The 62,270-nt window shown below is 32.5% G+C and overlaps 5 protein-coding genes and 1 pseudogene across 9 annotated transcripts; 3 read left to right on the forward strand and 3 right to left on the reverse strand.

Moving 5' to 3' along the window:
- Nucleotides 1-2,988: 2,988 nt before the first annotated feature.
- LOC112008200 (U1 small nuclear ribonucleoprotein C) lies at nucleotides 2,989-6,151 on the forward strand. 2 transcript variants are annotated; one of them, XM_065777385.1, is made up of 5 exons: nucleotides 2,989-3,098; nucleotides 4,213-4,254; nucleotides 4,347-4,614; nucleotides 5,276-5,548; nucleotides 5,854-6,151. In XM_065777385.1, exons 1-4 carry the CDS (start codon nucleotides 3,006-3,008, stop codon nucleotides 5,533-5,535), a joined length of 663 nt encoding a protein of 220 aa, XP_065633457.1. In that variant the 5' UTR covers nucleotides 2,989-3,005; the 3' UTR covers nucleotides 5,536-5,548; nucleotides 5,854-6,151. The 2 variants fall into 2 exon arrangements, with proteins under 2 accessions (XP_065633457.1, XP_065633458.1); XM_065777386.1 differs by having other exon boundaries at nucleotides 5,276-5,479.
- Nucleotides 6,152-6,266: 115 nt separating this feature from the next.
- On the forward strand, nucleotides 6,267-6,981 carry LOC136069164 (secoisolariciresinol dehydrogenase-like; annotated as a pseudogene).
- Nucleotides 6,982-8,044: 1,063 nt separating this feature from the next.
- On the reverse strand, nucleotides 8,045-10,004 carry LOC136069154 (bifunctional 3-dehydroquinate dehydratase/shikimate dehydrogenase, chloroplastic-like). The gene is made up of 5 exons (XM_065777366.1): nucleotides 9,915-10,004; nucleotides 9,350-9,458; nucleotides 8,842-8,991; nucleotides 8,337-8,476; nucleotides 8,045-8,239 (listed from the first exon to the last, which is right to left on the reverse strand). The coding sequence occupies exons 1-5, from the start codon at nucleotides 10,002-10,004 to the stop codon at nucleotides 8,045-8,047; spliced, it is 684 nt and encodes a 227-aa protein (XP_065633438.1).
- A 13,984-nt stretch (nucleotides 10,005-23,988) lies between these two features.
- Nucleotides 23,989-25,508, reverse strand: LOC112015251 (DNA damage-repair/toleration protein DRT100). Its single transcript, XM_024047636.2, has one exon. It carries the CDS (start codon nucleotides 25,369-25,371, stop codon nucleotides 24,262-24,264), a length of 1,110 nt encoding a protein of 369 aa, XP_023903404.1. The 5' UTR covers nucleotides 25,372-25,508; the 3' UTR covers nucleotides 23,989-24,261.
- A 10,507-nt stretch (nucleotides 25,509-36,015) lies between these two features.
- Nucleotides 36,016-41,081, reverse strand: LOC112015254 (uncharacterized). The gene is made up of 7 exons (XM_065777387.1): nucleotides 40,829-41,081; nucleotides 40,583-40,683; nucleotides 38,511-38,579; nucleotides 38,320-38,378; nucleotides 37,860-37,920; nucleotides 37,733-37,786; nucleotides 36,016-36,459 (listed from the first exon to the last, which is right to left on the reverse strand). The coding sequence occupies exons 1-7, from the start codon at nucleotides 40,995-40,997 to the stop codon at nucleotides 36,175-36,177; spliced, it is 798 nt and encodes a 265-aa protein (XP_065633459.1). The 5' UTR covers nucleotides 40,998-41,081; the 3' UTR covers nucleotides 36,016-36,174.
- A 2,721-nt stretch (nucleotides 41,082-43,802) lies between these two features.
- Nucleotides 43,803-51,250, forward strand: LOC112015249 (SURP and G-patch domain-containing protein 1-like protein). 4 transcript variants are annotated; one of them, XM_024047627.2, is made up of 9 exons: nucleotides 43,803-43,946; nucleotides 45,295-45,761; nucleotides 47,676-47,802; nucleotides 48,043-48,149; nucleotides 48,632-48,775; nucleotides 49,852-50,001; nucleotides 50,168-50,350; nucleotides 50,528-50,706; nucleotides 50,825-51,250. In XM_024047627.2, the coding sequence occupies exons 2-9, from the start codon at nucleotides 45,362-45,364 to the stop codon at nucleotides 50,849-50,851; spliced, it is 1,317 nt and encodes a 438-aa protein (XP_023903395.1). In that variant the 5' UTR covers nucleotides 43,803-43,946; nucleotides 45,295-45,361; the 3' UTR covers nucleotides 50,852-51,250. The 4 variants fall into 4 exon arrangements, with proteins under 4 accessions (XP_023903395.1, XP_023903396.1, XP_023903394.1 ...); XM_024047628.2 differs by having other exon boundaries at nucleotides 45,303-45,761; XM_024047626.2 differs by having other exon boundaries at nucleotides 45,319-45,761.
- Nucleotides 51,251-62,270: the final 11,020 nt, after the last annotated feature.

Genomic DNA, 62,270 nt, shown 5'->3' on the forward strand with positions numbered 1-62,270 from the left:
CCCGGGGTTGGGGGTGTGGGGGGTGAAAGGTGTGGGGGCCCCCCCCCCCCCCAAAAAAAAATCCACAATTTCGGCAATACCATTGCCGAAATTGTGGGGAAATTTTTATTTATTTATTTTATTTGTGGCAATGGTATTTCGGCAATACCATTGCCACAATTGTGGAAATATTATTTTTTTTTAATTTGTGGCAATGGTATTTTGGCAATACAATTGCCACAATTGTGGGGAAATTTTTTTTTTTTTTTTTTTTAATTTGTGGCAATGGTATTTCGGCAATACCATTGCCACAATTGTGAGGAATTTTTTTTTTTTTTTTTTTTTTTAATTTGTGGCAATGGTATTTCGGCAATACCATTGCCACAATTGTGGAGAATTTTTTTTTTTTTTTTAATTTGTGGTAATGGTATTTCGGCAATAGCAATGGTATTTCGGCAATACCATTGCCACAATTGAAAAAAAAAAATTTCCCAATTATGACAATGGAATTGTCGAAATTGTGAATTTCCCAATTGTGGCAATGATATTGCCGAAATACTATTGCCACAATTGAAAAAAAAAATTCCCGATTGTGGCAATGGTATTGCCGAAACAACATTGCCACAATTGAAAAAAAAAAAAATTTCCCACAATTTTGGCAATGGTATTGCCATAATTGAAAAAAAAAAAAATCCAATTGTGGCAACGGTATTGCCGAAATACCATTGCCACAATTGAAAAAAAAATTTCCCACAATTGTGGCAATGGTATTGCCGAAATTGTTTTTTCCCCACAATTTCGGTAATGGTATTGCACAATTGAAAAAAAAAAAAATTCTCACAATTGTGGCAATGGTATTGCCGAAATGTTTTTTCTCCACAATTTCGGTAATGGTATTGCCACAATTGAAAAAAAAAAATTCCCACAATTGTGGCAATGGTATTGCCGAAATACCATTGCCACAAATAAATAAATAAAAAAAACAAAAAAATTTCCCACAATTGTGGCAATGGTATTGCCGAAATACCATTGCCACAAATAAATTAAAAAAAAAAAAAGTTCCCCACAATTTCGGCAAACGGTATTACAATTGGGAAAATTTTTTTTTTTTCAATTGTGGCAATGACATTGCCAAAATTGTAAAATTTTTCCCCACAAAAAAACTTATTTTTTCCTATTGCCGAAATTCGGCAACACCATTGCCACAATTAGTAAAAAGAAAAAAAAAAAAATCCCAATTGTGGCATGGTATTGCTGAAATTGGGGGAAAAATATTTTGCCCAATTTCGGCTATACCATTTGCCGAAATTGTGGGGAAATTTTCCCCACAATTTCGGCAATGGCATTGCCACAATTGGGGCAAATTTTTTTTTTTTTTTTTTTTTCAAATTGTGGCGATGGAATTGCCGAAAACTGTATGAACAATTACCCACAATTTCGGCAATGCATTGCCACAATTGAAAAAAAAAATAAAAGTAAATTTTTTTTTTCAAACGATATTGCAATTGAGGGAAATTTTTTTTTTGCCATTGCCAAAATTGTAAAATTTTTTCCCATAGAATAACTTATTTTTTCCAAATGGTGCCATTGCCACAATTAGTAAAAAAAAACAAAAAAAAAAATTCCATTGTAGCAATTATTGCCGGCACGTTGTAAATAATAATAAAAAGTAAATAAAGTACATAGATTTTTAAACATGAAAGAAAAAATGATTGATATGTACGCTATAAACAAAAAGAAACTAAAGAAAGTACATAGATTTTTATATGCACGCTGTAACAAAAAAACAAAGTTTCAATCAACCAATCACCTCAACTTCTCATCTCATCTGATTCTTTATTCTCTGCATTGAATATATTTTACCTATTCATTTTTGTCATCTCATCTGATTCTTATTCTCTGCATCGAATATATTTTACCTATTCATAACTCTAAGAGAGATTCTTTTTTATCTTCTTCACTGATGTAATCTCTCTGAAAGATTTTTGTTTGAGATTCTTTGTTTTCTTCACTTTTGTCTTCTTCTTGTGTACTAAAAGCTTCAGTGAAGATAAAGGAGATAGTTTTTTGTCTTTCTTCTTGTGTACTAAAAGCTTCAGTGAAGATAAAAGACAAGTGAAGTGCAAGTCCAAGCGTCTTTTATTTCTCCTCCTTCGCCTCGCTGAAGAATTGTATCTCCTCACATAGAAGGTCTTCCAATTGTTCAGTTAGTCTTTTACTTTGCTTTAGGTGAACAACTAAGAATTGTAAGTTTTTTGTTAATGTAAGTTTTTTTGCTTTGTAAATATTAAAGCTAATACATTGTAAATATTATGTATTGTTGTAGTTGTAGTTAATATTATTTGTATGCCTATGATTATGATTATTGTTATTGGTTGTTGTTGCTGTTATTCAAATTTTAGATTAATGAATTATTTTTTATGGTTATCTGATTGTGTTTTTTTTTGGCAAGTATCACTCTATAATTCTCACTATTTCAGTTGGTATCACAGTTGTAGCAATGGTATTGCCGAAATACCATTGCCATAAATTTAAAAAAAAAAAAAAAAAAAAAATTCCCCCACATTGTGGCAATAGCGTTGCCGAATTTCGGCAATAGGAAAAAATAAGTTTTTCTTTTGGCAATGTCATTGTCCCATTTGTAAAAAAAAAAAAAAAATTTCCCTAATACTGTTTGGAAATTTTGGTGGTGTTTTAGTATTGTGCTTGGGAATTTTGAGTGCTGCTTCAATCTAAGATTAAAAAGTTTAATATTTTGGTTCTGGGTTTTACATTTTATGGATAAAAATTTAGTTGTGGTTTATTATTGTGCTTAGAAATGTTGAGTGCTGCTTCAATCTAAGACTAACAGTTTGACTCTTATTAAAATTTTGGTTTTGGGGCTGATCTGTTTCTGGGTTTTGCTTTTAATTATTTATATAATTTAAATAAATAATAATTAAATTATTTATGACGTCACTGGTTCGACCATAAAACTGGTAATTAGCTCATTTTTCAGTTCTTTCACTGTACCGGTTTTTAAAACCATGTTTGCTCTTCTCTCTCTAGGGTTTCAATTCAACACAGCCATGCCTCGCTACTACTGCGATTACTGTGACACCTACTTGACTCATGATTCTGTAAGTCTCTCTCTTAAATTATTTGGTGCATTTGGATTATATGTATGTCTGTTTAAGGATTTATGTCAATATTGAACCAAATCATGCAAATGCGATGACTCCTCATATGTTTGGTATTGTTTGTTAATAAAAGTGTGGTTTTTCTTGTACACGATTTTTTTTAGTGGGAGCTGATGGGTTCATCTTTGTGAACAAGTTGAACTGTTATTCTTATTATTATTTACGTGGGAGCTTAATTTGGTGAGTCTTGTGTTGTGGGGATATTTTGGGTTCTTATGATTTTCAAAATGCTAAAAATGCACTTTACACACTCTTTAAGTTTGTGGTAGCTTTTAAGTCAGTGTCTCAAAGCTTGCAATTTGCACCCTTGAATATTATAATGATGTCAATGTGCTCCTACTGTTATGGTCCGTCACATTTTCACCATTAACCTTCCTGAAAATGATGTCGTTTTTTGTGTGGGTTAATTGCAAGATTCTAACGGATGTTGATAGAAAGGGCACATTGACATTATTGTAGTACTCCAGAGTGTAAATTAAAAGTTTTCATAGTCAAGGGGCTGATTTAGAAACAACCTCAAACTTAAGATGTCCTAAATAGTATTTTAGGATTTTTAAATATCAAAGGATACAATATTGCTTAGAGTTTGACGCTGGACCTTGGTGTGATGGCAAGTGTCCTCCATTCAAACAATACATTGAGGGTTCAAGTCCGGGAATTAGTTTCTTAAAAGTTGTTGGTATGATTGCTTACTAACCACCTCTCTCAGTTCAAGATCCCGCAGAAAGAGGAGCTTGTGCAATGGGTACAAAGTTTTTAAAGAGTAGAAGAACACTTCAGTGTTGTTCATTGCCTTGTTTATTTTTTATTTTTATGTTTTTAGTGTTTCTCTTATGTATTCTCTGTGTCCTTGGATCTGTGTGTTTGTTTAATAAAATTTTATGTTATTCATACAAAGTGTTAACTATGAAAATCTGCATGGTTTACCGGTATTTATGTCCTTTGAAGTTTGAAATTGTTAATATGCCTTCTCCTATATATCATAGTTACAGCTCCTAGAAATTGACATAATGAATGTTTTTATATTGCTGATGATATTGTCTTTCTATCTCAGCCATCTGTGAGAAAGCAGCACAATGCAGGTTACAAACATAAGGTACTTCACATCTCTCTCTCTCTCTCTCTCTCTCTCTCTCTCTCTCTTTTCTCTTAATTATATTTATATGCTAATTATTTTAATAAATATAGGCAAATGTTAGGTCATACTATCAGCAATTTGAGGAGGCACAAACCCAAAACTTCATTGAACAAAAGATTAAGGAACTTCTTGGGCAAACTGCAGCATTCCAGCAGGTTGGTGCTGCTTACAATCAACATCTAATGGTTCAGAGACCTCGCCTTCCTGTTCTACCTACACCTATAATGCCGATGCCTGGTAGCACACAGTTACCTGGAAGTTCACCATTGGTCCCAGGGATTAGGCCTCCTGTTTTGCCAAGACCCCTTGGTGCTTCAGGTAAAATGAAACACATTTTGCATTTATCCTTATGTTAGCACATTTTGCATGTAGATTTTCATATTTTTGAATTGTTTGGCTTCATCTGTTCCTGCTATCTTTCTTTGACTTGGTGCATTGCTTTTGCCACTGCTAGTTGATATTATTGTGCACATCTGTTTTCTTTCTTTTGTTATTTGCGTGAACTAGCGAGTAAATCACCGAATTGGGATGCTATTGCTCCCTCCCATGAGCAAACCTTTTTAAACTGTTTAGGATTGGGTGCCACTATGCCAGCCCTGATCCAGCCAGGATCTGTTGGTCATGTCCCCTTCCCAACTTTTTGCTGCTGTATGCTATCCATCTTTAATTAGGTTCCCAATATTTAGGAATCAAATGGTGGATAGACAAGAACATTGGCAGATTATTATGATTTGTGTCTGCATGTTTACTACATTAAAAAATTATCACTATGTTTCATCAATCAAATGGTTCTAACCTAAACTCCTTTGTCAGACACATGGAATATAAATTTGATGCTAGTTCTCTTCCAGGTTTATATTTAATGTGTGATCTTGGTACACAATGTTTGATCCATGTGCAAGACATGCAATGCAAACTTTTCTTTGTCCATAAGCATGTAGCAATGTGTTATGTTAAATACTTCTCTTGGGTTTGGCAGGTTATATGCCTTCTCCGGCGGTGGCACCTATGATGGCTCCACCTGGTGCTCCTTCCTTACCTGCTCAATTAAATTCTATTCCAAGGCCTCCTGGTAGTGTAGCCACAACAGTTCCTGGAAGCACAGCAGCACCCACCTCTTCCAACGGTGCACCACCTATGGTCACACCACCTTTGTATCAAGCCAATCCAGTGGCATTAACAGGTTGGGGCTATGATAGTCTTAATGCCAACACTCAAGCTCCTGAGGCTAATCATTAGCCTTGATCTTCTGGTTGGTTTATTTCCATATCTAATATCTTAAGAAACTGAAATATATATTGTTTCTAACTTACAATAGGTGGGACTAAGGCAGTTTTAAATGAAATTCCCCACATTGTTATTTTCTTTTATCGACTCTTGTGACTATTGAAAATTAATATAGATTCTATTGTATATCCTTAATATAATTGAAGAAAATTACATAAATCCTCCACGTCTTAAATTTGTTTTTTTTTTTATAAGTACATCTGTTTGATGCTCCGAGTATCATACCCTGTATTTATGATGGTGACATTAGTGATAATGCTCTTGTCACAGGCAAATGAAGCAAGCCAAGAAATTCTTGTGGTTCAACTCCTATGTTGGGATTTCCATCATTAAGAGCTTGTCACCTGATGCTGAACATAAAGAATAGTTGTGCATTCTCATTTTTGTAAGAATCATGTCATAGATGCATATCTAGTTGTTGCTACTGGAAAAGAACCGTTTACAGAGAGTTATTGTCTACTTTGACATGCTCTTATGCTGTAGCAGCAATTATTGCTTGAAATATGTATTCAGAAACCAATTCGCAAGCAAGTGCTGATTGCAAGGAAAAGACATAATTTTTGGCCAATCCGTATTGTAATTTTAGCTTGGAACCAATGCTGCTTTTGTTGCCTGTGATGTCACTAAAGAGTCTGACATATCCAACGCTGTTGATTTTACCATCTCTAAGTACAACCAACTTGATATCATGTACAACAATGCAGGGGTGCCCTGCAAAACTCCCCCAGGCATTGTGGACCATGATCTGGCAGTTTTTGATAAAATCATGGACATCAACGTGCGGGGAGTCATGGCTGGGATCAAACATGCATCATGTGTGATGATCACACGTCAAACTGGATCAATTCTCTGCACAGCTAGTGTTACAGGACTAATGGGTGGGTTAGCACAGCACGCATATTGTGTGTCCAAATCTGCTGTTATAGGCATTGTTAAGTCTGGCTGCAGAGCTATGCAAGTATGGAATCTGGGTGAATTGTATATCACCATTTGCCATTCCAACTAAGTTTGTAATGGATGAAATGAGTCAGGTTTTTCCTGGTGTAGATGATCGACGGCTTGTGGAAATGGTTACTAATACTGGTGTTTTGGAGGAAACTAGTTGTGAACCCAATGATGTAGCTAATGCTGCGCTCTATCTTGTTTCTGATGATGCCAAGTATGTTAGTGGGCATAATTTGGTATTAGATGGAGGCTTTACATCTTTTTAGCATTTGGGGTTTCCTGCACCAGATGAAGTGCAGTAAAAATTTGAACAGAGAAACTAGAAACAGAAATTTGCAAGTATAAGGAGCACAAATGAATGTATTCACATCCATTCCTTTTAATTGACTCTAGTTTACATGTCCAAGCATTCTTCCTCTAGAGAGAATTCAAGCATGGATTGTTTCAAGTTGACTCTCTGCGTTAAAGCTAATCTTTCATGGTGTATGCAAAAACCAACCTCATCCCCTTAAGTAACATTGTTTAGAGTGATGCATAGAGAGAGTTGAGTTCAAGTTGGTGACCTGCTTAGTTTCAGAAAGCAATATATATGGCTCAAGCAATAAAATACATGTACTACCTATATATATTCATTCAAAACTAACTGTGCTAAACAAACAACAGGATTAGTCCTGTCTTGCACAATCATGAGAAGAAATTCATGGAACACAGCTGAACTTCCATCAAACAAATATTACTCAAAAAAAAAAAAAGTGACACAATTTGGAGCACCTGGTAATTCTAACAAACACATGGCCAAAAAATCTTTCTTTTATTATTTGGTCTCAACCGATCCTATCTATAATCTTAAGAGCCTTGTCCTTGCATGCAACTTCATCAGAGTGGGGGGCCTTTGGATTGACAAGCTGATGACGGTGTTCGAGCTCCAAGTAGGACAACCTCAAACAAACCATGTGAGCTAAGCTAGAGTGCCATCTTCACAGATTTATTACTTCAATAACGCAGAAGAAGTGACAAAGTAGTATATATATTAACAAATTTGTTATTGGCTTGATCGGTTAGAAGTATCAAAATTGTTATAGAACAAGCTTGCGCATGAAATCTTCTGGAGCTGAAAAGAAGTTCAAACAAAATAAAGATTAATGCTCCTGCTGTTAGAATTTAACCAAAAGAAATGAATCTTGCATGTGAACAAATTCAACAATAATACATTGAAGAATAAAAAGGTTAAACCTATGCAGAATGATTCTCATTTGCTTTGACATTAAGAGAGCCTATTTCATGATGAAGATTTAGTTTACATGCATCTAAGGTTTAAATGGTACCATATCATTTAAATTTTTTCATTCTACCAAATAAGAAATGATATCTTATTTTAAATGACTTGGTACCTTATTCACCTTTAGATTTGTGAAATACCATGTCTTCAACCTTAAAATGGACCGTCTCCATTTCGAAGTAAATGGATCGGTAAAAATTACTAAAAAAAATAAAGCCCCTTTGTTAAATTAATAAATCAATGGTTTGACATAAGAGGAGGACTGATACCTAAGCCACCGGTGAACAGTCTGAATTGGCCTAGGGCCTGTCTGATAAACATCTCCACTCCCCTCACTACGATGGCCCCAACCTCTGCAGCCTCTTGTAAGAGCTGTGTATTTCTAGGTGTATAAACCGCATCAAAAACCAGCTCATATGCTCTCAAGGTCTCCTAAAGAAGCATGACAAGAGGCAATACATTGTTCAATGTGTTCTTCTTAGTTATTACCTATTTGCTCAGAGAGAGTGAGAGAGAAAATCTCTGAGACAGGAGTTTGATCAGTATTTGGTTCCATTCCAACAGCAGAAGCATTTGCAAGGATCATTCCCTCCTGAGGGCAGAATCTTTTTAAGCATTCATATGGTAGAGCTTCCCCTGAAACTGCATCTGCAAGTACCTTTGCTTTCTCTTTTCAAAAGAGAAATGTCAAGATTAGAGACAAGAAAGCTGATCTTCAATTGTAATACTAAAAAGGAGAGAACAATATTGCCTTATCTATATATTACTAAAAGCTGAAGCATAGCGTTTAATGTTGCTACGCTCCAGTTAAGCCACGTCAGCACCATGTCATCATTTATTTTATTTTCTTTTATTATTTTATTTTTTGTTTTATCAATTGCCATTTATTGAGTCTCTTTTTAAATTCAGGTGTTACTTTATCTACATATTTATCGCGTGTCTCTTCTTCAATAAATTTTAGAGAATAAATTATGAATTGTATCATATTACAAAATATATATTCCCACGCATCGCGTGGGTCTGCGACTAGTTACCATAATTCCGGTTGAATATGACAACCTGAGCAACTCTACTTTTAGCACCAAAAGCAAGTGTTCTTCCTGCACCTCCTGCTCCAACCAATACAAATGTTTTCCCAGCTATAGGAGAAGTACGTAATTCTTCTCCATTGGCAACTCGTCTCTCTGTCCAGACAAAACAAACATAAGTAATTCTATCTAGACACCACTTGATATAACAGTCTATTCTTTTACCTATGCTATCATTATACATGGTCGTCCATCAAGTAATCATCCATTTCAGGTTGCTGGTAATTCTGTTTAAAAACATCAAATTATTAATGGTATTGCAAAACAAACAAGTAGAGGTCATGAAACCTGTAACAAACAAAGCAATCAAGTACTCCATTCTCCCCAAAACAATATACATTTATATTCCTGGCCAGAGTTGTACTCAACTTTAAATGATATACAAAGAATTAGAAAGATACATACAGCCATCGTCTAAATAATCAAGAAAGTAACACTTCAATTATCACAGTACCTCTTAATGCATCCTCTATTGCAGTGATAGAAGCCTCACAATCTGTGTTATAACTGATCAGCTTCCCATCAATAGGCCTCCTGACTATAGTATTTACAGCTCCTGTAGACTGATTGAGAAAGCATACCACAATTTAGAAGCTTATATAAACATGATCCTACAATTAACACAGCAATAAACAAAGTAGTGTGCCTTGAAGCTGAAACCCTGAAGTATCGTTATTAATGTCTGATATCTAGACCTCCATAGAAGATTTGTTAATGTCAACTTCTGGATTTTAATAATCCCAATTACTCAGCTGAGTTGTATATATCTAATACACCTTCATTCCAGGTCTTGTGCCATTGTCTGGTGCTCAAGACAGACTTGGATTAGTGGAATTACAGTAATGTAACAAAGGATCATAAGTGGTTTTCTTATTTGACATTAAAAATTTTCATCATATATGGCCTGATATATAGCAAATATATGTAGGGATTGTTGTTAAAGGAACAAAGTCAACAAACCTATAGCAATGTTTTTAAAGTTTTTTCAGGTAGCAGTTCAAAGAAAGTGTTTATATTACCAAGTTTACTGACCTTAGCCAATGGATGGATTTCATCACAACACCCAACTGCAGCTTCTTTGTGTGGGATTCCAACACTACAAGTTTCATCGAATAAAGGGAAAAAACCTTACATTAGAGGAAAAAGCATTGGCATTGTAAGTTGGACAAAATAAGTCATGTCATGTTGATTAAATTATGCCAATTAAATTAATTTTTTTAAAATAAAACAATTTTCTAAAATTAAAATAATAAGTAAAATGAAAATAATAATTTTTTTTTTCTTTCCACTTTCTCAGCAATCTCAATCTCCAACAAGAAATCTAGGAACCACTACAACAATCTCAATCTATAGTGATAAACCTGCTTTATGTTATATTTTTTTTTAACTCTACATTATTATTGAAAATCATACCCAACTCAAACCAAGGTTAGATATATTAACTTCTACAAGGACTTTCTCAAAAAAAAAAAAAAAAAAAAAAAAAAAAATTCTACAAGGAAACTCATGAAATTTTGGGTGGCCAATGAGTGGAATTAGTTAGGGTCTTATAAAAACTCCATTGAGATAACTATAAATAACTAAATATGGCAGACTTTTTTGGCAGTGCACTCATTGTATTTTAATTGATTGATTTGGAATAAGAAATTATTATTTTAATCTTCTTTTCTTTTTACATAATGTTTTACACATGCTTTAGAGCCCCTAGTCCTAAAGCAAACAAAACTATTTTATATTAGAAAAACACTACATTAAAAGAAAATTCATTGATTATCACTTATTTTTTGAAGGAATGAAGCAAGCAATTCAACAAATGATGTTTAACATAAACTCTAAAGAAATTAAATTTGATGGCTAAACAATAAAAGTATCAACTTCAAGTGACAAAGAATTAAATCTTTAATTTATATATATTTTTTCCCAACATTAAATATAAACACGTATTTAAACATATAATTTTTTTTAATGTTCATTCAAAATGTGCACTTTTTGTACTACACAATACACAAAAGCGAGATAAATATTGATAACTTTTATGTCATAACCAAATTTGAGTTGCAAAAATATTTTACAAGGTAAAACTTGTAAAAACAATACATTTGGCACCAAATCAACTATATAACACCATCCAAGAAAAAATTATAAATTTTTTTTTTTTTAGAATAAAAGGGAAGGGGTGGGAGGGAACTATACATGATAATGTTAAAATAAATTAAATAAACTCAATATTATAATACCTTGCATTGATATTTTGTACCTTTGAATGATCTCCCATAAACTATCCTAAGACATCTAAATTGTCTTTCAATTGGATTACGTGCAATCAACTCCCATATATTACGTGTGATCAATAAATTTTTGCTCTTAGTAGCACTGTCAATCAATATTTTATGTTAAATTAGCTGTGGTTATTCGAGCATAAATAAATATAGTCTGCCAACTTTAGTATGAGCTAATGTGAACCACATTATAACCACAAGTTTTAATGTCTAGCCCTAAATGATAACTTTATTTTTATAAGCAAATACCATAGTATTGGATTATAAAACAAACCAGTCAAAAAAAAAAAAAAAAATGGAGTGACATAACTCTCCCGAATTAATGGACATTAGAAAACATTGTTCCTCCTCCAAAATATCAAAAATAATGCAATTGGAGACTTAAGCTACATAACACAAAATTAGACAACACTATAAATATTTATTTTCAACCTTTTAGAAAATCAAATTTTCAAGTGTACATACACATACATATGTGTATAGGTACACATACACATGTGTACATATGTACATACATATGTGTGTATGTACACACATATGTATGTGTATATATGCACACACTTGGTACATGTATATTTTGTGACTTAACACATATTCATTGGATTATAAAATTGTTGTGTGAGCATGAGTTGAATTTCTCGTCAAATATGCTAAGTCAATTTAAGCTATATAAACAATTACAATAAACGTCAATTATGATTTCTCCCATGTCATGACTCAACTAAACTGGTAATGACGTGGCTCAAAGGCACTATAATGTAATAAAAGTCCAAATAACAATATATTAGTAACCATTGTTTTAACCATGAAAATCATGAACTAGGCTAGTTGAATCGGTTTTGGGTGATTTCGTTTTTGGATAAATTAAGGAATTGTTTAGTTGGAGTTTTTAAAAAGTGTGTGACTCATTAATTTTTTTCCCTTAATTAATATATATATATATATATTCTTTTTTTTTTCTTTTTTTTTTTTACAACTGACAACACCTTGTGTAAACCCACCCAAGNAAAAAAAAAAAAAAAAAAAGGAATGACATAACTCTCCCGAATTAATGGACATTAGAAAACATTGTTCCTCCTCCAAAATATAAAAAATAATGCAATTGGAGACTTAAGCTACATAACACAAAATTAGACAACACTATAAATATTTATTTTCAACCTTTTAGAAAATCAAATTTTCAAGTGTACATACACATACATATGTGTATAGGTACACATACACATGTGCACATATGTACATACATATGTGTGTATGTACACACATATGTATGTGTATATATGCACACACTTGGTACATGTATATTTTGTGACTTATTGGATTATAAAATTGCTGTGTGAGCATGGGTTGAATTTCTCGTCAAATATGCTAAGTCAATTTAAGCTATATAAACAATTACAATAAACGTCAATTATGATTTCTCCCATGTCATAACTCAACCAAACTGGTAATGACGTGGCTCAAAGGCACTATAATGTAATAAAAGTCCAAATAACGATATATTAGTAACCATTGTTTTAACCATGAAAATCATGAACTAGGCTAGTTGAATCGGTTTTGGGTGATTTCGTTTTTGGATGAATTAAGGAATTGTTTAGTTGGAGTTTTTAAAAAGTGTGTGACTCATTAATTTTTTTCCCTTAATTAATATATATATATATATATATATTTTTTTTTTTACAACTGACAACACCTTGTGTAAACCCACCCAAGTGGCTTTGAGCAAGAAAATACATGCACCTTTAGAGCCTATGGAAGTAGAGGTAAAGGCTTTTGAAGTTGACCTTCAGTTTGCAAAGGATGAAGGCGACTCTCGAGTTGTTTATAAGGCTCTAAGTGAACTATCCCCCCATCCCCCCACCTCATCTATGGCTTTTGTTATCTTTGGTATGCAAGCTCTTTGTAATGAGTTTTGTAGGGTTGAATTCTCTCTTGTATGTATGCAAGGTAATAGATCGGCCCATCTTTTAGCAAAACATGCTTTAGGCACATGTGATTTCTATGCTTGGATTGAAGAGAATCTTTATTTTCTAGAACAAGCTCTTATCCAAGACGTTGTTTTTATTTCCAATTATGAATAAAGTTTTTAGTCTTCCCATAAAATTTAAAAAATAAACAACACTCAAGTCATGAAAGTAGTGTAACTCCTTGAATTCACCAAGCTAAAGTTAGCGACCATAGCTTGATCAAGTTTGTGGCGAGACTCATGCCAATTTCACACAAATATATTGAGATCAATTTTAAAATATATTTTGATAGCAAATTTTTAAAAATTGAAACTAAAAAATTCGAATCAAACATCTTTATGAACAATTTTCTTTCCTTTTATTATTTATTTATTTTGACTTTTTTTTTAGAAGTATTTATTTTGACTATGTTAATAGAAAACAATTTTTAAATTGTGCTACCAAAAAATCCTTAGCAGCTGCACTATTGTCAAAACGATGTAGTTTGGATAAACAATGCCGTTTAAATGCATTTGGGCTTAGAGATTTGAGTCAGACTGAGAGCTCTTCTCTCTCTCTCTCTCTCTCTCTCTCTCTCTCTTCTAGGGTTTTTGCTCTTCTTCCTCTCTCTCTCTCTCTCTCTCTGAACCTTAGGGCTTCGATTCAATTCAACTTTACACACACACATCCATGCCTCGCTACTACTACGATTATTGTGACACCTACATGACCCATGACTCTGTTAGTCTCTCTCTCTCTCTCTCTCTCTCTCTCTCTCTCTTAAATTATTTGGTGCATTTGGATTATATGTATGTCTGTTTAAGTATTTATGTCAATATTGCATTAAGAAATATTTTTTTTCAATAACTTAAATTGAAGAAATCGTTGTAATAACTTGGTACCAATTATTTTACAATTTATTACAATAAAAATTTCAAAGTGTTAGCTTATTACAACAAATATATCATTGCAATAACTAAATATAAATTATTTTACAATTTATTGCAATAACAAACATAAAGTTACAACGAATATATTATTACAATAATCTAATACCAATTATTTTACAATCTATTATAATGAAAAAAATATGAAACAATATATTTTGATACCAAATTTTTAAAAATTGAAACTAAAAAATTCGAACCAAACATCTTTATGAACAATTTTCTTTCCTTTTATTATTTATTTATTTTGACTTTTTTTTTTTTTGAGAAGTATTTATTTTGACTATGTTTCTAAAAGAAAACAATTTTTAAATTGTGCTACCAAACAATCCTTAGCAGCTGCACTATTGTCAAAACAATGTAGTTTCGATAAACGGTGCTATTTAAATGCATTTGGGCTTAGAGATTTGAGTCGGACCGAGAGCTCTCTTTGATTTGACCCATTGAAGATTCTCTCTCTCTCTGAACCTTAAGGCTTCGATTCAATTCAACTTTACACACACACATCCATGCCTCGTTGCTACTGCGATTACTGTGACACCTACTTGACCCATGACTCTGTAAGCCTCTCTCTCTCTCTCTCTCTCTCTCTCTCTCTCTCTCTCTCTCTCTCTCTCTCTCTCTCTCTCTCTCTCTCTCTCTCTCTCTCTCTCTCTCTCTCTCTCTCTCTCTCTCTCAAATTATTTGGTGCATTTGGATTATATGAATGTTTTTAGGATTTATGTCAATATTGCATTAAGAAATATTTTTGCAATAACTTAAATTGAAGAAATCTTGTAATAACTTGTGTGGGGACATTTTTGCTTCAAGCCAAGGGCTAGACTATGTTGTAACTTAGGCAATTTTGTTATCCCACATGGGAAAGAACTTTTCATCTTCACACCTTATAAGGGATGAGCAAGTGGATGAAGAGTACCACTAGTTTGGTTAGTCTTCGGTTTCTCACAATATTGTTACATAGATGTTCCTCTCGTGCTATGTCTGTATCGCTTTAANTCTCTCTCTCTCTCTCTCTCTCTCTCTCTCTCTCTCTCTCTCTCAAATTATTTGGTGCATTTGGATTATATGAATGTTTGTTTAAGGATTTATGTCAATATTGCATTAAGAAATATTTTTGCAATAACTTAAATTGAAGAAATCGTTGTAATAACTTGGTATCAATTATTTTACAATTTATTACAATAAAATTTTCAAAATGTTAGCTTATTACAATAAATATATCATTGCAATAACTAAATATAAATTATTTTACAATATATTGCAATAACAAACATGAAGTTGCAACGAATATGCTATTACAATAACCTAATACCAATTATTTTACAATCTATTATAATGAAAAAATATGAAACAATATATTTTGATAGTAAATTTTTAAAAACTGAAACTAAAAAATTCAAACCAAACATCTTTATGAACAATTTTCTTTCCTTTTATTATTTATTTATTTAGACTTTTTTTTTAAGAAGATTTTATTTTGACTATTTCTAAACAAAACAATAATGTTGATTTTGTTTTGTTTTGTTTTGTTTTTTTTTTTTTTTTTAAATGACTTATATATGGTGTCATTTTTTTTTTTTTTGACATTTTAATGGCTCTAGTTGTTGAAATTTGATGATGTGGTGAAATCAAGGACCTATTTCTATGTGATATTGTGATATGATCAGTTTGCTGTGTAGTTTAGTGCAAAGCTATATGGATGCATTATGCTAAGAGCGGTGAAATATCCAAGATTTCAAGTTAGAAGTGCTAGAGTATAAGTGAAAAAAAATTACAGTAAATGAGAAGTCTTGTTTTGTGTTCAATCCAGTTTGTAACACGAATTGACTTTTTAAATGAGATTTTTTTGTGAGGCTTAGTCCATGGAACTTGGGCTGACAAGCCCAAGCTAGAGTACTCATTTTTAGTTCACTAGTTGGAGGTATTTATTTACCCTCCAAATTAGGGTTTATTGTAGTGAAAAAACCGTTCTGCTACTTTTCTTCCCGACGTAGTTTTTGTAGCTCCATATGTGTAAGCAAAGTGTCAAACCACGTAAATTGTGTTGTGTGATTGTTTTTATAAAAAAAATTTCTCTATTTCCACATCTCACATGTTCCTAACACTCTCCTTATAAGTTCTAAAGTGAGGGTGAGGTAATAGGTTCAAAACCCATTGAATGTATATAACTTACCAATAAATTTTTTATAATTAAAAAAAGAAAAACAAAACTACTATATGTTTGAGATTTTTTTAAGCATTGTTTTGTGTAAAGATTGAGGCTATAGGCTTATAGCAATAAAATATATATTTGAATTTGACTGGCTATCGCATTCTAGTTTGAGCTTTAAAGTATAAGTTTGGTTTGCCATATATTAAAGAGTTGAAACAAGTTTTGATTTTTGGATTTTTATATGACCTATTGTATTGGAATGATATTTTTGGCTAAAGGGGAAAAAATGACCATTCGTATTTTTAGTCAATTCCTTTTTGAGAGTATGTTTAAGTTATTCTCGTAGTTTCCTATAGCTTACTTACGTAGGGATTTAAAAAAGTACAGTTTTTGATAACTTTTATATTAAATGTGTAACAAAAAATTAAGTTACTTAGCAAAAGCATTATAACTCAACTGCATGACATCCAATAATCAGCTTTGTCCCTAGCAAGAATCAGTTTTATGGGATGATCCGTAACATATAAATGTTTGTGAAAGAGATGACTATTGGGAGGATCTTCACCCAATTAACTTACCAGAAGCGTTACAATGAAGGCATTTAAGCTACCATTGAAATCCTCCAACAACTAGAAAGGCAAAACCCTATACAAACCACACTAGACCTCAAGCAAAGGTACGAGAGATCATTATTCATAGCATTACGAATCAATTAGCATTCTTTCCCTAGCTTTTGACTTTATCATATATATATATATATATAGTGATGAAGGAGAAGAAAAAGAAGAAGTAGCTTACCTCCATTCGCACAACACCGACTCTTTCTGTAGTCACTCCTTTTATGTCTCTAAAAAACAATCGCTACTTTTTGAAGTTTAAACATTGAAGAGGTAGACTTATTATATATAGATATTGATTTTGGGTAGAAATACGGTCAATATGGAAATACCCCAGGCCCAGGCTAAACAAGAATTTAATGTCGCTAGAAATAAAGTGGCATAAGGGAGTGATTATTGATTGGCCCCAGAAATATGGGAATATGCAAGGAAATATGAAAGAGGATTTTAAATTTTTTTTTAAGAATAAGAAAGAGGATGTAAAGCCACGAGATTACTAGAATGGTAATATAATTTTTTTTTTGAACAATAAAAAGGTAGTCTTGCATGTGTGATCATTGACCCGATCCAATTAAACTTACAAAATTTATGGCATGAGACATTCATGGGTGTGTTAGAGCTATCTACATCGTGTTTTCACATTTTTTAAAAGTGACTTGAACCAAGCAACTCATGGACACGCGGGTGTAAACCAAGTACTATAAAAACTTTTATAGTCCCGGTATAATGTGGCATATGATGGGACTGACGAACTCATTCGCCAAGACGACCTCAACAATACAGACGAGGGTATACTTGGACGAACAAAACCAATGCCCACGTCACTGACGAGGGTAAAGCCATCCATTCAATACAGCTAATTAATACATAGGACAGTTACAAATCCAGTTGTGTGAGCCGTTGGAGCACATTGAAGCCACATTATGAGGCACGAAACGTTACTAAGAAGAGCATTAAAACCACCTTAATTGACTACTTTTTGAAGTTTAAACATTGAAGAGGTAGACTTATTATATATAGATATTGATTTTGGGTAGAAATACGGTCAATATGGAAATACCCCAGGCCCAGGCTAAACAAGAATTTAATGTCGCTAGAAATAAAGTGGCATAAGGGAGTGATTATTGATTGGCCCCAGAAATATGGGAATATGCAAGGAAATATGAAAGAGGATTTTAAATTTTTTTTTAAGAATAAGAAAGAGGATGTAAAGCCACGAGATTACTAGAATGGTAATATAATTTTTTTTTTGAACAATAAAAAGGTAGTCTTGCATGTGTGATCATTGACCCGACCCAATTAAACTTACAAAATTTATGGCATGAGACATTCATGGGTGTGTTAGAGCTATCTACATCGTGTTTTCACATTTTTTAAAAGTGACTTGAACCAAGCAACTCATGGACACGCGGGTGTAAACCAAGTACTATAAAAACTTTTATAGTCCCAGTATAATGAGGCATATGATGGGACTGACGAACTCATTCGCCAAGACGACCTCAACAATACAGACGATGGCATACTTGGACGAACAAAACCAATGCCCACGTCACTGACGAGGGTAAAGCCATCCATTCAATACAGCTAATTAATACATAGGACAGTTACAAATCCAGTTGTGTGAGCCGTTGGAGCACATTGAAGCCACATTATGAGGCACGAAACGTTACTAAGAAGAGCATTAAAACCACCTTAATTGCTGCCCCAACGGCTAGGAGCTGTAACCGCATATATAAAGCCTCCACATTGCCAAGTGCAAGGTATGCACACACATAGACATTAAGAGATCTCTTTCATTTTGTTTAATTACATTGTTTATTCTCAAGAGAGCTTCTTATACTGACTTTGGCATCGGAGGCATTGTGGCAGGCACCACACCAGTGACCACCTCTGAGAGTACGTTCATACAGGCTGAGGATTGCTTCCATCTGACCAACTTGTTCTACTGACGAACTTACGCTTCACCAGTTTGGACAAACTTACTCTACTGACGAACTTACTTGACTGACGAACTTACGCTTCATCAGCGTACATGTGACTTATTAAAAGTGAAGGCATTAGACTATTTTAGGAGATGCAAAGTTTTTATTAGTCTTGATACTGTTGGGCAATTATTTATTTATTTACTGAACTAATGTAGTTATGGAACCTTCATTTATTGGAACAAGATCGATTTCAGTACCTCGTGTCAATTTGTCAGTAAAATTAGTTTTAGAATTTTTCTAACAATCTTTTCTTGTATGTATCATCTCCGTTCTTAATTTTGAAAATCAAATAAAACCTATGTAACAATTCTTAATTTTGAAAATCAAATCAAATCTATATATCAAGAGAGATAAAGATGATTTTATTGTAAATAAATTATGAAGAAATATTATCAAAATGACATCATTGTTAACCCTGCGTCCTAGATATCATACTTGTCCCTAAGACATATTTGGCTAGTTTGAGGTTTGAGTAATGCTAGAACTAAATTTTTTATTACAATTTGTTTAAGTGGCAAGTCGTGAGTGGTTAAGTTGTGAACCGACCATTTTTGCTCCACTACTCATGACTTGCCATATGAGCAAGTTATGGCAAAAGTTGTGATTTTAGCATATTTTTGGAATTTTGGTTTTGGTTACAATAGTTCACGTTTTTAATTTTGTGCCATATTTCTTTCTAACTTTACACATGATTTAGAGGTATCTGTTGGTATAATCACGCGCTCTTTACTTAGACATTCACTAGACGCACATTAAGCATGGTTTAGAGGAGTCAATTGTCTATTTTTAAAAAAAAAAATTATGTTCAATAATTCTAGACTCTTTGGTTTTTGCACACAATTAGTTTTCTGTGTATTTCTTCTTTTGCTTTCCTTTTAGGCAATCATAGCATGTCTTATTTAGAGAATCTGAACTCTTGGTATATATGCCCTTATGGTCTAGGATTCTCCAATCTCATTATTCCACAATTCAGTTTGATTAATTTTTGATCCTTTTAATCCGTTTGCCCATTTATCAGCATTAGGTTTGAAACTGAACTTATATATTTTTAGCTTACTTCAATCACTTTGAAACTTCAAAGTAGCTGTAACTTTAGACTCTTTCATAATTCTCTTCATTTGCTATATAATTATGCAGCAGTTGACATGCATTTGATTCCAACACCTGGTACATATTGGTAATTAGAATTTGAAAATAATGACATCTTTTAGTCATCCTAAATCTTTCATTACTGTGTTCTTTGTTCATAAATGCACTGATCTAATCAATTTATTGTTTCAAATTTTCAATATATATATATATATATATGTATGTATGTATGTATGTATGGGAATTTTTGGTTAAAAACAACTTTAGCAAATTATTGGAGAAATAGAATATTGATTCAAGCAATCTACATAAAATGAAGGGATCGGTAGTAGACTAGTAGAATAATATGCAACTAGCAGTAACAATATGGCTCCCCTCCTTTGGTCACAAAGTGATACTTGTGTCATTGGTAAACTTGGGAGAAATGGATATGATGTGAAATTCTCTGTTTTTCTACTTCAAGTGAATAAAATCAAGTATACTAACAAAAAAAAAAAAAAACACCTTCATTTATTGGAACAAGATCGATTTCAGTACCTCGTGTCAATTTGTCAGTAAAATTAGTTTTAGAATTTTTCTAACAATCTTTTCTTGTATGTATCATCTCCGTTCTTAATTTTGAAAATCAAATAAAACCTATGTAACAATTCTTAATTTTGAAAATCAAATCAAATCTATATATCAAGAGAGATAAAGATGATTTTATTGTAAATAAATTATGAAGAAATATTATCAAAATGACATCATTGTTAACCCTGCGTCCTAGATATCATACTTGTCCCTAAGACATATTTGGCTAGTTTGAGATTTGAGTAATGCTAGAACTAAATTTTTTATTACAATTTGTTTAAGTGGCAAGTCGTGAGTGGTTAAGTTGTGAACCGACCATTTTTGCTCCACTACTCATGACTTGCCATATGAGTAAGTTATGGCAAAAGTTGTGATTTTAGCATATTTTTGGAATTTTGGTTTTGGTTACAATAGTTCACGTTTTTAATTTTGTGCCATATTTCTTTCTAACTTTACACATGATTTAGAGGTATCTGTTGGTATAATCACGCGCTCTTTACTTAGACATTCACTAGACGCACATTAAACATGGTTTAGAGGAGTCAATTGTCTATTTTTTAAAAAAAAATTTATGTTCAATAATTCTAGACTCTTTGGTTTTTGCACACAATTAGTTTTCTGTGTATTTCTTCTTTTGCATTCCTTTTAGGCAATCATTGCATGTCTTATTTAGAGAATCTGAACTCTTGGTATATATGCCCTTATGGTCTAGGATTCTCCAATCTCATTATTCCACAATTCAGTTTGATTAATTTCTGATCCTTTTAATCCGTTTGCGCATTTATCAGCATTAGGTTTGAAACTGAACTTATATATTTTTAGCTTACTTCAATCACTTTGAAACTTCAAAGTAGCTGTAACTTTAGACTCTTTCATAATTCTCTTCATTTGCTATATAATTATGCAGCAGTTGACATGCATTTGATTCCAACACCTGGTACATATTGGTAATTAGAATTTGAAAATAATGACATCTTTTAGTCATCCTAAATCTTTCATTACTGTGTTCTTTGTTCATAAATGCACTGATCTAATCAATTTATTGTTTCAAATTTTCAATATATATATATATATATATATATGTATGTATGTATGTATGGGAATCTTTGGTTAAAAACAACTTTAGCAAATTATTGGAGAAATAGAATATTGATTCAAGCAATCTACATAAAATGAAGGGATCGGTAGTAGACTAGTAGAATAATATGCAACTAGCAGTAACAATATGGCTCCCCTCCTTTGGTCACAAAGTGATACTTGTGTCATTGGTAAACTTGGGAGAAATGGATATGATGTGAAATTCTCTGTTTTTCTACTTCAAGTGAATAAAATCAAGTATACTAACAAAAAAAAAAAAAAACTTCCCACTACCATACCTAAAAAATGGATTCAACTTTCCTGTCCTGCTTCCCCCATAGGAAATGATAGTACCCAAATCCCAATATATATAAAATGGCAAGGGTGATATTCTTGTACACCATTTCTCTCTACCTTGTGAATTGGTAGTAGCTGGTATGATTATGTCGTAGTTTGAATGAGTAGAACCGGCACCTAGTCTGGATACACACCCACTCACATGATTGCAGAGGCCCATACAATCACAGTGTTTGTGGGTAATCTTTCACACTGACATCCTTAATAGAAATAAGCTTATATGGTGGTAAAGGATGCTTAGTGTAAGCTAACATGCTACTAGTAGTACTCTTTGATTCGGTTATTAAATTAAAAGTTACATCCTATGTCTACTATTTTTTCTTGAAGGGTAAAATTCTGAAATTCTCTATGGAGAGTTAACCTATTTATAAAATTGTATAGTTAAAAATGAGAACCTAGCTAGACGTCTATGAGAAACAAATATATATCAGGATTTTGCTAGCTTATTTGCTTGAAGTTGAGATTAAAGTCACTGCCTTACTTGAAAAACAGCTAGCTTAAAGTCTTCTTCCTTTTTTTTCTTTTTCTTTATTTTTTGTGTTTTTTTTTTTTTTTCTTTTTATCCGGCAACAAATAAGCTACTATTTTTTTGAAATAGTTGCAACATGTTGCTAAACTCGCAATTCGAACCCTTCCCTCTTAGATCTCTAAGCACTTTATGCATGAAAAAATGTTAATTAAATTACAAGACTTTTAAAATAAACTAATATTTTAATAGGCTAATGAATGCTAAGTTTATTGAAATCGCCAAAAACTGATTATAAAATTGACATATCAAGAAATGTTCAGATATTATATTGGCATTGGATTGCAGGATTGGGGAGACATCTCTATTGCCATATTTATGGAGGGTCATTGAGAGGGTTCACCATGTGATGTTTGTTGGATCCAAGTTCCCATCAGTTTCTATTTGGGGTTATACTGTGGAATCCAGACTAGGTCTTGGGCCTCTTGGCCTTTTAGGTTGAGTAAGAGTTTAACTAATGGTAGAGTAAACTTTACTATTCTTTTGCCAGAGTGAGTTACTGAGTTAACTTATGGATATGTCAGTGAAGTGGGGCTACATTTTTAACATTTTTCTTTAACTAGAGGAAGTGGACCATGTGACCGACATTTATTTCTGCAAGAAGGGATCATAATTCGTCAGAAACATGCATAGCTGTTTGGGACTTTGACCTCTGCTTTATCATTGCAAGTATCAAAGATAAAAATTAATGCAGGAAATCAATGCACACAGCTCAACTTGTTCCCGTTGTACACTAAAATTCATTAAATGCATTAATATAACATTGCGTACTTTTCTTGGTTTTTTATCAACCTCTTTTTTGCTTTTAAAGAATTTTTTGGTTGAAGTATTTAGAATAGAAGAATTCTATCCAATATAAGTTTTAATTTTAACCCATTTTAAATGACATTATGATTTTTAAGACAACTAAAACGTTCTCTTTATGACAATGGGAGAAAGAAAATAGGTGAAATTAGTAGGTATACCGGAATGACTATTGAATTGATTTTTCCAACTAATGAAATAATATCATTTATGTAAATATGTGAATCAAATTCCTAATCTGCATCAGAATTAAAAATAAAAAACAACTTGATTATATTACATTTGCATAAATAATAGTGTTTTATTGGCTAGAAGGATTAAGAGGGCTACAACAAACCTAATAATTTCTCAAAACATAGAACCTAAAGCATTTATTACTCTTATATTAACATAATGGAAAGAAAAAGAGAAGCATATGAACCTTTTGCAATTAGATCAACATTATTCCATGCAGCACAAAGATAATGTACCTAACCTTCCCAACAGCTTCCAATTTTCACTAAAAAGCTTGTGCTTTTCAGCTTTTCTTTCATGTGAATGAAACTTTCTCCCTCAACGTAATAATTTGATCTTTTGCCCAAATTAAATAATGTAATACACCTTCAAAAACATAACCCAAGATCTCTCTTTGATTGCTGCATCATCCACGTAATGAATAGCTCAAGCAATTTGATAAAAAAAACAAATTAAAAATTTGAAATTGTGTATCCCAATGCAAACTATATTATATACTAATATACCAAGTATGAAATCCATGCTCATTTGCTCACTATAACTTGGAATCTTTTCTGCCAATATCACACTGATTTTCATGTGCATGCAACTGCCTTATCCTTTTTCTTGTCTATCAACAAGACCCAAAAAAAAAAAACCTTACAACATTGCTTTTAAAAAGTACCTTATATTAAACATTAACAAAAACAAAAACACTTATCAGTTATCACAGTTATAAAACACATATTAAACAATAACCCGATACTGCTTGTGAAGCTGAATCCGATATATCGGCCCGAAAAATTAACAAGTCTTCAATGGATTTCCACACAAGCAATCATTGTTCATAAACGACACCGCTTCAAGGTGATCAAACGGTGACCCAGCAGGAATAGACCCACAAAGATGGTTGTGACTCAGATCCAAGTGCCCGATATATTTCGCCGACGATAACGAACCGGGTATCGGACCATTCAAGTTGTTATACGATAAATCAAGAGCCATGAAATACGAGTTGGACCCGAAAACGTCCGGTATTTTGCCTTGAAGACCGTTTCGGCTCAAATTCAAGATACCCATTCGGGTATTGCTTAGCAAACCGGCCGGAATTTGACCCGAAACCGAGTTGCAATCCAAATTGAGAGTCGAAAGAACCGGCATTTTACCCAGTTGTTCCGGTATCGGACCCGAAATCCGGTTCTCGGACAAATCCAAGTCGGCAAGCCTGTACATTTGGGAAATGGAAGTGGGTATTGAACCGGTGATTTGGTTTCGGCTCAACAATGCCCGACTCAGCATCCCGAGTTTTCCCAAATCTGCCGGTATCTCGCCCGATATTTGATTGCTTCGGAGATCAAGGTGCATCAAGCTGGACATACCAACAATCGACGCCGGAATCTCGCCGGAGATGGCATTATCAGCGATATTAAGAACTGTAAGCTTCTTGAGATTTCCGATATCGGCCGGAATTTCGCCGGTCAACTTGTTTCCGATAAGGTCTAGGATTCGGAGAGAGGAGAGAGAGGTGAGACACTTGGGTATCTCGCCCGATATTCCTTTCCAGTCAGCGACTATAAGGTTGGTGAGACGGTCGAGCTTGCAAATTTCGGGTGAAATCGAACCCGTCATGTACCCGGTACGACCCGATTTTTCGAAAATCGGGTCCTCCGATTCGCCGCGGAGGTTTATATCGGCGACTCGGTTTGTTGTTGGGTCACAGTTAACGCCGTACCATTTGGAAGAGCAACAGTCGTTGCCAGTCCAGGTGTTGAAGATGCCCAAGTAAGGCTCGGTCAGGGCGGCTTTGAAGGCTAGCAGTGCTGCCCGGTCTGACGGCGGGCAGGAGTTAACGGTGGAGATAACGGTGAGAGTTAGAGTGAGTGGTACTATGAAGAAGGAGAAGAAGAAACCCATGATGTGTTGGGAAGGTTTGGTTTGTTTTTTAAGAATGTGAAAATGGAGTTTGAGGATGTTTGTGTTGTGTATGTACTATGTAATATGACATCAGTGTGTTTTTGTGAGAGGGAGAGAGGGAATGGAAGATGTGGAAGATGAGTCTGTTTAAATACATGATTTTGGACTAAACAGCCCTTTGGTTTGGTGTGTAAAATTACAGTTCTAGAGGTTGATTTGATTGGTTCATTGCACATGCAGATTGATTATGCTAGAATTATTAAAAAGTAATTATCATGACTACAAAAGGATGCTAATGTAACCTGCATTCGGATATCCTAGCTAGTAAGACAGTAACAAGATATCAGGCCAACAAGTTTTTAGATTCGGGTACGAGCATCAATAATTAAATGGGTGTTGGTGGAGTATGAGGTCTTGGTTGAGAGTGAATAGAGTGTTACTATAGTCGCGTTTAGGTAGAGAAGTCACATTGGTCGCCTTTCTCTACTTATTTTTTGTTTACAAAAAAAAAAAAAAAAAGGGATGCCATGTGTCTGTTTGGGATTCGCTTTTTAGTACTATTCATAGGTCCCATTATACTATTTCAGTAAATTTTTACCTTCATCTACCATATTTTTAGCAAAAATTTTTTGTTGATCTACCATAGTTTCAACTTATTTTTGTTACCCATGAATAGTAACAAAAATAAGCTAGCTTTTTAATTTCAAGCTAAACGCACAATATATATGTTAATTGCAGTTATTAAGATTTAAGAACATTCATTTCGTAGAGCAAACTCCAGCTACATTAACAACCAATTGGTGTATTAGCCAGATGATGAAGAACAATTATCATAGAGCAAACACCAAAAAATAAGAAAGGATTCAGATTTGTATTAGATTTTGTAAATTAGTGTAATGTTCTCTGATCATTAAATAAGTCTTAAGAGCCAACTTTGAGAGTGACATAATCATAATACTTGTATATAAGTTTGATTATCTCTAAAGCACGTCAAAATTAAACCATTGTAAAGATATTTGTATTTTATAGTGATGATATTTGTTTTTTTAAAATTTACTACCAATTTTAGTACAGAAGACTTACAAACTAATTCGATAATGAATGTGATTGGTGTTATACCAACAACATAATAAATCAATTTTTGGTGTTTTAAAAGTTGACGTACCAATCTGTAAAGTTTTGTGTAATAAGATTTATGATAGATTCTCAAAAAAAGATTTATGATAAATGTTCTAGAAAAGTGAATTTGTATGGGTAGAAATCTTGTATCATCTATATACAAAAAATAAAGATGACAATTGGCTAATTGCTGTACAATGATCAATGTTTAGGGGATTAAATTGGTCTTATAAGAATTTAGGACTTTTCAACTTCATGAATTATGAATGTATTGTATGTACCTAAATGCAAAAAGCATTAGGTTATAAAAACTTCCATGCCAAAACTCACAAATGACCTCTCTTATGCTAAACGAATACCTCTGATCACAAGAAAAAGAAAAGAAAAGCAAATAAATTCAACATCCACGTATAAGGCCAAATGTAAGAGGTGAAGATAAATTTAAGTGGCCCCTCAATAACCTTTTCCTTCATTGATTTTTACCAACATATATACTAAGAACATATTTAAAATTTTAAAACAATATCTACAAACTTTAATGTCAAATTCGTATTGTCAACATCATCTTCTATTCTAGGTGCACCAAAGTCCTTACAATGATTTCACAACTATTCTGAGTTTCTGTTTCTATGATTAGAAAAGCATTTCTTTTCCTAATTCCCTTTACAGTATTTGAAAACCTAAATTACCCCTACTAAGCTTTCTAATGCCCAAGGGAAAAATCTTTTCCATGACCCATTAATTTAAATGCCCTCTATTTCATTGGTCCATTAAGAATGTGAAACCTTTTGATTAAATTTCCAGCTCATGGGCATGTCCTACGCATGTCCTGTCTAAGATTTTAGGCAAAGATTGTGACATCATTAAGATCAGACGAAATGAAATGTCTTTGCTTTGTTCCTTGTAGGTCGGCTCTCACTAAATTCACTGACCACTGGCTTAGTTGAGAGGCCTGGCTTGGGGTCCATTTTTCTAAAGTAAAATGATGCACTGAAAACTTTAATGGGAATTATCATCTCTGCATTTACTGCTTTCTCGACCTTTTAGTTATATTGATTTTCCATATCATAAAGTGTTATTCTTTGTCTTTGTCCTTTGCACAAAATTGTAAAACAAAGTGATGAAGTAAGTGCTGGCAAAAGTTAAAACAAAAAGGATTGATAGTACCAAGAGTTATTCCTTATTTTTTGAAGAAAAAATTAGTTGCAAATTTTTTATATACATTTTAAGTATGAAAGGGAGATTCAGATTTCTCCGATGAAAACACACAGAAGTACCATTTGACCTAAAGGTCATTGAATGTTTAGTTGCAATCTTAAAAATGAATTAGAAAATAGTTTTTTTTGTTTGGTTTGCACAACAAATAATTAATATATATATATTTTTTTGTAATTCCAAATAATTGTTTGAATACAAACTTACATTCACAAAAACATACTCCAAATAGGAAGTCATTTTTTATTCTTTGGGTCATTTGAGAGTCTCAAATGAAAAAACAAACCCAAATTCAAAATCTACATGAAAAAGTATGGAGACAGTGATTGGTTTAAGTTAAAATGTTATTTAGGAAAAATTAACAGGAAAACGTTTTCCTTCTAGACAACCTTGTTTCCTTTTATTCAATTTTTGTTCTCATTCTTGAGTTTTGAATTCTTTCATCGAATGAAACTAGAATAAATGAAGAAAAATGCTAGGTTCCCCCAAAAAAAAAAAAAAAAGGGATGCCATGAGTCTGTTTAGGATTCGCTTATTTTACTGAAACTGAAATTTTTTTGCTGAAAATATAGTAGATAAAGATAAAAATTTACTGAAATAGTATAACGAGACCCATGAATAGTACTAAAAAGTGCAGTAAGGCCATGAATAGTAACAAAAATAAGCTGAATAATAAAAATAAGCTAGCTTTTTAATTTCGAGCTAAACGCACACTATATAAGTGAATTGCAGCTATTAAGAACATTCATTTCGTAGAGCAAACTCTAGCTACATTAACAACCAATTGGTGTATTAGCCAGATGATGAAGAACAATTATCATAGAGCAAACACCAAAAAATAAGAAAGGATTCAGATTTGTATTAGATTTTGTAAATTAGTGTAATGTTCTCTGATCATTAAATAAGTCTTAAGAGCCAACTTTGAGAGTGACATAATCATAATACTTGTATATAAGTTTGATTATCTCTAAAGCATGTCAAAATTAAACAATTGTAAAGATATTTGTATTTTATAGTGATGATATTTGTTTTTTTAAAATTTACTACCAATTTTAGTACAGAAGACTTACAAACTAATATGATAATGAATGTGATTGGTGTTATACCAACAACATAATAAATCAATTTTTGGTGTTTTAAAAGTTGACGTACCAATCTGTAAAGTTTTGTGTGATAAGATTTATGATAAATGTTCTAGAAAAGTGAATTTGTATGGGTAGAAATCTTGTATCATCTATATACAAAAAATAAAGATGACAATTGGCTGATTGCTGTACAATGATCAATGTTTAGGGGATTAAATTGGTCTTATAAGAATTTAGGACTTTTCAACTTCATGAATTATGAATGTATTGTATGTACCTAAATGCAAAAAGCATTAGGTTATAAAAACTTCCATGCCAAAACTCACAAATGACCTCTCTTATGCTAAACGAATACCTCTGATCACAAGAAAAAGAAAAGAAAAGCAAATAAATTCAACATCCACATATAAGGCCAAATGTAAGAGGTGAAGATAAATTTAAGTGGCCCCTCCATAACCTTTTCCTTCATTGATTTTTACCAACTTATATACTAAGAACATATATAAAATTTTAAAACAATATCTACAAACTTCAATGTCAGATTCGTATTGTCAACATCATCTTCTACTCTAGGTGCACCAAAGTCCTTACCGTGATTTCACAACTATTCTGAGTTTCTGTTTCTATGATTAGAAAAGCATTTCTTTTCCTAATTCCCTTTACAGTATTTGAAAACCTAAATTACCCCTACTAAGCTTTCTAATGCCCAGGGGAAAAATCTTTTCCATGACCCATTAATTTAAATGCCCTCTATTTCATTGGTCCATTAAGAATGTGAAACCTTTTGATTAAATTTCCAGCTCATGGGCATGTCCTACGCATGTCCTGTCTAAGATTTTAGGCAAAGATTGTGAACATCATTAAGATCAGACGAAATGAAATGTCTTTGCTTTGTTCCTTGTAGGTCGGCTCTCACTAAATTCACTGACCACCGGCTTAGTTGAGAGGCCTGGCCTGGGGTCCATTTTTCTAAAGTAAAATGATGCACTGAAAACTTTAATGGGAATTATCATCTCTGCATTTACTGCTTTCTCTACCTTTTAGTTATATTGATTTTCCATATCATAAAGTGTTATTCTTTGTCTTTGTCCTTTGCACAAAATTGTAAAACAAAGTGATGAAGTTGGTGCTGGCAAAAGTTAAAACAAAAAGGATTGATAGTACCAAGGGTTATTCCTTATTTTTTGAAGAAAAAATTAGTTGCAAATTTTTTATATACATTTTAAGTATGAAAGGGAGATTCAGATTTCTCCGATGAAAACACACAGAAGTACCATTTGACCTAAAGGTCATTGAATGTTTAGTTGCAATCTTAAAAATGAATTAGAAAATAGTTTTTTTTGTTTGGTTTGCACAACAAATAATTAATATTTTTTTTTTTGTAATTCCAAATAATTGTTTGAATACAAACTTACATTCACAAAAACATACTCCAAATAGGAAGTCATTTTTTATTCTTTGGGTCATTTGAGAGTCTCAAATGAAAAAACAAACCCAAATTCAAAATCTACATGAAAAAGTATGGAGACAGTGATTGGTTTAAGTTAAAATGTTATTTAGGAAAAATTAACAGGAAAACGTTTTCCTTCTAATTTTTTTTAATTTAAGAGTTTTTTGGTCAATTAATTTTTTGACATTATCCCTTTTTTTTTCTTTTCTTTTTTTGGCAGAACCCAGGCTCAATTTGGACACTCAAAAAGTTGTTCTCCAATAATTACAAGTCGGTCCAATTATTAAGAAATATTATTCCATCCTTTGGCCAAATGAATTAAAAAGAACCACTAAATTGGCTTCAAATTTGGAACTTTATTCCAAACTTAAGCATTGGCTTATATATTTAGAATTATAGCTAGTGATCTACATTCAAATTTGATCTGGTGATATTTTATCAGTGATATCATAATGCCACACTTATCAGGGAAAAAAGGATTGATGGTACCAAAGGTGTCTGTGTTTGCACATGATATGTGTTACATAATTTTTCAATGTCAACTACTTGAGGTTCTATGTCCTTGATATAACTATGGATCTGAGAAAATTTGTGTGATGATGATAATTTGAACTTAAATAGTTTCCTCAGACAAGTTGATTAGATATCCACAAAAGCTGGCTTGAAGATTTAACCTTCTCAATGTTTTCTTGTATTTTCTTTATAGTGGAGGAAAAAAAAAAGTTTCTCCCACAGACAAGCCATATTTATGTACACATGCAAGAGTTCCATGTTGGTCCAACTTAAATCACTGGATGGTGACCATGTCCAATTGGCTGTCAGTAGGCCTAGCCTTGATTGGCTTGCACTTTTGAGTGGGTTCACAAATCACAAGTGGGCTAGCTTACCTAATCTATTGGGTGACCACTTTTTTTTTTCTTCCTTACACTCTTTGCTATTTATTTTTGGGAGATTCTCAGTTTCATTATCTTATTAAAAATTATCTGCGCCTAAAGTTTTAACAATTAACAATAAATGTAATGTAATGACATAAAAATCAAAACTTATTTCATGATCGTTGACATTATTTGTTATCATCAGTATATACATAAATATGGTATCAGAAAAAATCAACATTGTCAGGAGTGTTGTAACTTATAACTCAACTAGTTTCTACCTCTCAGTGTTCTCAATATAAATATCCAAATCCACATACCCAATTATCAAAAAAAAAAAAAAAAATCCCTGTAAAAGTGATGTGCTGCAATCGAAACTTATTCTTAACGAGGTGTAAAAAATACTTGTAAAGATTTTTATGTCCCTAAGTAACATTATTTATTTGGAAATGAATCATATAGTCACTAAGGTAATAGAATTATAGAAGAAAAGAATGCCTAATCTAAGAGCTTTTATTAGAAAGGCCTTCACTTTCACTCTCGGGGAAAAATGTTGTACATAATGATATTTACAAGGATAGGTTGTAATAATGATATTTGAGTTTAGAGAATATTGTCTCATAAAGTGAAAATTCAAGTTCTGGAATATTCTAAGTGAAAATTCTGAATTAAGCATTTTCGATCGGTTGAAACTTTGGCTCGATTGATCAAAATGGTAAAGAAAAAATCCTGGAGCTTCTGCTGGGTTTGATCACTAATCAATTCCTGTTCGATCGATTGAAAGAACCTCTCGATCAATCGAAACTCAAATACTGAATTTTCGGCAGAATTTTCTTGTGACTATTTGGAAAGATTGAAGAGGTTTCAAGCATTGTGAACGGTTTTATGAAATATTTTAACTCTCCATACGTACCTTTTGATGAAATATAACCCTATGAGTATAAATAGAGGCTTATGTTTACTTGAGAGAGAAACACAAGAAATCCATGTAGTTGTTCTCTAGAATTGCTATCTATAAAACCCAACATCTTGGTTGTATCCTAGGGACAAATTTGCGATAATCCTTTAGCAACAATAATGTGAGGGGCAAATATTGTCTAAGGAAAATAATATTGTGCCTCCAAGTTATTTATTTTCTATTTGTCTTTTGTGTTAACCTTGTTTTTTCATTATTACTTTGTATAATATCCCAACAAAAACAAAAGAAAAGAAAAGATAAAATGTAAGCCTTTTTCTTGTTCTAAGTTCCAACTCTCTTGAGCCATGCCTTCACTTTAGCACTTTCATATTACATTAACATTTCCTACCTAATTAAGTGGACAAAGTGAAACTAATTATCCACAAATTGACCTTGTTTGATTGAAAACTCTAAAATACAAAACTTATTAGAAATAGTTTTGTCTCTATGTTCATGTTGTAGTGGGAGCAAGAATGTAAGATGGACGGTGACCCAACAATAGGATACTTGCAGGCTTGCCCATGTGAAAATGTCATAATGATAACAAACTCTAAAGCAAGAGAAATATGATTGAGCCATGAATTGAGTTTGCACTTGTTTTTTTCTTTCAAAAGATTATTATATATATATCTTCTATATCTTTGTCCAGATTTCTTAATAATGAACAACTGAGCATATAGGATAGCCCATGTTGTAACACATATGAGTGAAAGTAGGTCAGAATCACTTATTCTAGAAAGAACAATATATGTTTTTCTCTTTAATCTGCTTCCATATGATTCATCATGATGATTTAATTCTCATTAAAAAATTTCCTCATGAATAATCTGCCATCCATAGTATAAAAGGTACACTTCGTGTGTGTTTGGCTCCAGTTTAAGAAGTCAGCTTATTTTACTATTTAGCTTATTTTTGCTAATATTTATGAGTTACACTGCACTTTTTGGTACTATTCATAAGTCCCACTGTACAATTTCAACTAATTTTTGCCTTTATCTATGTACTTTCAGCAAAAAGTTTTTAATTTCAACAAAATAAGCGAATCTCCAATAGACCCTTCATATATAGTTTTTTTTTTTTTTTTAGAGATAGATTCAACTTATGGTGTCTGCTTTTAATGATTACATTTTATTTTCAGACTAAGATACCAATTAGTTTTTTTATGTAGACGGAGATTGAACCTCAAATTTCTTTTTTGACGACAAGAGATTTTACCATTTGGACTCATTGAACCCACTATTTCATATATATAGTTGATCTTTGTTACTTTGGCGCCTCTGTCTCATTAAGAAACCATAATTTAAATGGGTGCCCTTTCTATGCCGTTATGTTATTTTCCTAGAGAACTAATATTGTCAATACTATTATAAAATTATTTGAGTGCATCTTTGCACCATTGATTCAGTAATGGAAACAATTTGCAATTCAGACTGTAGTAACAGTGGTCTTGAAAGGAAGCTTAATAATATTAAATTACTTGTTAGCTAGCCTAGTGTCTCAAAAATTAAATATTACACTCCTTGACATATTTGGATTCAATTATCTCTTAATGTTAGGGGTACTATTAATTTTACTACAAAAAAACTTTACTTTTAAATAGAAAACAAAATGCAATATTGAAATAGAGATTGTAATTTATTTATTAAGTTTATGGTGTTACACCATTCAAATAAGTTGTTTAGTTTGCAAGATTTTGTAATAAAATCAATATATAATACCTTAGCATTTTGCCATTAGTCCTCTTGAGTTCAAATTGCACTCTCCCTTATCATAAAGATTTTAAAAATGAATGTGGAGTACGTGGCATGAAAAAGTACTTAGATTTATGGATAACATTTTCGTCCTATACTGCAAACATATAGTGACAATTCAGAAATTTTGTCAACAACCATATGATCCATATATTACTCAACAAAAAACAAGTGAGTTGTATGATTAAAATATGAATAGTTTTTTGAATTCGGCTCCATGTTTGTTTGAAAAATAACTTTGGGCCTTGAGGGATAGCCTTGCTCTCTAGGTACATCTCCAAATCCAGGCAATTGCAATCGAATTAAACAACAGTGATGATTCACCTGCTGACTATTCATCGATGGTTGATGATTGCAAGAATTTAATGAACCAAATTTCCAGGTGAAGCTGAATTACTGCTATAGAGAAGTCAATGTCTATGCCGATTTACTTACAAAAATAGCTGTCCACCTTCAACAAGATTTTGTTATTTAGGACACCTCTTGTCAAATTATCTTTACTTTTGTTATATGACCTTATTGGTCTTGGTTGTAATCGTTTATGTTTCTATGGTAACATAACTCTTGTGGTTTATTTAACAAATTTCCCTATTACCAAAATAATAATAATAATAATTTTGTTTGCTAAATTCATGTTTTATAATAAAATTTTCCCTAGATTCGTAGTTATAATTATCATAGCTAGTATTGTCCCCAATGCAATTGTCATAGCCAAAAGTGTTACTATTCTTTTATTAGCTTCTTGAAAATAATTTTCAAGAAAAATATGGGCCTTCGTTCTCTAGAATTTTCACTTTTAAAAAGGAAAAAAAAAAAAATTTGTCAAGGTGATATTTTGTAGTTATTAAGTTATAATAAAAATAATATCAACCATGAGTCTGATAAAAATAATATTATATTACGTAAATCACAACTTATCATATTAATAAATTGTATAAAAAAATCCCCAAATTTTTTTTTTTTGTGTCACTAACTAAATGTAATGATGATCCTTTAAGAAGAAAATATGGGACTTTTGTTATCTACATTGAAACATCATTCAAATGTCCTCACGTGGATGGGTCAAAACGACAAAACCTCTCATGTGCTCAGTGTCCTTGTTTTCCTTTATTTTTTATCTGTCATTATTAATTTATTTGGTGGTGAGGGGACAAAGGCATAAGATTTATTTTAGTATAAAATAAACTTGTTCTAAAAAATTTAATTACTAATAATTAAATAGTTGAAACTTTACATGTCGGTGAACTCAATTAGTAGTTAGGTGTACAACGAATATCAACAAATCTTTGCAAGTTTTAATACAAGATTGACAATAGTTTAGCTTTGCAGACACATGAAGGGTTTTTATTAGTATTACTTTTTATCAAACAATTATTCTAGTAGATCACACAATATAGTAGATAATTGTCTTCTTGTTGTAGATATTTTTTAATTTGATATATTAAACTGAAAACCTTATCTTTTAAAAAGAGAAAGGTAACCCTTAGCTAAATAGGCAATTGGGGTTGTCTTGAAAGGTCTCACTCTCAAGCCTCAAGCACTGTCACTACAACTCAAAAAAGGTCAATAGTGTATGCTGAGTCAAAAGACAAATAATTAGTGCACAATATTCTTTCTCAGCTTTTCACATTTTACTAAGATGTCAAGGTCACTCATGCAACATCACTTTTTAAATAATCCACTTCCACAATATTATCTTTATTATATATCAATCATAATATGTCACCTCAATGAATTATTGCTCATTTTTTGATAATTTGAGAGTTAAGGGTGAAGGGATTTAAATCCGGAATGTCTCCGGTAAAAACATTAGAAGCAGAGCTTTTAATGGACTCACTGCTCTTTTAATGTGCTTTTGTGTGTATTTTCTGTTTTGGTTCTAGTAAGAGATGAATGAGGTCATGCATGAATCTAAACTGGCCCAATAACTCTTTTTGGGCCAAACAACTTGGGTCCCCAACTCAATAAAGCTGGTTGTTTAGGACTGTTGGAAATAGATGGAAGGTATACCAACCCATTAACAGGCATTTCATTAATGGAATGACATCCTTCACCCTCTTTCTGTAGGCTAGCAAACACTCAATTCCATTCCCTATTTCCAAATCATGTTTTTAATGAGTTAACTGTCAACAACAAAAGACCCTCATTCTGCAAGATATCTTTCAGGATTTTAAATGTCATACAATCACAATAAAACTCAGAAGGATCAAATAGTCATATAAATCATAATCTTGTCCTTTCTATGAATGAATGAACACCACAGTCTATAGTCTATAATTCTTCCAAAAATGTGATCTCGATTGGATGAAGTTCAAGTTTCCAATAAACTATGAAGCCTGATACCATCGAATTAAGCAAATATATCCTCAGTAATAAATGATTGAGATTGTTCTGTATCCATACAATTTTCGGATGGGATTTGAAGTTGTTCATAGTTTAGCTGTCTGGAAGCTTCATACAATGCGATGCCAACACTTACAGAGAGATTTAGACATCTAACGTAGGTTTCAACCATTGGAATCCGAATAGTATCCCCGCCAAGGGTTTCACTTTTGCAGTCCAGCAGAGCTTCAGGAGGTAGGCCACTAGTTTCTGAGCCAAATATGAGATAATCACCTCTTCTGTATGAAAAGTCCTGCAAAAATAGAATTGATGACGTTCAAATCTAAAGACATTCCATTTAATATGAAGCTGAATGATGTATCCTGAGTTACTAAACTGTATCATGCAAATTTCCAATAAGAAAAAAGAAATCTAGACAAAAAACCCACATAATGATTAGATCATTAAAATGTCCCCTGAACATATTTATATACTTTTAACGGTGTGCCATTTTGAAAGATATTGAAGTAACATGAATTGTCTCACAAATTCTGCAAGAGTACTAATTATAGAGGAATGACTCATGCATCATCGAAATTATGAGGAACAAAAGTATGGACTATAAATTCATGGTAAATCATTTTCATGTGATTGATTAAGAAAATCATATAGAGAATGACATGATAATAGAGAGAAAGGTCAAGGTCTGTACTAGTTTCACTACATTTCAGAAAACTACATGATAATACAAAGGAAGTGTCCTCATGATGATACCACATCTCAACCCATTTCTCCAAAGTTCAGAAGCCCAGCTACAAAAGACATGTCAATCTCCATGCATTAACTCCTAAACTTGGGCCACCAATGGCTTCTACAGGCAATTGTTTCTGTACTATTGGCTGTTGATGCCCCTAAGCAAGTGGGAAACCCTTTTATAGATAGCTGTCTTGGCACCAAGGTTGATAGAAAAAATGCAAGCTATAAGTCTATAACCTCAGGGTCCTCAACTTGCCTTAGTTACTTAAGATTTTTAGTTTCTTCCTTGAATGAGCTCCAAGTGTCTTGGCATTTTGTATCTCTCACTCTCACTATTGCATTGATTAAATATCAACATGTAACATGGATTATAGTTATGGTTTTTCCAAACTTATAATTGTAATTTACACAACCCCCTATTCATTTACATTGCATGCCTTTTTCATTTATGACTAAACCCTTTATGTTTGATGGGCAAATCCAACTCATGCTATAATGGGCTGAACCCCATGAACTAAGCTTCCACCACTTTTTTATGAAGAAGGAATGCTATTTGATACAACAACCATTGGCATTTATATTTCTATTAGGTTGCATTAAACCTAAGATCCATAACCCCAATGTCAGTGAACCAGTGATCAACACATACAAATAGTTCAGAGTTCAAGTCAGGTTTCTATGAGGAAATCAACATGCCATTTAGGGACTCTAACTGAGGTATTCAATCTTTCACATCATAAATAAATCTTAGAATAATGGAGTGACACAATGCACATTTCAAACACATATAGGTATAGAGCAAAATAGAAAAAGGAAAGTTGGCAACTTACTGAATGAATTGCTGTTCCTCTTTTGGTGAATGCAAGCAACCGCTTTTCCCCATCCTGTATCATAAAGCAGAAAGCTAGAGAAAGGTTGCTGAATCTCATTTTAGGAATTTAAAAATAAAAATAGAACCTGTTGCCTGAAATAGTCTTGAAACTCCATCCATGAGTCATGAACTTTAACAACCACATATCTAATGTTGAGAGTTAGTTGTTGAAAACAAGTATTAGGACTTGATGATATAAAATATTATGTAAAGCTGTTGTAAAAAAAAAACCGTTCTGCAACAAGCCATGAGTGAATCCTGTCAATCAAACAAGTTCAAACTATTGAATCTCAAGTTGGCATGAAAGGCAAGATTGCAAGGCAAGCATATCCTTCCTAGAAAAAGTAACTTTCCAGGTTGTGAAAGAATTAGCTCAGTACTATTTTATAACCTCAAGGCAGAAAAAAATGGTTATGCTTTTGGTTTGCATACCAAATATCAGTTATTTAAAATGCTACAAGTAAATTTTTATATGTGACAGAAAGATTAGCTCAAGTAAAGCAAATTAATAGAAGAACAACAAATAGAACAGATACTTTTGGATACGGCCAATAATCCAACCCTGCACGCTTTAGCTTCGCATCATCCACCTGAAATCCTAATGGCTGAAGAAGAAAAGAAGCATGTTCAACAAGAGCCAGTAGTAACTTTTATTATGAAGGGGCAGTATAAAACAATTTAATCTTCCTGCTTATACAAACAAAAATAATAATGGAACTCAAACTGGCAGTATCTACCCCAACTAGGTGTAGTCCAACAGCTGATGCAGCGCATGTTCTGGCAATACAGCCTGTGTTTCCAGGAATCTGCCAATGACAATAGAAATCTCAGTGCCAGCCTTGAGAAAATGAGGTTGTCTGCAACCCAAAAGAAAAAATTGAGAAATTATGATTTTGGAGTCGCCAAAGTCTGGAATACCCAAAATATTGTTCTCCATGATTTGGAGAAATTAATGAGAAGAAGGAAAAGTGACACACCATGGTCTTTCAAACTTTAATTATCTAACAAAAAAATTTAAGTAGTATGGTACTATATATTAAACTCCCATGTAGAGATACACTTGTTAACTCACTTGGGAGTAATTAACAAACTCAACATGGCACCACCTATAGACACGAAATCACTAACCATCTTTGACACAACGGATACAAATTAATGCACAGTAAATACTGAGAATTCAAACTAAGAACTAGGCATTACTATCAATACACCTTCATTTTCACTCCAACAATTTTACAACAACAAAGATCAAGTCTTCAGCCACCAATAGCATCCAATGCAGCTAAAAAACTTGAACCTGATTTTCACATGTAAAGTACTGCTTATACAGTTATACTATCAATGATTAGTTTACTACAATCACAAACTCTTCAAATCCTGTTAAATTGATAACATTTTTTTTTTATTTTAAAAAAATCCTGGTTAAAATATTGTTCTCGACTTCACACCCATTCTTAAACTTGTCTAAAGATTATTCTGCAAAAATCCTTTTTTCTTCTCCCACAGCCTACACTTGAGTGAAACAAAGATAAGTACAAGATGATTCATTAATAATTTTTAACATTTAGTGCTACTAGAACTTATATTTGGCACCTCATGTTAAACTATTATTACCAGTTTACCACTTAAAGAACTGTACTTCACTATCCAAAACATTTGCAATTTCCTGTACTCCCTATAAATTTGATACATTTTATGTTTGAATACATAATACACTAATAAATATACAATAATACCACAAACTTCTTTTTTTTTTTTTTTTTTTTAAATAATAAAAACAGTTGTCTTTCTACTCAATTCACCCATAAAAGCACAACATAACCTGAATATGCCCAAACTTCTGCAGAGGAAAACTTCATCATGGGTACCCAATAAGATCGCATAAAAAAAGGGTCATACAAACCATGTACTCAACTAAAACAGAATAAATACAAACCTCTTATTTGACAATTAGATACTTTTAGTGCTACCATAACTTATACTATACTTCAATAAGTATTGTCACAACCTTAGGATTTGCTAGCTAAGCATTTGTTCTATATGCCTAAAAGGCTTAAAGGACTACTGTTGGAACACCCCGTAATTACTTATATAGCCTAGATTGACCCATTATATGTTTGATGCAGGACTCAATACACACCCGCACAACATAGACTCATACAATACAATTCAATTCAGGGTATCACAAATACATTATATATAAATAACATAAAAGTAAAGATGTAGCTTTTTAAGACTTTTTTTTTTTTTTTGATGAATCAGAAATACTATTGATCAAAAGAAATACAGTACAGAATCCAGAGTCAAATGACTCAATACAAAGCAGTGTGAGTATTACTCAGACTGCAGAACAGATGAACCAAAACAAAACTTCTAAAATATCACAAACTCTAGCAAACACTACCAGCAATTACAAAATCTGGCAAGACAAACCAGCACAAACAGCAGCTAATAGACTAATCTTCTGAGCAGCGAGCACATTTTACTCATCTCTTCGAGGCTTAAAAACTTTTATAACCACAGCATCCCTTAAAACACATTAATGCACTATTTTCCTCTTCTCACAGTAAATTTTTTATACTGTCTTTTGTTAACGAATGTCCTTTTCATACTTTACTAAACCATGTTCTTATACATTTTTCAAAATGTAAATTCAAATTATGCACAAATATGAAGAAAAGCACACACACAGCGAAAATGAAATTTGTGTGTATAAACTAAGGAATTATTAACAAGTACTTTAAAGCTCAAAATTTGAATATTTATAACTCCTTTTAACATGTGCCCATTGGCAACTCCTTCTGGGTACCTGAGGTGAAACCAATACAACTTGAAGAAGCTTTCTTGTTGAAACCTGGCTCACTGCCTCACCAACCCTACAAGGCAAAGAACTGCCATTTCCTCTCTCCGCTGCACCATCATAACAACACATATAGTACAACACCCAATTTAATCAACAACAGTATATATAAATATACATACAAATAAACATACATGGGTGCACATATATGTAGAAAAAATGAGAGAGAGAGAGAGAGAGAGAGAGAGATATTACAGAGAGAGCAGAAGGTAGGGGAGGAGAGAGAGAGGTGGAAGTGTTTGTGCTTGAGTTTGAGTTTGAGTTTAAAGTGGGCAAAGTGGGAAGAGCGAAAAGGAAGAGCTCTGGAGAGAAAATGAAATGGGGTTATATGATTTAGCGGTTTTAGGAGATTTGCTGTGTCCATGTTTAGCTATAGCTAGCTTTGTTTGAGTTCCTTTCTTCCTCTACTTCTTGCTGGTCTCATTCTATTATCCTTGCGTTCTTCTTGTGTTATGTTTAATTGAATATTTATAACTCCTTTTAACATGTGCCCATTGGCAACTCCTTCTGGGTACCTGAGGTGAAACCAATACAACTTGAAGAAGCTTTCTTGTTGAAACCTGGCTCACTGCCTCACCAACCCTACAAGGCAAAGAACTGCCATTTCCTCTCTCCGCTGCACCATCATAACAACACATATAGTACAACACCCAATTTAATCAACAACAGTATATATAAATATACATACAAATAAACATACATGGGTGCACATATATGTAGAAAAAATGAGAGAGAGAGAGAGAGAGAGAGAGAGATATTACAGAGAGAGCAGAAGGTAGGGGAGGAGAGAGAGAGGTGGAAGTGTTTGTGCTTGAGTTTGAGTTTGAGTTTAAAGTGGGCAAAGTGGGAAGAGCGAAAAGGAAGAGCTCTGGAGAGAAAATGAAATGGGGTTATATGATTTAGCGGTTTTAGGAGATTTGCTGTGTCCATGTTTAGCTATAGCTAGCTTTGTTTGAGTTCCTTTCTTCCTCTACTTCTTGCTGGTCTCATTCTATTATCCTTGCGTTCTTCTTGTGTTATGTTTAGATAAGAACTCTTTTTAAGTCTTAAGTCCTTTAATGTTTTTTTTGGTTAGTCCTCAATTTTATTTTATTTTTAATAAGATAAAAAAAATAGCTTTATTTATATGGTCATTTTTTTTTTTTTTTTGAGGAAGGGGGCTTTATCACAAATATTTAGCTTCTCTCCATTATAAATATTTTTCATCCAATAAGAAATTTATCATCAAGCTTAATAGGGTTTTTGTTAAATCTAACCTAAAAACTCCACTTATTCTATTTTAAATTTTAATTAATCCACCATTCATGTAAACCTACATTAGCCTTTCTACTCATCTTTATTTCATTATTATTAATATTATATGTTTCTTATTTCATTATTCATTACACATTTACAATTCAAGACACACAATCCAGATTACACTAATCTGATTTCCCTATTAAACTTGCATCAACCTAGAAAAAAAAAATACACTCTCCAATCGACCCACATCAACCTTAGCGGCCCCGAAAGAGTTCATTGTGGAGCATTATAGGGTTTTGGTTGTGAAGAGGCACAAGAGTGTTGTAAAACATGAGTTTTTGCACATGAGGTGGCATCTAGCATTAGCAAACTTGACAAGTGACATTAACACACATGAACAAGGACAGTAAGTTCACTAGTGCGAGGGTCTTAAGAGAGTCAATTGATAGTTATCAGTGGTTGTATATGTTTTTGTGTGGTGGTTGAAGGTGTTTCTACTTCGGGGGAGGATTGATGGTGGTTTATGATGAAGGTGTGGGGGTTTTATTGTTGATGGTTCTCGACAATGAGCTCGAAAACCTTCTTAATTTGACATGTCTCAACTTGGAAAAAATATACCCTGTTATGGGTATATGAGTAATCTCCCTCATAGTTTGTGGGTCCCACTCGGCTGTGAGGGTGAAGACTCATATACCAATACAAGGGTATACTTCCTCCTCAACTTGACCTTGGTTTTCCAAGAGAGAGAGTAAAATTAAAACCTTTTACCTTTTGAATTGAAGATAATTATAATCAAATGCTAACCAACTATTTTAAAAGAGGAAAATGCACAGTGACTATTATTATTATTTTTTAATTAGCAAGGTAATTATTAATGTAAACTTTAACTACTCAGCCACATTTGTAATCAACAATGATTTTGAAATAAAAAAGACATTGAAAAATGTTCATAACTTACTAATGTGATAAGTTGTGTGTGTATATATATTATATATACATATACATATACATATATATATATATATATATATTAATGAAATGTGATACATTGAAATCAAAGATTTATTATTTTCCTTGGGTTCACTATTAACACAAATTTTATTATACACTAATCAAAATATACTACCTCAATATATATAAAAAAAAAATTATAAAAATGTATTGTATCACTCATTCATTTGATTTCTTTAATTTGCAGAAAAAGAAAAAAAAAATGCAGTACACTTAAAGTGCTTTATTTTTTGTTATTTTTTTAAGGATAATTTATATTAAATCTTTACTAGCCTCATCACATACGCTTTGTGTGTGCGTGTGATGAGGTGTTTTTTTTTTTTTTTTTTTTTTTGGGTTTAATGGTCCTATTTTATAGCAAAAAAAAAAAAGTCCGTGTCTTTATTTTTTATATATAATTTATAAGTAGATAAAGTAATTTGAAAATTAACAGAAGAGTGACCTTATTTTTTAAGCAATGTTTTAGTAGAAGTTAGAGTTGTATTTTTATCGAATTGTCATTTACTTTTGTCTCTACTTAAACATAGGTGTGTAAAGACATTTTTGAATAAAAAAAAATGAGGATCTTAGGCAGAAGAAGCCTCTTTAAATAGTAGTATAGATAACAGAGAAAACCCTAAATAGTATTGTAGTATAGAAGATTTATTATTTTCCATGGGTTCACTTTAACACAAATTTTATTATACACTAATCAAAATATACTACCTCAATATATATCAAAAAATTATAAAAGATATATTGGATCACTCATTCACTGGACTTCTTTAATTTGGGGAAAATTCCTTTTTTTTTTTTTTAAATATTTTTTTGAAGGATAATTTACTTTAAATATTTATAACCGTCAAAAAGGTATATATAAATATAAAACCGTGAATCTACACCGCGCTTTTACCGACCCTATAAATAAGCCAGTCGTGCTTTATCGTCCTCTAGCTTCTAAAAAGAAATTCCATTCCCAAAATCCGAAATTAGGGCAAACGAGAAAATTTTCGCAAATCGAATCCGATCGGTTAGCGATCTGAGATCGATCGATTTTCAACGCGAACATCTTCGGACTAAAGTAAGTCAATTTTGATCGAAATCGTTTCGTTTTTGTGTTTGTTGTGGCACTTTGATTTGGTTTTCATTGGAGGTATTTGTGTTTCTTAGGGTTTGGATTTTGGGCTTCGACTTGCATGAGCTTTTATTGATTACAAGATTTTCAGGGATTTTGAATATTGGGTTATGAAAAAGTAATGAAATTAATCAGTGTTTGTGGTTAGTGATTGGGTATTACTAAATTTGACGAGTTGTTATTGGGTTTTTGGGGTTGATAGGGTTTGTGTTTGAATGATTGAAATGCTTGGAATTCTATTCAGCTGAATCTGGTGCAGAAATTGTATGAAAGTTTTGTTGTTTATGGTGTCCAAACAAACTTGAAGCATAAAAAGATTAAATTTTAATACGATTGAATGGTGTATTTTTGAATGAAAGTAAAAGCTTTTCTTTTTCCTAGATTTAGGTTTTTTTTTTTTTTTTTGAGATGTTGGAGATATTTGTTCTATATTTAGAGCTAAAATTGTACAGAATAGGAAATATATAGTTTTGGATAAATGGAATATGGGGTTTATCTCCGGCAACCTGAATTTGAATTCTAAAGGTTTTGCAATGGTGCATAATGTGCAATTTTCCCTGTATTGCTTGGGCATTAGTTTTGGGTAAGTTGGACAGTATTAGAACTGCGTTTTTATGCTATCTGACTATTCATTAGTTGGGGGTGAGGATGTGCCAGGATGTGTCAGTTGAGCTATGCCTACAAGGCTCTTGGCTTTATATAATCTGCTTATTGTGGGCCCTAGGTGGCAATAGAAGGAAAGGGAGTAGTTCATAATGTGCATTGTAGTTGCCATCTCTTTTCTCCTTTTTTACAGTTGCTATGCATGAGTCATCTTTAATCTGAGTATTATAGTGTGGTAGTTTGTAACTTGGAAGTTGGTTTGTTTCTTCTTTATAGGTTATATGGGACAATTTTATTGTAGTTAACTAGTTATGATTTGTATTTTATGGAAAATTGCTTAGTGCATAGGCTATCAGAACCTGTTTATTGCTTTTAACTTCCACATATAATATGCAACTATGTTTTTTTTTTTTTTTTTTTGGTTGAATTTTTTGGATTGTTAATTTAAATCTTGTATTTAAAAAAAGAAAAGAAAAGAAAAAAGAAATGCACTCCACTGCTCTCAATGTTGTGATTTTGGTGTTTGTGGGTGATCGATTTTATTGTTGTTTAACCATACATTGCACCTTTTCATTTGAATTATTTATTTATTTTTCCTGTTGGCATATGCTATCATTAGTTGATTAAGAACCGTTTCACGTTCACAAATTAGAAAGACTGGAGCTAAAGTTCCAGTTCATTTTCTAAATAGCTTGGAAGCTTGTTTGTCGAACAGTTTACCTGCTGTACACATCCTAGGCATACTTGGTTCTTTGCCAATGGACAAAGGAGTACCTCCTAGTCTCTTTGTTAATGATGGTTCATTCATGGAGAGGTTCAAACAGCTTCAACAAGAGAAGGAAAAGGAGAAGAGTGCCAAACTAGAGGAGTCTAAACCGATCAAAATTAAATCAGGGTCATTGATGGCTAATTCTACCATTAGTAGAACAAGTGTGGATAAGACCAATGATACACAGAAGAAACCCCAAGCTTCTTCAGGGGGGAAACTTGCTTTCAGCTTGAAACAAAAGTCAAAGATTGTGGCGCCTCCTGTTAAGCTAGCAGACGAGGATGAAGATGAAACAGATGCTGGTAAAGTTTCAGCTGATGCACCAACAAAACGACTAAAGTTAGATCACTCAGATGCTTCCGAACATTCATCAAGACAAGTGGATGTTGGTAATTACTGAATACATAATAATTATTTCATTTTGTTAGGTTGCTATAGAAGGTCTGCAGATCTTTTGGTATTTTGATTTACTGAGGAACAGAATTAGGAAAATATTGCCACTATTTGTTGTTAGTTTTTTGTTTCAATAGCCTTTTTATAGTTCTAGAATTGCACATGTTTTTTAAACTTCATTTTATGAAGGGATGATGCAAATCTTTTCTGTATCATTCCATAGCATGAGTACAAAATAGATCCATCTGCTAAATTCATTTTTTCTTTTTTCTTCTTCTTTTTTTTTTTTTTTTTGGATAAGTCTAACTTCAATATTTCTACAGTCTTAAGTTTTAAGTATTGAATTTTTCTATAAGTAGCTTCCATGTGAATTTATCTTATCTTTTCCTTCTCTTTCCCTTTTATTAGTTTGCTATTTGTTTTGATAAGTTGTTGGCTTTGTTATGGAACTTACATTTTTTCCTGAACTTTCAAGCGGCCATCTTTTTCATGATGTTAACAGTGCATCTTGATTTTTCCATTTGTCATATGATATAAAGCTATGACGGATGGAAAAGCATTCTCAGTACCATTTTCTTTTTACTTTTGGTTGTCATTTCTCAACTACTGTGATTACATTGTATTTTCGTCTGAAGTTGGTACTCCTCTCCAGTAGAAGGCTCATTTTGTGTTGTTTACCAATTTTAAGGCACTTTATGGTCCATTCATGGTTCTTGATGAAATTAAAGTTTGATAAGCAGTGGCCACCTTACAAAATTTTAGAAAGAGTGAAAGTAGGGAAATGGAAGAGAATTGATTTTGTTTGTATTTTTATTACTTTTTTTGGGGGTGGGGGAGGGGTAAAGTAGGGGAAGTTGGAGGAAGAATAAGTAGGGTTTATTGCTGAGGTGTTTGTATGTCCTAGTTGTACCTAATTTGTTTTGGAGTGGGCCTGGGATGGTAATATGTAGAACTCATATTTGATTCTCTTCATGCTCTTTTGAACTCCTAGGAAATGTTTTAGGTAGAGGCTAACTAGAGTTTGCTCCTTCCCTTTCCTCTGCCAATCGAAGTAGTTTCTTTTCTATTTTTGGTTAACCATCTTCAAAATTGTAGGTCTTGTGCATAGCCTTTTCAAAACTGTTTGATCCTTTGGTCTTTTACATTTATAGTTATTCTTGTAAATGAGCTTCATCCTTTTACATTTAAAGTTATTCTTGTAAAGTTTGATAAGCAGTGGCCACCTTACAAAATTTTAGAAAGAGTGAAAGTAGGGAAATGGAAGAGAATAGATTTTGTTTGTATTTTTATAACTTTTTTTGAGGGTGGGGGAGGGGTAAGGTAGGGGAAATTGGAGGAAGAATAAGTAGGGTTTGTTGCTGAGGGTTTGTATGTCCTAGTTGTACCTAGTTTGTTTTGGAGTGGGCCTGGGATTTTAATATTTAGAACTCATATTTGATTCTCTTCATGCTCTTTTGAATTCCTAGGAAATGTTTTAGGTAGAGGCAAACTAAAGTTTACTCCTTCCCTTTCCTCCGCCAATCAAAGTAGGTTTCTTTTCTCTTTTTGGTTAACCATCTTCAAAATTGTAGGTCTTGTGCGTAACCTTTTCAAAACTTTTTGATCCTTTGGTCTTTTACATTTATAGTTATTCTTGTAAATAAGCTTCATCCTTTTCATTGGGTACACTTTTATCGAGGAAATGATATGGGTGTATGTCTCTACTCTTGAAGTGGTATGGATGAAGAGGACAAAACATTCTTGAATATTTCTTGTCTCATGACTGCAGCTTATACCTTAAATACCTATCAACATTGGTGGAAAGAGATGTTCAATGAAAGATTTGGAATATGTGGCAAGCCTGCTACAAGAGTAATTTGCATAACCTTGTTCATGCTCTCGGTATTAATCAGTTTATAAGTGATATGCAGCACCACCTTCTCCAAGTGATCCTACAGTGAAGAAAGTTGCTGACAAATTAGCAAGTTTTGTGGCTAAACATGGAAGGCAATTTGAGCATGTTACACGTCAAAAGAATCCTGGAGATACCCCTTTTAAGTGAGTTCCTTAATGACAATTGAAGCTTATTATGGGTTATTTATTAGTTTATGCTCTCTGTTGTCTCTGTTGAGGTCCATTGCATGGCTGTTTTCCCATTTCTATTAGGTCATATAATATAATTTTGTCATTTATACTGGGGGTTATTTAATTTTCAACTTTTTGGTGTTGGCAATGCTCTACCTCCCCCAAGATACATTATGAAATTTCTAATGTGTGGTGTTATATATTCTTCTGCAGATTTCTATTTGATGAAAGTTGCGCAGATTACAAATATTATGAATATCAGCTTGCTGAAGAGGAAAAGGCTCTTTCACAGACAAGTGAATCCCAATCATCTCACAGTGGTTAGTAGTTGAATCTTGACGAAATGGTTTTGGTGGTTCTTGGGTATGGAATTTTCAGCTAGGTTGCATTTGGATTTGATGATTAAAATCAGGAGATTTGAAGAAAAATTGCTAGCTTAGATAGCTTGAAATACATTTAATAATACATGGGGTTTAAGTCTTGGAGATTTTGCTAAGACAAAAATTTATGGACTTGTATGTTTTTGGGCCTTCTGCACATTGTACAATCAAAGTAGTAGTAGTGGTCCACCAGTACGATTCCTAGTATCTAGATTTCATGTGCACTTTTTATTTGGTTTTCTATAGACATATGGGTTATGATCCTAAGGGAAGAATCATTTAATTTATTTGTTTGTCTACTTGTCATGGTATTGCCACATTCCTCCCTCAATATTTATTTATAATTTAGTGTTGTTATAATATCATTAATTTTTTTTACTGCCTTCCAGCCTAAGTTGTAATTTTGGTGCTTGAGTGTGTAGGTGGTACAAGTACTTCAGCTTCTAAATCCAACAGTGGTTCTCAAAGGTCTTCTCATCAGCATTTGAACTATCAAACCCCTGCCTCCGCTTTATATGCTGCTACTGAGGATCCAAGAGTTCAAACAGCATCAGCAGGAAGATATGGTAATGATATATAAATATTTCCTCTTGGCTTTTCATGGGAAATGCATTCAACTTCTACTTTCAGTTTTTCTTCCAACGTTTTCAGTTGGTGCCATGCTTAATTAGGGTCAAGCTCTTCTATATACAGCTGATTTTAGCTACTGATCTCATTCTTAGTTGCAGTTGGCATGAATTTGTTTTTACTTTGATCAAAGGATACATTATTACAAAGAATAGTTGCATAAGAAAATATCCTAGAAATATATTTAATAGGAGAACATAGATATCCTATATTGGGGATTTGGAAAAACTGAAGGTGCAGCAATGGGTTTTATAGGCTCAAAAGGTATATATATTAACACAGTATGAGTGTGATTGGCTATAATGATTCTTAATTGATTCAACCAAAGAGGAACCCTACAGGGTCATCGTGATGACCATTCCATCTTTTCCTTACAGTATGTTTGGAACGGAGGGAGAGCCACCTCCCCTCCCCTCTCCTCTCCACTCCTCCCCCCCTCATGTCCCTCTATCCAAACATAGGGTTATTGTTTTCTCAAAGGATCTCCTGTGTTTATTCTCTCTTGTACATACCATATGACTGGATTCTGAAAGACTTCCCACAGTTCCCATTGAAAATGGAGTAAGTGACTTGCTCCATTACTTCTTGGATAAGCCTAAGATATGTTTTCTGTTCCAGAAGAAGAATTCAATGGTGATTCACAAAAATGAAAAAAGGACTAATAGAACCAGATTATTTTATGAGATATTGGAGGATAATCCCTAGTTTTGTTTTTAATACACTGGTAAGAACTTTGTTATAATGGACGAGGAGCATATTTTTTGGTGTTCCGTTGAGAGTGAAGATTTTATCTGAGTGTTTTGGAATGTGTTAGAATGCTTAACTCAAATTTTTAAACAGGATGTTAAGTGTGTTGGCAGTACCTTACAGATTTATACTTGGTATTTTGCTTGTTTATTATCATGTTATGTTTGGATGCCTCCCAAATTATGAAGTATAAGTGCTTTTGATTGATTGGCATTGAAGACTTGTTTGATATACATGTGTTTATGATTGCATGTTTTTTTGTTTGTAGGTGAAGCTAGTGCACCGACAGGTGCAGATCCCATAGCAATGATGGAGTTTTACATGAAGAAGGCTGCACAGGAAGAGAAATTTAAACAACCTAAACAATCAAAAGATGAAATGCCACCACCAGCTTCTCTTCAAGGTCCCGATTTGCTCAGTAAGAGCAAATTTTCTTTGGTTTCCTTGAAGGCGTTTTTATTTAAGCCTTCATTGACCAACTATTTTTATCTGCAACTTTGGGCTTCCCCTGTGTGTGTGTGTTTTTTTTTTGATTTTGTGCTCACCATGAACATCTTTGTCCTCTTTCCAATTGTTGGTCACAGCGGCTTCTTCTAAAAAAGGGCATCACATGGGTGATTACATCCCACAAGAAGAGCTTGAGAAATTCTTGGCTGCTTGTAATGATGCAGCTGCACAGAAAGCTGCCAAAGAGGCTGCAGAAAGAGCAAAAATCCAGGCTGATAATGTGGGGCATAGGCTTTTGTCTAAAATGGGTTGGAAAGAAGGTGCCTCGCTCTCTCTCTCTATATCACACACACACCACATGTAGAGGCATGCAGACACATTTTCACATAAAGACAAATAAACACATACATGTCTTAAAATCTTTCACGATCCAAATTTTTTTTTCCAAGATGCTGTGAATTTGGTGAGAAACTTTGTAGCCTTTATGTGAATTTCAGGTGAAGGACTGGGGAGCTCCAAAAGTGGTATTGCGGATCCAATCATGGCAGGTAATGTCAAGATAGACAACTTGGGGGTGGGTGCTCACAATCCTGGGGATGTGACTCCTGAGGATGATATATATGAGCAGTACAAGAAGCGGATGATGCTTGGTTATCGTTACAGGCCTAACCCTCTGGTATTACCTTGAATTTTTTTTTTTAATCCTAGCATTGAATGTGTTTATTAAATAGATCTCCTATGGTTATATTTACAAATGAGTTCTTATGTGTTGCCTTTTTGTTCTCTTCTTTCAGAACAATCCTCGGAAAGCATATTATTGAGCAACTATACAATGGAAGCCTACATGTCAAGATTGTCTTAAAGAAATAATTTGAAGTTAAATGCTTAAAAGTATATTCGAGAAGCAAAAAATGGATTTGGGTTTCATGTGGCAGGTCATATTGAGTGGATTTTACTTTTTGTGAATTGTGAATTTCAGTGTTTGATGGATTGTAGTCTATACCCTTTCTTTTCAAATTCTTCCTTTTTGAGTATAGTAGTGTTCCTCTTTACAGTTTCACACATCAGTGACTTTTTTTTTTTTAATGAATGATATGGGCATAAGCCTTGATGTGTGTTCAAAGAAGTAACCTTTACAAACTTGTCTTGTTTTGACATAATTTGTTGAAACAACAATGTTGTGGAATAATGGAAAGTTAAATGTAACAGGTGCTTGATAATTTGATATTGTTTTAACATAACATCGGGTAGCAAAAGGTCTCTTGGCTGTGCAACCTGGCTTTCGAGCTGTTTGATCTTTGATCATAGTGATCTTCCTTATCAACCAACTTTTAATGGGTTTTAAGTATGGAAATCATTTAACTTTGTCAGAGTAAATACATGAACTTAATCAAGTTTTTCGTCGCAGTTCTCCTTCTAGTAACTATTTCAACCTTGAATTTTCTCTTATCAATTTGAGAGATCAATCTTTCGAAAGAACTCTAAAACTTGTAATTCTTTTTCTTGTTACCCGGCACATTCCTCTCTTTCCATCGTCGTTTTATATAAGTATAATAAAAATAGATATCCTTATTTTGAATCCCCTAAGATATCTATTTAATAAACATCTGTACTATCATATGTTTCAAATTTCATATTATATTTACAAAGGTTAGGCTATTTTGTAAGCGATAGCGTTATAAGTCGTCTTTTCACTCCTTCCTTCCCTGTCCTTTATGTCTTTTGTCCATGTTATTTCCCCAAAAAAAAAAAAAGTTTCATATTATACTTGACTCTTAGCTTTTAGATTAGCCTTTTATTTTTGAGAAATGATATGTTTACAACATTTTTATAACAAATTCTAAGTGGCAATTTGTTACAAGTTGTTATTGTTGGGGCAAAAAAGTAATTTTAGTGTTAGGTTTAAATTTGAACCAATAATAACTAACCACTTGTGATTTGTTGTAAAAATATTATAAAAATGTTGTAGATGTAGCATCTTTCTTTATTTTTTTAGGTAGTTTGTTAGCTTAGTTATTTGTACCATTTTTTTAACTATCACCAGTATTTTTAGAGTAATTCTTAGGCACACCTGGAGTAGGGAGAAATGATGCTTATTCTTCTCACATTTAGAGTCTGTTTGGATTGAGGGGAGAAGGAGAGGGAGTGGAGAGGAGTAGAGTAGAGTTGACTCAAAATAACTTAATTTTGGGTTAAATTTATTTTACTCTACTCTCCCTCCCTCCTCCTTAATTCAAACAGGTTATAAGCACGAAGAATAATGCTCTCTCTTTTCACATTTATGGTAAGATTTACCATGAATGTAAAAGGAGTGAGCACAATTTTCCCATATTTTGAGATTACGTTATAATTTTTCATATTTTTAGGTACAATTTTGTTAACTTTAGGTAAATACACTTGTACACTAATTGAGACTCGCACTAATGGCAAAATAAAGCATCAAAATTCAAAAGTGTTTCTTGGCATCTTGAAAGAAAATAACTGGTCTCTTTATGACGTTCTGCTTCGTTGTAGAAGCAGAGAGATGGAAGACAGTTGGAAAGTAAACAAAGGTGGTGCCATGACAAACGTCATCAATAGCGAAGGACCATAAAGATCTGTAGAGACTGGAAGCTAGATCACTAGCATCTCACTAGCATCTCTGGCTACCAAAAGTTTTATGAATATATTCTGATCTTGTAATGATATTGCACAATAGGGGTATGTAACTTTGGTTTCTTTATGATATCAGAAAGAGAAAAAAAGAAAAATGAAAAAGGACACGAATGGAAAAAAGCTGACCAGGAAAATGTTGGGGATTAACTGTCGAGTCAATTTCTTCAATGGTTGAATCTGATTGGAAGGTTGAGGTCCAGTATTCAATTTGGCAAGGGTCCTCACTTTCATCTTTGGAAAAAGCTTTTGTTGTCAATGCCAAACAAATATGGTACTTAGTGGCATTGGCACAATGGGACTATAGTGTGTGAAAAATATAATAACACAATTTATTTGTCTACTTTTGAGGACCATAAGCAAGGCTCATGAAGTGGTCCAACAAGCATCTCGCAAAAGGGTTTTTAAGATAACTGAATGTAAAAAGCTTTTTAATGTTTGTTTATTTATAAATAAGTCAAATTTGAGCTTTACTTTAGAATTGTTTATTAAACATGTTGAACCCAAAAATAATAAAAAAGTTGTCCACAAACAGGCTTGTGAACATAGGGCTTGATGCAAAACAAGCCAAGCTTAGGCTTGTTTCTAAAGCTTGATATGGGCATGAAAAAATAGACTTATAGATAATACATGTGTCCCACTTGGGACCGCTCACCCTAATTGTCACTCTTACATTTTGTTTCATCGACTCTTCACTCTCAAACGTCTTAGTCTACACACTAATCTTCTTTAAGAAACCTTGTGTCTTCTCTTTTTCAGTCTTAGTTTAGTTTCTTCCTCTTAAAGAGCATACGTATCTCTCTCTCTCTCTCTCTCTCCTTATTTGCTTGAAGCCCCTTTCTGTAATCTCATCTCCTTTGTTTCAAGCCGTTCACACTTCATAGTCTTCATCTATTGAAGGTAAATCTCTTCCTTGAAATTTCTTTTTTTTTTTTTTTTTTTTTATAATTTCTTGAATTAGCCGCCATCCAAGGTTTTCTTAAAATCTCTAATTATTTGAAGCATGAACAGAATTAGGATTCGAAGTCGAGGGAGGAAAATATAATTTTCTTAAGAGAGGCAAATATAATTTTTCATGGACTTATTTTCTAAAATCTTAAATACATACCTATTATTTAATATTTTAAAAAATTATTTTTTTGGGGGGGGGGGGTGGGGGGCGGGGCGCATAGCCCTAGGCCTAGGCCATTTAGGCCATGGCTTAAGGCCCCTAACATGGAAAGGCCCCAAATATGGAGGCAGTAAGTTTTTTATTTTTTATTTTTTTATTAAAGAAAAAATGTGAGTTAGGTGTACTTTTTTTCCAAGACCTAAAATATTAGAGTTATGGCAGTATATATTACAAGTTTATTACATAAGTCCTATAAATTGATATGTCACTAATCACATGAAGTAATTCAATACTCATTTATTCTTTTGTCGAGGTGTCATCTTATTGTTACATCAGTTTGTAAGTTTTATAATAAAATTTATAGTAAGTTTAATATTTTCTCCCAAAAAAAAAAATATATATATATATATATATAAGTAGTTAATAGAAATGCAACCTAATCTCCATTAAATGAATGAAAAATGCTAAAGTTAATACAAATTTTATAACAAAAAACTTATTAACTGATGTGACAGTAATATTATCAGTGTCACTTAAACAGAATAATAAATGAAAGTTTGAATAATTTTTTTTTTGAATTGGTGATATGCTAGTTTATAAAACCTATATAGTAAGTATCATTAGTCCACTTTGGGTGAATTAATCATATTAATAAGTATGAATTAATAATAGATTTGAAATAAAAAATAAATAATAAAAAAATAAATATTATTTAAGTGATATTTAGATGTAAAAAGCTCCTTTAAAATTTCCGCCTTAGGCCTCAAACTATCTTGGGTCGGCCCTACACAGCCCCCTTCTACTTGTACATGGTTCTGTCCCTAATTTGAAGTTTAAAAAATATAAGTGAGAGACATGTAATTTTAAAAGTGATTGATAATTGTGTAGACTCTTTCTCTCTCTTTTTCTGTGCATGTGTTCTATGTACCATGTTCTTGGGAAAATATGGATTATGTTTAAGTTTAAGTTTAAGCTTAAGGACTTAATATTAAGTTTGAGTTTGTTTTTGATAATGAAGTTGAGCTTTGCTAAGCCCAAAATTTTAGAATTTTTTTACAAGTTTGAATTCGAACATTGTTTGTAGACTTAGTTCGAATTTGATACAATTGGAGAGTATAATAAGTTAGGTATGGCTCCTATGAGTGGAGACTACAATACATTGTACCGAATAATTTCAATAGATCTAGAGGATAGTGTTAAAGCTAAAAAAAAAATGACAAAAATCGAAATGTTTTCTCAGCATCCTATTGGGGTTTCCAATTCTGGAAGTAAAGCAAAAGTGGTGGGATCCAACTAGTGAATCCTTATCATTGTCATATATTTGGACATGACAAGGAATCTTGGTACATATGCCTCAATATTCGACTTCATTCGATTCTAGGCATTCCCTTCTTTCTCTTTCTTAGCCAAAATTGTATTTTAATGCATTTTCAGTCTCATAGCCATCTGAGGCATAAAATCTAAACTAGCTTTGAGCAAACAACAGTAGCAAAGGTACTTTCACGTGTCTGTGTTTCCTTCCGCACAAACAACCATAGCTCCTTGGCGGCCTTTTGTCCTCTCTCTCTCTCTCTCTCTCTCTCTCTCATATTTAATTCTTTATTTTGAGATGCTCTCTATGTATGTGGTTATTGACAATTAGATTAAATTCAATTAAATTCAATTCATTTACATCTTAATTTAGTCTTAATTTAACTCAACCCATCAAAAATTAAATCTGACTTTATCGAATCATATTCTAATTATATTCATGAATGAGTTTGAGATTTAACAAAATAAAATAAATTTGAAGGTTACTCTACAAGTATAAGTGCTTGTAGAGTGTGGGGGGTAATAGTCGGAGTTTAAGTCTTCAGGAAGGGAGTTTCACACATATATACACTTAAATTAAGTTAGAGTAAAATTTTTATCTTGTATATAAAAAAAAAGGTAAAATGAATTTGAAGTTTGACATAAATAAATAATGAATTTGTTAATGGATATCTTAAGAGTATTTGTTGTTGATTCTAAAAAAAAAAAAAAAGAGTATTTATTGTTAAACCATTTAAAGAAAATTTTCATGAAAAAAGAAAAAAAAAGTATTTGATTTTTTGATATATATATTTTTCCTTAATAAAAATGGTATTAAAACTTTCATAAAAATAGTTGATTAACTAATGCTTTAAGAGCACCCATTAATTCTATCTTCACAGTAAAAATAAAAAAAGAGCACTCATTAACTGGATCCATAAATAATATAAAAAAATTAAAGTTATTATCATGTTCCAAGTAATATTATCTTTTTCCCCTAAAAAAAGTAATATTATCTTACTAGGGTATGCAAAGAATCCTAGATATTTTGTTCAAAGTAAAAAAAAAGTAATAACACAGTCCTGGGAGTAGCAACTATCATGAATGGATTTTGGGTCTCAGACAACATTGGTGATGCTTAATATCATCAAATCAGGCTCATTGTGGCCAGGAAAAAAAAAGCATATCTCTGAAACTTGGATTTTTTTTATTTAATAAACATTGATTTATATGGCAAAGAATTAAGAATACAACAAACTTGATAATCACAATTCAGAACAGCTTCTGGCATCTATCAAAAAAGACAACATGTCATAAAAAGTAAAAAAAGAAAAAGATGATGAAACGGCTGTGGATCTCCTATAGGATATATCCCGTGAGTATAAAAGAAAAAAAAAAGTTACAAGTAGTTGATAATAACTCATCATCATGTATGTGCATTTATTGAGAAACATAAATTCCTTTTGTGAAACGGATAAGGAAAAAAAAAAAAAAAAAATTCTCACACGATCTTTTTTTGCTGCAGAATATTTTTCTATATTGGGAGACAGAACTTGGTCAATTCATAGGCAACAGCATATTTGCATATAGAATAGCTAGTCCTTTTGCATTTATTTGTTTATTATTTTGGCTGAGGAATTTGGAATAGCTACCAAAAAATAATTGGCTATGTCATAGATTCCACTCCAATCCATCCCTAATAAGAGATACCAATTGACCCGAAACTTAAGCTATTAGATTTGGATCTGATTTCTTCTTAAAAAAAAAAAGAAGAAAAGAAAAGAGATTTGGATCTAATTATATTCTATTAACCAATCTAACCACTCATTTTTGTAGTTAGTATTTAATGTTGGACTTTATTACTTAGTTAATCATACGGCTCATATGTGAATATTGTAATAGTTTAAATATATAAAAATACCTTTTTTAGAACTGTTGGGATGTGATAAGTTATGAATGAGAAACAATAAAGTGGTACTAGTAGTGGGTTCATATGAAAATCAATAACAACTTATTGCCTTACTAAAGTACGGAAAAATTGTAAAAAAACATTGTGTATCTCGCACTATTAATTTGCTTTGCGGCTATGGATTAAATAGGTCATTATCCTTATCAATCAGCTTTATGCCTAACCTCCCATCTCTACTATTGGGAATCAATGCACCCACATAGAACATTATCAAACATAGAAACCTATTATTTTAAATGTATCAAGTTAATCTTTTTTACATTCTCAAAAAAAAGTTAATCTTTTTTAGGAGTTAAATATTGGCAAATTCAATCATATATGTACCTAAAAGTGTGGTAAAAAATCCAAATGGTCGCTAATCAAGGAGTTTGCTAGGAGATTGGCCTACATAGTTTTGATTTCCAAGTAAAATAATATGTAAATTATTACTTCTTAACCCCAATTTACAGTTGTAATTTGTGAGATTGTTTTATTGGGGACTTTGGCACTTTGCCTACCAAAATGCCATCCAATGATGTCTTTGATACATGCTACCCAACATCTCTTCCCTTTTCTGAGGAGGGTACGGCTAATATTATTAGACAAATCAAATCAAGAATTCAAGATGCATAATAATAATTGCACTTTTTATTTGAGGGAATAAGTATCATTTGCATAAAATCGAGTGTCCAAATATGAGACTTTGAGATTGAAAATGTGCTTATCCCATTACAAAAAAGAAAAAAGAGTAATGTTTTTGTCACAAACTATTTTATAACATTTTTATAAGTTGTTGCTGTGGTAAATTTCTTACTGATTTTTATTTGGACCCACCAATAACATCATTTTTTTTTATTTACCAATAATCACTCACCTTATCAGCAGTTTGTAAAAGCTTTTATAAAAAAAAAATTGTATCTATAGCATTTTTCAAGAAAAAAAATGCTTATAAGATATATGAGACCAATTATTCCTTTCTTTGTAGAATATTCTTTCATTTTATCAAAATGGTAGTTTCTTACCCAAAACAAATTTAAATGGTAGATTCGTGAGCAATCTATCTTATTTTAAGAACAAAAACTTTATTGGATTCTTCAATAGTTTATGAGAGAGAGAGAGAGAGAGAGAGAGAGAGAGAGAGAGAACAATTAAGAAAATGCCACACTTTTTATCATGAAAACCTAACCTCATCCATTTAGAAAGGTCATAAAAAATAAAGTGCACGCCGAGATTACTCCAATTGATGGGTTGGTATTATTAGGTGGGTGTTGGTGAGACCTAAATGTCTGTTTAAAAGTACCTAGCATTAGATGATATGTTCATCACATTGGTCACATAGTGTTTTTTTTTTTTTTTTTCCTCTCAAAATGATTGTAATCTTAAGTTAGATTACCTTTGCGATTGTCTGGTTTTGTTCAATTTGTAAATATATAGAAACTTATCACACTTTGATGGAAAGTAAAGGACATTAGTAGTTGTAGTTATTGGAAAAAAGACGGCAAAATTATATAAAAGTGATGTTGGGATATTATAAATTTTATCATATAGACTCTGCAGATATGTTTATTTTTAAGAACAAGAAAAAAATAATTATAACATAGTTATTTTTATTTGTTATATATTGATGTGACATCATTAACAATTATTGTTACCTTAGTTTGTAATTTTCTTTTATAGTAAAATTGGCAATAATTTTATCAATTTTTAATGAATCAATATTCATGAGAACATTTTTATTATTTTTATTTTCTTTACATGATTAGAATTATATGTTTAAAATAAATTTTTAAGGATGTTTTCTCTCCTCTTTCTTTCTTTTAATATATATTTTTTTCCATCCTAGGAGCAAATAGCTTGATGACTAGAAGTTTAATTTGTGAGTTCTTAGTTTACTTAAATAAATTTATCTAGACAGATGCTTGATTCTGGATTTGTTGTATACATTTTGAACACAATTCATGTGCATATATATATATATATATAAATTTGATCTATACTTGAAGCGACTTTTCTGAGTTTGATCTAATAACTATGTTAATATGTCAATGAAAAAAAGGATATAATAATATATAGCTTAAATTAATCCATCTGCTATTTGTGCTTGCTTGATTTCAAGTTTAACTAATCATTTTTTGTCTCTCTACTGTCAACTGTTGAAGCACACATACTTCCATCAACGTGCGATGGAGTGTATATTAGCCCACTTCATGGCAATGACCTTAGTCTTTCTTAGTCATCTCCCACAATAGATGAAATTCATATTTTATGCCATTGGTGGAGACTAGAGAGGCCGAGTCCATCTTGATAATCGAAGTGCAAAGACACAATACAAGTACAGCTAAAAGGTAGGATCGAATTATGAGTGTTCCATCTCCACTTAGTCTACCTTTTGGGGTGAGAAAAACTTGCACAAGCAAGGAGTACGTGATGTGGACTGAGGTGGAGATATATATTTTTCATTTCAATGAGGTGGTTATGAGTGATGCGGACTGAGGTGAAGATATTTTTCTAATCCTAATGAGGTGGTTATGGTGCTAATGAGAGATAGACGAAAGAGAAGGGGGAGGGGAAGATGGTAAAAATATTGAGAAAGTGAAATGAGTGTTTAAGGAATGAATGGTAATAGAATATGTATAATTTAAATTATAAATAAGATACGTATAAAAAAAAAGTTCAATTATGTTAAATATATTATTAGCAATGTGATGTGTTATACTATGTTGTATATGCTAGAGTGGATGCGAAAAAGGAAGCATAGAATAGGAACACCAAGAAATCGAGGGTTACGTGGTTCAGCCTTGTTGGCCTATATCCACAGAAGAATCCCTTAAAGACTACATTTTTATTATGTAAGAGTGTAGTACAAAACCTGTGTTATAATGAACTCTAACATGAGTATATATAGGCGACTAAACCCTACACTACTAGTACAAATAGAATTGAGTTTTGGCCTATTACATTAGGCTAATATGTCTAATATATTTCTAACAATCTCATGTATCTCTAACAAATTAGACATATATAATAATATAAATATCTATTTAAATTAATATATACACACACATATACACACACTTCAACAAGGCAAAATTTGTCATTGTTTTGTCCCATCTTTGAGATAGGAAAAATTTATTAGGGATGGAGTGAGATAGGAAGAGTTTTTTTAGCAACTTCTTTGTTAGATTAAATGATAAATTCACAATTTTCTAAGAATTAAAGCTTTTGGACGATTAGTAATTTATTATGGTATCAAATTAAAAAAAGTTTCAAGTGTTGGGCCTCACAAAATAAGGACAATTTAAACCTATGCTTGAAAGAACAGCGTTGAATTAAATGATTAAATTTAAAATTTTCAAACAATTTGTGTTTTTAAAATAATTGGTAATTTATCATGTTTAATACGAAGCCACACGCAACTTAACCTGTTTTTAGGCAGCTTGAAATTCGTCGAAGACTGAAAAAGAAAGTACGTAACAAAAATTTTCTTAAGTTGACGGTGGTGATCACAGACATAGTGGGAAAGGACAGTGACACCTCTAGATGCTTCAAGTTTTTGATTGAAGTATCAAAATTGATTCTAAAACACAACGAATTGCAAAGTCAAAGCATCTCATTGTCCTATAATATATGCAATTTATCCGATGGAACAGTTTGATTTTGATCTTTCCGTTTCGTACAGGGAACATTTCTAATAAGATGACCCATTGACAAATGGTTTGTAACCCAATAGACAGGTCATCTCACTTATAAGAACGTAGCATAATTTAAGAATCTCACAAATACTCGCAAAAAGTTGTCTTAGTCTGATATTCAATAGGGTTACTGAGTTGTAGGTTCTGATTAGTTCAATTGATAGAGGTATTTTGTCGTCAAATAGGAGATTTGAAATTCGAACTCTGCTTACATCAAATACCAATCAGTGCCTTGGCCTAGTGGTGAAGATTAATTAAACATCATGCAACGTTACTAGGTTGAATCACAATGCATGACTAAATAAGGTTTAAAGTCACTACAACACACCTTTTGTAATGGTCATTCTATAAGTATCAGTACTGCTTGTGGTATGGAGTGGGGTGGAGTTGGGGGGGGGGGGGCCACACAAGGGCCGGGGTCCAAATTTTCAAGAAAAAGCTTCACACATATACATTTAGATTAGATTAGAATATAAATTTATCTTAGATAAAAAATTAAAAAAAAAAGGTTTAAAGTCAAATGAATTAAATCTATAAGGCTTTATTTATTTATTTGACTGGGTTCTACGAAACTTTCTTTTTTGGCAAGTAAATTTTAAGGACTTCATAAGGGGAACCGGGCTAATTAAGGAAAATTCTGCTAATCTTGGCAAAAATCCTAGATATAAAAAGAGAGAAGTTGAAATAACGTAGAAAGCAGCAAAAATTATTAATGCCTTTGCAAAAATAGTAAATATTTTTTTGATGGAATTTTTTTAGTAAATTTGAAAACAATGATATACCAAAGATGACTGCTATTCTGTATTCACCACTAATCTTTTGTACATTTTGTTCTTTAATACAGTTGTTTTTTTTTTGGAGAGAGTTTCAACCTATGGCGTCTGCTCTTGATGATAGCTCTTTCTCATCAAACCAAGGCACTAATCAGTTTTTGGTGTAGGCGGGGATTGAACCCCAGATCTTTTATACAACCATCAGAGACTTTACTAGTTAAGCTAACTGGAACCCACTTTAATACAGTAGTTAATACAACTCAACTTAGCAAATTAATAATTTAGCCTTTTAATTTATTTTTATAAATAACATATGATCTGAAACATATGATCAAACCCCCAATTTATTTTGGTGTACATGGGATTCAAACATAGGTTTCTTATTCAATGATAATATATTTTATCTAGTTAAGAAGTTGAAACCCACAATTTATTACTCTATGTTGAGTATTTTTTGTTGCCTTTCCATGTGTCAAATTGTCAATGTTTAATTGTTTGGCTTTCAAATCCTTGTTAAAGTCGGCAAAGTCGAATCCACTACTCACGTCACAAAGAAAATGAAAAAGGCTAGTGGTACATCTTAGGATAGTGCTTGAGTCAACAAACTTGTAAAAATGAAGGAAGAGCTGATTTCAAAGCAAATATAGCGACATATAAATTTCAAATCAGAAACGTGGATACCCCAAACCTATTTGCAAGGTTTCAAATCAGAAGAAATACACATTGGCTTGGTCCATCTTTTTGGTTTATTTATTTATTATTATTATTTTTTTT

The sequence above is a fragment of the Quercus suber genome, unplaced genomic scaffold (assembly GCF_002906115.3).
Source record: "Quercus suber isolate HL8 unplaced genomic scaffold, Cork oak 2.0 scaffold_154, whole genome shotgun sequence".
In the NCBI taxonomy this organism is placed as follows: domain Eukaryota; kingdom Viridiplantae; phylum Streptophyta; class Magnoliopsida; order Fagales; family Fagaceae; genus Quercus; species Quercus suber.

Excerpts from the sequence above, each read along its gene's own strand:
- LOC112008200 (XM_065777385.1), top strand. The coding sequence starts at position 3,006 with ATGTTTGCTCTTCTCTCTCTAGGGTTTCAATTCAACACAGCCATGCCT. Across the intron at positions 4,255-4,346 it reads ATGCAGGTTACAAACATAAG|GCAAATGTTAGGTCATACTA; the intron begins GTACTTCACATC and ends TAATAAATATAG. Across the intron at positions 4,615-5,275 it reads AAGACCCCTTGGTGCTTCAG|GTTATATGCCTTCTCCGGCG; the intron begins GTAAAATGAAAC and ends TGGGTTTGGCAG.
- LOC112015249 (XM_024047627.2), top strand. The coding sequence starts at position 45,362 with ATGGACAAAGGAGTACCTCCTAGTCTCTTTGTTAATGATGGTTCATTC. Across the intron at positions 48,150-48,631 it reads ATCCCAATCATCTCACAGTG|GTGGTACAAGTACTTCAGCT; the intron begins GTTAGTAGTTGA and ends TTGAGTGTGTAG. Across the intron at positions 48,776-49,851 it reads AGCATCAGCAGGAAGATATG|GTGAAGCTAGTGCACCGACA; the intron begins GTAATGATATAT and ends TTTTGTTTGTAG.
- LOC112015251 (XM_024047636.2), bottom strand. The coding sequence starts at position 25,371 with ATGGGTTTCTTCTTCTCCTTCTTCATAGTACCACTCACTCTAACTCTC.
- LOC112015254 (XM_065777387.1), bottom strand. The coding sequence starts at position 40,997 with ATGGACACAGCAAATCTCCTAAAACCGCTAAATCATATAACCCCATTT. Across the intron at positions 38,379-38,510 it reads TTGGACTACACCTAGTTGGG|CCATTAGGATTTCAGGTGGA; the intron begins GTAGATACTGCC and ends TTTCTTCTTCAG. Across the intron at positions 37,787-37,859 it reads AAGACTATTTCAGGCAACAG|GATGGGGAAAAGCGGTTGCT; the intron begins GTTCTATTTTTA and ends TTTATGATACAG.
- LOC136069154 (XM_065777366.1), bottom strand. The coding sequence starts at position 10,004 with ATGAAACTTGTAGTGTTGGAATCCCACACAAAGAAGCTGCAGTTGGGT. Across the intron at positions 8,477-8,841 it reads CATATTCAACCGGAATTATG|AGAAAGCAAAGGTACTTGCA; the intron begins GTAACTAGTCGC and ends TCTTTTGAAAAG. Across the intron at positions 8,240-8,336 it reads CAAATACTGATCAAACTCCT|GAGACCTTGAGAGCATATGA; the intron begins GTCTCAGAGATT and ends ATGCTTCTTTAG.